General features: G+C 39.4%; 6 protein-coding genes across 7 annotated transcripts; 3 read left to right on the plus strand and 3 right to left on the minus strand.

Annotated features, from left to right (window-relative positions):
* Window positions 1-4688: 4688 nt before the first annotated feature.
* LOC104455440 lies at window positions 4689-6890 on the plus strand. The gene has a single exon (XM_010070231.2). It carries the CDS (start codon window positions 4689-4691, stop codon window positions 6888-6890), a length of 2202 nt encoding a protein of 733 aa, XP_010068533.2.
* A 5192-nt stretch (window positions 6891-12082) lies between these two features.
* Window positions 12083-14670, minus strand: LOC104453291 (sm-like protein LSM36B). The gene is made up of 4 exons (XM_039317108.1): window positions 14514-14670; window positions 13990-14138; window positions 12534-12647; window positions 12083-12450 (listed from the first exon to the last, which is right to left on the minus strand). The coding sequence occupies exons 2-4, from the start codon at window positions 14105-14107 to the stop codon at window positions 12404-12406; spliced, it is 279 nt and encodes a 92-aa protein (XP_039173042.1). The 5' UTR covers window positions 14108-14138; window positions 14514-14670; the 3' UTR covers window positions 12083-12403.
* Window positions 14671-16709: 2039 nt separating this feature from the next.
* LOC104455444 (acyl-coenzyme A thioesterase 9, mitochondrial) lies at window positions 16710-20238 on the plus strand. Its single transcript, XM_039317107.1, is given in 6 exon segments — window positions 16710-16926; window positions 16929-17191; window positions 17714-17891; window positions 18380-18849; window positions 19053-19181; window positions 19543-20238. Coding segments are annotated over 6 exon segments (1395 nt in total). The 5' UTR covers window positions 16710-16721; the 3' UTR covers window positions 19693-20238.
* An 887-nt stretch (window positions 20239-21125) lies between these two features.
* LOC104453292 (histidinol-phosphate aminotransferase, chloroplastic) lies at window positions 21126-25154 on the minus strand. Of its 2 annotated transcripts, none has more exons than XM_039316383.1 (10): window positions 24913-25154; window positions 24570-24808; window positions 23896-23979; window positions 23478-23632; window positions 23292-23389; window positions 23015-23123; window positions 22449-22606; window positions 22194-22336; window positions 21928-22068; window positions 21126-21614 (listed from the first exon to the last, which is right to left on the minus strand). In XM_039316383.1, exons 2-10 carry the CDS (start codon window positions 24795-24797, stop codon window positions 21480-21482), a joined length of 1251 nt encoding a protein of 416 aa, XP_039172317.1. In that variant the 5' UTR covers window positions 24798-24808; window positions 24913-25154; the 3' UTR covers window positions 21126-21479. The 2 variants fall into 2 exon arrangements, with proteins under 2 accessions (XP_039172317.1, XP_039172318.1); XM_039316384.1 differs by having other exon boundaries at window positions 21394-21614; window positions 24570-24774.
* Window positions 25155-28578: 3424 nt separating this feature from the next.
* LOC104453293 (pre-mRNA-splicing factor 38B) lies at window positions 28579-32723 on the plus strand. Its single transcript, XM_010067811.3, is given in 6 exon segments — window positions 28579-28861; window positions 29984-30042; window positions 30044-30083; window positions 30888-31029; window positions 31107-31150; window positions 32160-32723. Coding segments are annotated over 6 exon segments (696 nt in total). The 5' UTR covers window positions 28579-28774; the 3' UTR covers window positions 32484-32723.
* An 857-nt stretch (window positions 32724-33580) lies between these two features.
* LOC104428053 (mitogen-activated protein kinase homolog MMK1-like) lies at window positions 33581-40746 on the minus strand. The gene is given in 7 exon segments (XM_039316909.1): window positions 33581-33985; window positions 36827-37007; window positions 37315-37647; window positions 38579-38716; window positions 40228-40357; window positions 40509-40614; window positions 40617-40746. Coding segments are annotated over 7 exon segments (1191 nt in total). The 3' UTR covers window positions 33581-33812.
* Window positions 40747-72089: the final 31343 nt, after the last annotated feature.

A 72089-nucleotide genomic window follows, 5' to 3' on the forward strand; every position in this document is an offset into this window, starting at 1 on the left:
GAGGGGTAGGACTCCCCACTGCACACTCCCATATTCCTGCCCACCGAGGAAGTAAAATATATGGGTGGGACTTGGGGAGGTGTTGGGCGTGCAAGCACTAGCACATTAAAATCAGGAACGCAGATCTATCAGTCCACTTAGGTTACCAGGTAAGCGAGAGGTAGTCCTAACATGGGAAGTCAAACTCCTTGCTGCTTGGTGAAGTTACCCTATAACCGGACACCAAGGATCCAAGCAATACTCCTTATTACAAGGTAAAATAGATTCCTAGTTTGTGAAAACCTTTAGCGACTTGCTTTGTGGGAGCCACACATCCCTTTTAGTCCACTAAAGCACATTTTAGTGAACTTTTATCACACGAAGCAAGATCCTAATGGATGAGTTTAGCAATTAATAACCTAATAGCGTCTTCCACTTTTGTGAACATGCTAACCAATGTAAATATAAATAGGATAGAAAAGGAAAAAGGAAAAAAAATAAAAAGTATCTACGTCAGTGTCAGGCATACCATATAGATTATAGAATGGCCGATGTTGATTGAATCGTCGCATCAGTATTTTCCCATCAAAATTGGCTGAAATGACTATACTATCAAACAACCAAAAGGTTCTTAATTGAATTAGCACTATTAATGGGTTTATAATTGAATTGGCATAAATACAATAAAGAATAAAAAATAAGTTCCTGATTTGTGAAAACCTTATGCCCCTTGCTTTGGTGGGAGACAGACATGCCTTTTAGTCCATTTCTTTGGCTAAAGCACACTTTTGGCGAACGTTGGTCGAGTGAAGCGAGATGATGGGTTTTATAATTAATAACTTAATCGCGTCCACCACTTTTGTGAACACACGACCCAATGTAAATATATAATAGAATCCACTAGGGGTTAAACCAACTCAAGTTTGATCTATCTTGCATTCCATTTCATCCGCAGAATGATTGGTTTACGATACTTGTACTTTAAGGTTTATTGCATAAATACTATATTCTGACAAACAAATAAGAAACCATCTCAATATATAAAGGAAATTACCAAAAAAGTCCTAAATTTATTATACTTGTGTCAATTCAATTCTAAACATTTTAATTTGGCCAATAGGTCAATTCAGTCATAGACATTTTGACAATTTGCTAATGTACTCCATTCAGTCAGTTTTGGCCAAAAATCATGATGTACACACCAACCATTCTATGCTGCATTATCGGCGTTAACATGATTTTTTTTTTTCAATTTTTTCAATTTTTTAAAAGAATTCTATTTCTTATTTTTTTAAATTTTAATTTCTTTTCTTTTCTTTTCTTTTCTTTTTTTTTTTTTTTATGGCTGCGTCGAGGGCCTGGCGATCCTCACCAGTCACTTGGCGAGGGCCCGTTGGCAAAGCAATTACCACTGAGATCATTAGGTTCACGAATTTTAATGGTGGAGTGAATGATTTGTCTTTGGCTAGTGTGAGGAAGCACCACCGAAAGAGAAAAAAAAGAAACCAAGAGAGAACCCATCCCTTGACTCGGGAAATTCTTGCATAAAATGGTCCCGACGACCTCAAACGATTGCATAAGATGAGAAGCGTATCAATAAAATTTGGATTTAAGTTCCACCAAAACAAGACAGTTTCGTCTAGGGATCATGATTTTTCGACATGACTCAAACACAACACTCCAATAAACTAATTTGAGTTATCACTGTTATTGGCAATATGATCGATTATTTCTTTTACAACGGAAAGTTATACAATGCCATTAATCAGAGAAGCCGAATTTCATAGTTAAGTAAATGGTTATTCAATTAGAATTTAAACAGCCAAGTTCCAAAGTCAAGGTCCTCGAAGTTTCATTTTCGTGTACATGGGTCGTCTGGACCCTTACCACAAATCTTGGTCTTTTGCTGTTTCTGTGATGTCTGGTCTCAGCCAACATGAAGGAGGGGCTAAGATGAGTATGTAAGAAGGGGTAATTTGGTCTTTTCAATACGTAGAGTTTTACTTAGAGGTACGCGAAAGTTATTCGTATATATAGGGGTTGTAGGTACTCATTGACTCAACAATAAGATAATGTTTTTGGTAATTTCCCCAGAAGAAAAGGACCCAGTCTAAAATCACTATAAGCACCACCTAAAAAATTGAACAACAAATGATACCCCGATTTATAGAGGCAACAAACTTCCATGAGCTACGTGAACAGGTAAGTCATGTTTGAATATTCAATTAAACTGTATGACAACGTTTAAAATTCGGTTTCATAAACTATAATTATATTTCTAGCATTAATAATTATATCAAAATTTAGTCCTTGAGCTCTTAGTTAATGTCCAATTTGATCCACAAACTTTAATTTTGGCCAAGTAGATCCTTGTGCTCTTTGATTTGAATCGATATGTTTTATTATATGGTTCTATAAACAAGGAACCAATCCTTTATAATATTTAATGACTAATTTGAGTAAACAACACCGGTCCATTCATGGGCAAATATATACATATATATATATATATATATATAGTTTTATCAAATAACATGGATTTTCTTATTTTCAGCTCAATATACTATTATGAATGCATGCAAATAGTCCAATGCATGTGTATGACAAGACTCCACATGTAAAATGGTGAGCACAATCCTAAGAATAATCCAAGTGATAAACACGACGATCTGAATATGATTATGCCATATCTTAACTAAACGTGTACCTATTAGCCAATTTGTTAGGTATTATATGATTTTGTTAATTCTCGATATGAATGTTTATATGATATTTTGCAGAACTATTGAGTCTTTTGATTAGATTGATCAGTCTTGTATTGATGTACAATGACTGGATATATGGAAGAAAGTAAATTTGAACAATCTCATTTGTCAAGCTTTTTAATAATCGACAAGGTTAAGAGAGGCAATTAGCGTAATTACCTCCTTTGAACATAACCGACACCCAATTATAAATTTGGAATCTTTATCAGATTTCGTGCACGACAAATCTTCCATTCTTTTAAATGATAAATTTATATATGAAGAGGGATAAACGTGAGAAAAACGACGAAAATGAATATTTTTCCTTACGTGGACAAAATAAAGCGAATATTTTGCCCATTATACGGACAAAATTTATTGAGCTCGTGCAATCTTGAAACTATACAAAATTTTATATTCAAGCTTCAAGTTTTAATTTTATGGCAGCTAGTTTTGTCCAGTTGAAAAGAAAAGAAAGCAAGGGAATAACTTCAGGTCGTAGAAATCAATGTTCTAGAAATAAATAAATAAATAAAAAGATAAAGAGAAACTGCTAGCTGTGAAAAACCTGTCGTCACTTGCTTTAGTGGGAGACAGACCTGCCTTTTGGAGGCTCCCACTTAATATTAACTCCAATTTGGCTTTGGCTTGTATTATCCACGTGAAAAGGAATTTTTTTTATTCCCATTTCTATGGGTAAAGCAAACTTTCTAGTGAAATTTTGTCATGTAAATCCAGATCATAATGGATGGATTTAACAATTAATAACCTAATGACGTCTTCCATGGACACATGACCCACTATAAACATTTAATTTAGTCCACTAGTGGTTAAACAAACAAGCAATCATTTCAAACTCTATACTTACATTTTCCACTATTTTGGTTATATATATATATATTTTGGTGACCCAGGGAAACCCGTACAGCCGGCAACCGGCGGGCAAACCCTGGGTTTCACGAAGGGGACCACAACTCCTGTGAAGCGGGTAAGCCGCCCAATGCGACGTCCAAGAATCGAACTCCTCCCATTACGTTAAAGGGAGAAGCTCGCCGCTAGCGACACCACCCAAACGGGTGGTTTGGTTCTATATATTTTGCTGCAATCGAAATTATATTAAAGAGGAACGATAAACTTCAAACTATGTAGAAACATGGCATTAAGCTCCATTGGAGATCTATGGAACCACTGGAATATCCGTTACCTCCTTTGAACATAACCCACGCCCAATTATAAATTTGGAATCTTTATCGGATCTTCCATTCTTTTAAATGATAAATTTATGTATGAAGAGGGATAAACGTGAGAAAAATGACGAAAATGAATATTTTTCCATACGTAGACGAAATAAAGCGAATATTTTGCCCTTTATACGGACAAAACTTATTGAGCTCGTGCAATCTTAAAACTTTACAAAATTTTACATTCAACCTTCAAGTTTTAATTTTATGGCAGCTAGTTTTGTCCAGTTGAAAAGAAAAGAAAGTAAGGGACTAACTTCAGGTCGTAGAAATCAATGTCCTAGAAATAAATAAATAAATATAAAAAAGTAATTGCTAGCTGTGAAAAACCTGTCGTCACTTGCTTTGGTGGGAGACAGACATGCCTTTTGGAGGCTCCACTTAATATTAACTCCAATTTGGCTTTGGCTTGTCTCATCCACGTGAAAGAATTTTTTTTTTTTTTTTTATTCCCATTCCTATGGGTAAAGCAAACTTTCTGGTGAAATTTTGTCATGTAATTCCGGATCATAATGGATGGATTTAACAATTAATAACGTAATGATGTCTTTCATGGACACATGACCCACTATAAACATTTAATTTAGTCCACTAGAGGTTAAACAAACAAGCAACCATTTCAAACTCTATATATACATCTCCCACTATCGGTTCTATGCATTTTGCTGCAGTCCAAATTATATTAAAGAGGAACGATAAACTTCAAACTGAACCAAGTAGAAACATGGCATTGAGCTCCATTGGGGATCTATGGAACCAATGGAATATTCGTGGCTTTGTCATTCTGAGTCTCTTTGTTCAAATCGTTCTCGTTCTATTTGGACCCTTTAGAAAGAAAACAACAAACCACCACATCATTTTCCTCTTGTGGTTGGCCTATTTGATGGCTGACTCGGTAGCTATATACACGATCGGGCTCATCTCTCATAACCAAGGCTACTCTTCTACTCATATGGCTAAAGTAGACGGAGCACTTCAAGCATTTTGGGTTTCATTTCTCTTGTTGCATCTTGGCGGTCCAGATACCATCACCGCATTCTCTATGGAGGACAGTTTGCTTTGGCAACGTCACCTACTCAATCTCATCTTCCAAATCAGTGCCACCATCTATGTCTTTGCACAAATATTTCCCACCAACAAGTCGCTTGTACTCCCAACAATGCTGGTCTTTCTTGCCGGGGTCATAAAAAATGCGGAGAGGATACTAGCCCTTTATTTCTCGAGCCTCCCAAGGCTTAGGGAATGGGCACTCTCTCAGACGTCCTCTTCTAAAGGTACGTCCTCTTCTGAAGGTGCGTACAAGAATTTGGTTCAAGAACTCAATGTTCAACTAGGTGGAAATTCTAATAAAGAAGCAACGCTTGCCGAGAGTATAGTGGTGAAACATGCCGACTGCTTCCTTCAGATCTTAAAGGTCTTCCTCGCAGATTTCATCTTCAAAAGACAAGAACGTGAAATAAGCCGCGAATATTTCTGCAAAGTTTCTGCGATGGACGCATTGAGGGTGTTATCAGTTGAACTCCATTTCATTTACGAGGTACTCCACACAAAAGCATTTGCCATACATTCCAATTGGGGCTACATTTTCCGTCTCATAGCCTTCACCAATGTGGTGATCGCTTTTGTCCTATTCAATCGTGTGAAGAAGCATCGGCTCAAGGAACCTGATGTGGAAATTACTTATTTGCTTCTTTTTGGAGGAATTGCTCTTGATGCGATAGCTCTATTTATGCTCGTTTTCTCTGATTGGATGGTCGTCAAAATCAAGCGCTGCAACACAAGATCATCCAAACTAGATTCACTTCTCCACAAGTTGGTATCTACCACAGATTACCTGAGGAAGCCTCGATTCACCCCATGTGAAGCAAAGCCTAATGCCAACAGTACTTACACTGTCTTAGATACACCATTAATATTTCAAAGGTGGTCAGAATCCATTTCTGCTTGCAATCTTTTATCCGAGGTGGTGAAGGGGAGTCCTAGAAAGATCTACAAGCGCAGATGTTGGGGCATCGTCACTTTTTCTAAAATCTGCAAGTTTTCATCATGTATGGCTCAGAAAATTATCTTCTGTTTCCTTCAAGCTAGTGGCACAATTGCGAGAGGCCGTTGTCTGAGGTACATAGCAAAGAAGTTTTCCAAGAAACCATTATTAGTAGTACCTGCAAATGTGAAGTATGTGTCCAAGAATCCCTTTATTAAAGAGTTATGGATCTTTATCTTTACGGAGGTGAAACGTAAATCTGAGAATGCGAATAATCAAGAAGAGGTGAAGAAGATATTTGAGGCTAGAGGTGATCGATTTATTCGGAGTAGACCAAGAGGGATTTCTTGTGGCAGTCTTGCAAAGCATGTCACTGATGCTACTTACGATAGTAGTATTATAAGGTGGCATGTTGCCACTGAAATTTGGTACAACAAAGAGAGTTCCACAACCCAACATGACAAAAGGGAGTTCAGCAAAATTCTCTCCGACTATATGTTGTATCTTCTATTTAATCAGCCTAATGTGATGTCTGATGTGGCGGGCATTGCCAAAATCACATCAAACCATGTGCTAACCCAGTTAGGTGTCTTCTGCAAATTAGATGAGATGAAGGCGAAGCAGCTATGTGAGGAATGTTTTACCAAGGTTCCAAAACTCCACCAAAGAACTGAGCTCCAGGAGGCCGTCCATTTGGCCCAAGAGATCGAAAAGCTAAGGGATGGTAAGTGGGAGGTGATAAGCGGAGTGTGGGTGGAGATGCTATCATATGCAGCGAGTCATATTAAGGGAGAGGCCCACATACAAGTGCTGAGCAAAGGTGGAGAGCTTCTAGCCTTTGTTTGGCTGTTGATGGCGCATTTCGGTTGTTTCTACAAACCAGTATGGGGCATGTGTTATGAACCCTCGGATGAGGAAGGTGAGTTAAAACAGACTGTGTAATGAACACTCTGAAAGTTGTTGAAGAAAATAAAGAAAGAGGAAATCTCGAGATTGAAGACGTAGAGAACTTTGGGAATTTGTGTGTGTGTGTATGTGTGTGTGTTTTTTTTTTTTTTTTTTTTGGGACGGGAATTTGTGTGTATTGTATTGTCTTCAATGAACAATCAATCTGATGTACAGCCCTAATAGTTATAATACAAGATGTGTGTATGAAAGGAAGTTAAAGATCCTACAAATCAATCTAATCTAGATCTAATCTTAAATTGATCTGTACAAAATCGTAATCGGATCAAATCCTCTATCAAAGCCGCATATCTTCCAACATACTCCAATTAGATATTTCATCCAATTCAACTGTCTTATTTTACCATCTTCATGGAATTTCTACTAGTGTTCATTTAAATAGGATTTACAAGTTTGTGTATTTTCGTCACTAATGCCAAGATTGATGAATTTTCATTCCTCACGGTAAGCCCTGCATGTGTTTACTTATAGTAATAGTAAATAATCAATTTCATGCGGGTCGTAAATTTATACAAGAAATAGTAATTTTCTCATGGACGGGCTGTAAATTCAGGATAATCATGATTTTGTATACGTATTTAAAGACGCAAAGGTGTAAAAGCATCTTATCATTGTCGAGCCATTTGGACCAACTAAAATGCCATCGTTATTCTCATAAAGAAGCCCATTAATTAGCTATTCCTCCTATAATATTTTGCCGACAACGAATCATTGCTTTTTAGGACACAGATTTATAGACAAGTCCATCAGCGCCATGGAAAAAATCCCTAACTGGAAGCTCTGTATCTTTCTGTTAGGAGAAACAATAATGAAATCAAATAGCTGAAGATGACATCGAGACATCTCAGTCGTTACATGGATCCTGCATGGGACCTATGTGATTCAACGGTGGAGATTGTTTAGGCTCATGTGTACCTACTTAATGTAATCATTGCTCCAACGTGGCTAGGCAAGAAAATCCAAAAAAAAAAAAAGTGACTGACAACGACAAGTCAGGCGCAAGATAAACACAATCCGTGGGTCGTTAAAAAAAGAGGACAAGAAAGAGGAACGTCACGTGGGGTCCAAGTTAAAAAAAAAAAAACAAAGAAAACATGCGAAAAACATACCTCTACTTTCACCAAATGCACACTGATAATATTTTTACTTTTGAAAATATTAAATACATACCCGAACCTTCCACTTTTATGTCAACTATATTAAGGGGCGCATGATAACCATTTTATTTTTGTTCCAGAATTATTTTTTTGTTCAAGGCTTGTTTTTAAAATAGAGATTCGTTCGGTAAAACTATTTCATTTTTTCTATTTCTAGAATAGATTTATACTTTGGAAATAGGTTTATAACATAAATCAAAAGTGAAAAATGTGTACTTCTCTATTTCTAGAACAAAAATGAAAAATAAAAATTGTTCCCATCGTTCATCCTCACTACTAGCAAACTGCTCATCCACCGTCCCTAGCCACCATCTGTCGACCACCGCTGTTTGTCAACCACTATCTACCGCCGCCCGCCGTCAATCACTAATTACTAATAGTTGTTCGCCATCCACCGCCAATTGCCGACCATCGCCATATGTCGCCGCCGCCACTATCTCGCAATCCGCGGTTCGTCGCCACTGTTCGCCGTCCGTCCACATCTCTACCGGCCAACATTACGTCCGCCAATCGCCACCACCCTCCGCCACCCCCATCACCGCCATTCACTGGCCACCGCCGTTGTTCACTATTCGTTGCCACTCGATAGAGATAAATTCTGTCTCACTATCAAATGCGTATTTTTACTTAAAAACTCATACAATAATAGAAATTATTAAAAAAATCTATTTTTCTTCGCGAAATCAATTTCTAACTAAAATAGTTATCATTCGCGGCTATAGTATCCCTATTTACGAAAAAATGTTCTTTTCCAAAAAAAAAAAAAAAAGGTCTACTCCTAAATCATAAATCCTCACATCCACAAAAAAATACTCAAACCCTAGGTAAAATGCTATAATGAATTTGCAAGGAAGAGCAATTTGATCTTTTTAATATGGTGTTTAAGGTAGAGGAATGTAAATGGTATTCGGATAAATAAAGGATATAAATGGTTGTTGATCAATTGTAACATATGGTTTTGGTATTTCACCAGGAATGAAGGACCTACCCTAAAATCAATATAAGCGCCGCTTTACAAAATTGGACAACAGAACGATACGTTGATTTATAGAAGAAATAATACAACCAACCTTGATTAGCTTCTTGAACAAAATGAGCCATGGTTAAATGTTCAATAAGCATCATTCACGACTCGGTTTCATAAACTACTTTTATTTTCTAGCATTGATTAAAAGAAGAGACAATATCAAAGTTTAGAACTTAAACTCTTAGTCATCATTCGCTTTGGTTCGTGAATTTTAATTGTGGCCAAATTGATTTGTGTGCTCTTTGATTCGAATCAATTTGGTTTTTCTATATGAAGCATTAATGCTCTATAATATTTGATGACTAATTTGATTAAGTAATGTCGGTCCATTCTTCAACAAGGTTTCGTCAAAGATGGATTTCCGATTTTCAACTCACTTTATTATTATAAATGCATGCAAACCGCCCTACGCATGTGTGTTAGTTGTTGTTGTTTAAGACTCCACCCATAATATGGTGAGCATAATCCAAAGATTATTTCAAGTGAAAAACACTAGGATCCAACTATGACTTATTTATATCTTAACCAAACATGTAACAAAAATATGCTATTTAGTTCCATTTTGACTACGTGGAACAAATGGAACATCTGAAACTTCACTATATTGAATCTTTTGCTTCAAGTTGTTCTTAATATATTTGCCCTCCTTATAAAGAAAATTGCAAACTACCCGATCGTTTTTCTTTTGTGATTATGTCTTTGTGCAGATATTTCTTAGGAACAAATCGCTAGTGATCCTAACAATACTGGTGTTACTTGCCACGGCCATTGAAAATACGGAGAGGACTCAGGCATTTATTAGCTCGAGCTTTCCTAGGTCGAGGAAATGGGTAGTCTCTTAGCATAAGTTCCATGAACATCTCGAAATAATAGCGCATTTATCACTTGACCTGCTCGCTAAAGAACTCAATTTTCTGGGGATGGTTATTCTAGTTAAGAAGCAAAGCTTGATGAAAGCATTGTCATGAAGTACGCTTACTACTTTCTAATATTTAAGGTCTTCATCGGAGATTATCAGATACATAAATCAAGAACGCCAAATGAGCCGCGAATATTTCCATGGAGTTTCTGCGATAAATGCATTGAGGGCAATAGTTGTTGAACTCCAATTCATTTACAAGGTGTTCCACACAAAAATACTAGTAATATACAACAGGTGCAGCTACATTCTCTGCTTCATAGTCTTCACTAATATTGTAATGGCTTTTGTCCTGTTCAATCACTTGAAGAAGTATCGGCTCCCTAACTCGATGTGGAAATTACTTGTTCCCTTCTCTCTTTTGTCCAATTTAAATGTTGGCATAATCGAAATCTACACCAGCGGATCATCTAAATTAGATATGTTTCTCCACAAGACTGATAAGCTGAGGAAGCCCCGATTCTTCACATGTAAAGCAAAGTCTAATGCCAGTGTTACTTATGAGTTTTTAATTATGCCATTAATATTTTAAAGGTGGTAAGAATCCATCTCTATTTGCAACCTTTTCTCCAAGAGCTTAAAGCAAAGTCTGAGAAAGATGTATGAGAGCAATCGGTGCTGGATCATCCATTTTTCTAATATCCGCAGCTCTCTATGCCGCATGGCTAAGAAGATCATCCGTTGTATCCATCAAGCGGATCGCTGTGCATCATTGATTTGTATCTTTGTTGGCATAACAGTGATGGCAAATGCAATGGACGTGCCCAAGCATCCCTTCATTAAGAAGCTATGAATCTTTCTCTTGAGGGAGGTGAAACGTCCAGACAGAGTTGAGGAAGATATCTGAAGCTAGAGGTTCTATGATTCTTGATGGTACCGGAGGAAACTAATTGCAACAATCTTTTAGTGTATGTCACTAAGGCTAGTTACGACCCTAATGTCATAATGTGGCATATTCCTACGGCAATGTTATACAACAAAGAGGAACAATGAATGAGCCCCACAGCAAGAAACGAGAGAGAATTCAGCAAGATCCACTCTAACTAATGTGGCATGCGGTGTTGCGGGCTTTGCCCAAGTGATATCAGGGAATATATTGCTCGAGTAACAGAGCTACCTCCTTGTTGGCTGCAATGATGTGAATGCTGGTTCCAGTGATGTGAACGGGCTTAGGGCCATGTCAAACCCATCACTTCAAGGACACTCGCCGAGGGGGTCTATTTGGCCCGAGAGATGGGAGGACTCAAGGACATGAAGTGGAAGGTGATGAGCTGAACGTGGATTGAGACTATATCATACGCAGCAATTCAAATTAAGAGAGAAGCACATGTGCGGGCGCTGAGCAAAAATGGCAAGCTTCTCGCCTTTATTTGGCTGTCGATTACTTATTTCGGTTCTTTCTACAAACCTGAATGAGGGATGTCTTATGAAGTATGGGATTAGATATTTCATACGCATCAACTGTCTTGTTTCAATAAACCTGTTTTCCTTGGTTTGTGTATCTATTTGTCTGTCTTTGTCACTAATGCTGCTATGGGATGGATTTTCATTCCTCGTAGTAAGCCCTGCATGTGTGTCTACTTGTACTGCAATTTATACCGATAATAGTATAAAAGGAATTTTAATAAATAGGGTATCTTAAGGGGAAATGACTTATTGTAAATTTACACGAAATATTTTCTCATAGACTGTAAATTCCAAAATATCATGATCTTGTATTATCAATGAACAATTCGGACCAGCTAAAACACCAAGCTATTCTCATAAAGGGCCGATTAATTAGCTTCCTCCTATATTTTTTACAAAACAACGAATAATTACTTTGCTGGAAATAGATTTGAAATGGAATACCTATTTCTCACAAACCAAAGGTTCAATTTTCATGCAAGGACATATTTTCAGGTAGTGTAATTTCACTTGATTAATTAGATAATCTAGTCTGAATCTTCCTCCATGCGTGCGCAAAATATGACACTCCCATATTCTGAAAGACGTCATATAAATTTTTCCCGCGACCTTTTGCAATAGAATCGATTATACAGACATATACAGATGGCATCTGAGGTTGATGCTTGAATGCAATTCACCTTCTTCATAAACAGAACGGCATTAAGCCAAACGGCAATACACAAACAAAGAGCCACATAAATATGATGACATGCTAAATTAGGAAGAGCTAGGGCATTACCAGTGCTCGTCAAGCAATTCACAAACCAATTTCATGAGATGCAGGATTATCAGTAAGAATCACAAATCAGCTCTAAAATTTAGAATATGTTCACTTTCCCCCAATTCTAGAGCCACAATGACCTGCAACCAAGAACGTGCCCATCAAAAGCTTGACCACATAACTCCACCATGCCAGATTACATAGCACAATCAAACACTAAGCCCCATCTGCCAGAGTCCGCTTGGAAGTGCTGATATACAGAACTGCAATAAGTCATACCAATTAGGCATGGTCCAAGTCAGCAAAGAAATGATTTAACAAGCAGCGATATTGAATACATCATTACCATTATTTCCTCGAATAAAAGCATCTCCATACTTATTTTTCAGCTGCCCATTGACGTACTCTTCCGTCTGTTCCATTGCTATGTTCATATATCCATCTAGGCAGGCCAGAATACCTGCATAAAACTCCAACCGATCAGAACATATGAGAATACCAAACAACTTCAGGCAACACAAGATTGTGGTTCTAAACTAATCATCAGCATAGCCTGCATATAGCATGGGATAAAAAAACATGCTTTTCTGGAACATTGCAGATCAATTAGTTTATTATCATCCAACTCACCTCTCCTCCAGGTCTAACGACACAAGAACTAGGGTTTAGAAAATTACTAGAAGTTGACACGAGAAGGCTTAATCATAGGCACATACCATACAGATACCAGCTTTTTCTCTATGCGGATTTACTACAAATAGTAAATTGAGAAAGTTCAATTGAGAAGCCCACATAAAGGGTATTACCAACAATCCTCTCATTTTCGTGATAAGGCCATCGGGATGGATCAAATGGCTTTCAAGCAACCAAATCTTTTATCCATATAAGTTCACTAATTTATCATCAAACACCCTGCTTCTCCCCTTCTCTTTTCCTGCGCTTGTTCTCCTTCCCTCTCTCAACACCCAAAAGAAAAACCATGAAGTTTGAAAGCCTTTCTTTTCTTTTGGGGGTATATTCTCATGCCATTAAAAGAAGGTTTTTGGTATCTTGTAATCAAATAGTAGCACGTATGTGCAAGATTCTTGTTTTTGCGGTTTTCCAAGAAAGAATATGAATATCATGTGTAATCATCATTTGATTTGCCAAACATCCATAACAATAGCTGATTTCATGAACAAAACATTTTTCTTAAGTGAGCTTTCCCATCTAATCATTGTTGATAGATGAGAAGATGAGTTCAACATCAGAGCACCAATTTTACTACTGATCTCTTTTTAATAGTGAATACCATGAACATTGTCAGAAAAAGAGATGGTTATTATATTTAAAAGACTTTATGTAGTTTCCCTCCTGATGATGGAAAATAAAATGCTTAGTGACTTATACATCTAGACCACAATGTGCATGGCAAGACCAACTTAACCACTCAGTCTTTGCAGCATGATGTAGGGTCACAAATGCGTTTGACAGTTTATGACAAAAGCAATATTCTTCTTCATTTACATCAGTTTGATAGGAAAGGTTCATTTGGTTTATAATTCCAGTTGACTTAAAGTTCTGCCTGAAGCTTGAGGTGAGCAAGTTGCCACTTCACTCATACGAATTGCTGCGAACGCAACCCACATATCATCCCCGACTAGTTAAAGCTTGAAACAAGTAGCTGAAGGCACATAGGATTCGGTACAATCAGTAAATACAAGGATGGAAATCATCTCAAACTCAGCATTATCAAGCTACAAAGACAAAATTTTGCTGAATAGTTCTCTTAACACACAGAGAGACCATGTTGAGAGGAGTACCTCGATAATCGACTCCAGAGTTCAGCTTGACGACAACTGGTCTCCCGCGAATAGATTTCAGGAAATCTGCGGGGGTCTTTGTAGTGGCCGACCCTTTCTCTCCTCCTCCTCCGCTCATCCTCCTAATACTCAACCGGTGTTTCCTCTACCTTAAACAGGAATATCCATAATCATACTTTAATCAATGGACAAGAAACAAAATTGCACGCCAATTTAGGACCAAAAAAAAAGGGCTCATGAACAAACAAATCTGTGGCAAATCCCATGTTCACCTCTACCTATAATAACCCCCCCAAACATCAAAACGCAGACGACCCTCTTGTGTGCTCATCTTGTCCCTCGTTTTACAGCAAATCGAAGGAACTTAGAATGAAAGATGCACTGGAAAATGCAGCGATTCAAGCGACTTTACGGAGGGGAAACCGACACCAAACCCTTAAAAGAACCAAGAGAAACAAACCCTAAACGTAAAGGAAAGAGGGAGCGAGAAATTTCGAAGAGCAAGAGGCTAAAGCTGAACTCACTTCGCTGGAAGTTCCTCGTTCGATGCACGGTCGAAGGCGGAGCGCGCGCTGCAGCGAAATTCAGAAGAAGAACAAGCTCTAGCCCGAGCTCTGCATCACATACTTCAGCAGCGAGTGTCAAAATCGTGAAATAGTGGGCTTTTAAGGGGTAGAATTGGAAGGAGAAACTAAAGAGGTAAAACCCACTAGATTATGTTCAGTATTTCGACCCCAAAAAGAGAATGTTCATTATCTTATCCACAACTCTCTGAAAGTCTGGGTCTAAATGGCAGTTTTGTAATTTGCCACAAAAGTTTATTTTGAAAAAAACAAATAATTTAAAAATATCTTATGACATTTTTTTGGACATATATCTTATGACATTTAATTGCTCAGAAAAAGAAATTCTCACTTAACGATATATGCCTTGATATTTCATTTATAATTGAAAATATGTTTTGTCAGTTCATTTTTATAAGTAATGCAACTGATCATTTATGGATGAGTACTTTATGAATTGTGATTTTTTGCTTACCAATTCAAGACATTGGGGGCAAGCGTATGGAGCCCACATTTTGATTTTTTTGAAAGTTCCAAATGTTACGAATTTAAAAAAAAAAAAATTAAAGGTATCGAGTTGCTAAAAAAGAAGGGACAAGAAAAGCGTCATTATGGTGCTTCGATATTTGGAAGGTGAAGAAGAGATTGGCCAAGTTTGTTAGTTTGTTTATGAGTTTTTTCCTCAAGTAAATTTCAAGTCAATAATTCTATTTCAACTGCATAAATTGAATCAAGTCATTCATGTTTTTGAATTTATTTGGGAAATTCGTAAAAACAAGGATGTTGCTATCCAATCATGAGAAGATTATACTTATAAGTAGTGTCTTCCATGAAAAATCCGATTGCTATTTTCTTCTTCTACTTTCCTCGGTCATATTTGAGATCCAATTAAGATTGTTATTAGAAAAATTATTATTATTATTATTAGTAGTAGTAGTAGTAGTAGTAGTAGTAGTAGGACATGCATTCCATCTCTTTACATAGCCATGCATTCCATCTCTTTACATAGCTTTCTTAATTTAATGTCTTTTACTTAGCTTCTTAGGGTGCGTTTGTTTCGCGGAATACATTTTCAGGAAAACATTTTCCTCATTTTCCGTTTGGGTCGCTTAGGAAAATAAGTCACCGTAAAACGTTTCCTAAGTAACGGAAAATGTTTTCCTAACAGCGTTAAATTCGGGAAAATGATTTCTCCTTTGAAAGGATCTGAAAACGTTTTATGAGTCTATCAAAGCTTAGATTTGATGCTTGGTTTACAAACAATTATTCTTATAAAATCATATTTAAATAAAAATTGAATTTCAATTTTTTATTTTTTAAAAATTAAAATTTGGAAAACATTTTAAAAATAAAAAATTCCAATTTGCTTCTTTTTCTTTTTCTTTTTGCTTCTTCTTCACCTGTCACCAACCACAAGGACGGCCGGTGAGCTCCGGTCTCATCAGATTGAGCAATCTTATGGCCTTCAATAACAAAACTTGAGCTTGCTTAAGACCAATGAGCCTCAAGCCTCGTTAAATTAGGTGAGCTCGTGGCCTCTAGCGATGAGGCTTAAGCCTTGCTAGATTGGGCGAGCTCATAGCCTTTAGCAGCCAGCTGGCAAGCTTGCCGCCTCTAGCAATAGCCAAAGCTCACCTCTTGCAAGCTAGCCGAGAACAAACTGCCAAAGGAAGCAGAAGGGATGGCATGAGGAAGCTATGGAGTGAAGGACAAGAGAAGGAAAAAGAGAAAAAGGAAATAAAAAGAAAGAAAATAAAAGTAAATAAAAAAACAGCAGTATTAAAATTTTGAAGTTTTTAAAATTAAAAATTCATTTTTTTTTCTGTGATGAAGTGTGAAATTATTTTTTAATGGGATCCAAACAGCAAAAAACATTTTCAATTATACATCGCTAAACAAAGGAAAACAAACTGTATTCTTGAAAAATTCCTTTATCATTAAATTTTCCATGAAACAAACACACCCTTAATTTAATGTCTTATACTTGGCGCAAGCACCACGTTTTGTTTAAGAGAAAAGAAAAATAAAAGTTTCTAATATTTTTCTTTTCTTTTTACTATAATTCACATAATTTATCAAATTTTCTTATGTTAAACAACATTTTTTTCTTGACTAAAATTCATATAGTCCAACGTCCCTCCAGTCCACCTTCCGCCTTCCATAACTCCGATGGCGCCTCTCCACCGAACGCTCTCCAAGCTCCCTCCTTTCCGGCCATCATGGCCCAGCGCCGCCCGGTTCTCCGCCACGGGGGACGGCGGCGCCCCCGCTCCGCCGTCCTCCGCCGCCGCTCCCCCGCTGTATGAGAGCTCTCCGCCCATCGACGCCGGATCGTCGATCCGGAAGCCGATCAGCCTGTGGCCCGGCATGTACTTCTCCCCGTCACCAACGCCCTTTGGGAAGCGAGATCCAAGATGTTCGAGGAGGTCGGCGGCGCCGGTGCGAGCGGGAAGGCGGCGCCGCCGCCGCCGGAGAGCGAATTGGTCCCGCGGAGCCCGGCCAGGAGCAGGACGAGCATTTTCTACAAGTTCTCGAGCGATTATGTGCTCAGGGAGCAGTATAGGAATCCTTGGAACAAGATCAGGATGGGGAAGCTGGTGGAAGATCTCGATGCTCTCGCTGGGACCATATGCTATAAGGTAAATGAACACGCTTTGAACAACTATCGGATGGCGATGTCTCGATTTCCTCTTTCTGTATGCGGTGCCATTTATACTTTGCGATGTTTTTCTGCGGAAGATGAATTGCATGTGATGTCAATGACGGTGCTTTGATGAACTCCTGATACAAAACTGACTGATGGCGGTGTTTGGTGGGCGGGTAAATGATTCTAGTATTCTGCGATTAGTAGTTTGCATGTCAAGTCCTTGTTTGAATAATTTAGAATCGGTCATCTGGTATCAGAGAGAAGTTCATTTCTTAGTCGAAAATATTGAACAACATGCTACTGATTTGCTGTAAGCAGTACCTTGTCTCCATCATTTGTATAGGAGCATGTCTAAATTCTCATCAATTTTTGTACTTATCATGTTCTGCGATCAGAGGCTTCTTGCTTAAGTTCTCTAGTGATTATTTAGAGTTCATATAGTGTGGAATTTATCATTAGAATTGTGCATAACAGAACAACCCCTGTTTTATTTAGCCGTTTTCTTTTGGACCAGCATTGCTCCAGCGACGATGGCACCACAAGGCCTCTATTACTAGTCACTGCTTCTGTAGACAGGATGGTTCTCAAGAGGCCAATCCATATTGACACGGACTTGCAAATAGAGGGAGCTGTTACATGGGTTGGGCGCTCGTCAATGGAGATCCAACTGGAAGTGACTCAGTCCACCGAAGGTGTTATATGAAACAGTGCTCCCAAATGCTGATAGTATGCTACTTTCTTTCCTAGAGTTGATGACATTGCTTTGTTGGCTTCTCGGACAAGAACATACATTTTCATCTGCTGCGACTAAGCAATTGCAGGATGGTGTCACTTTGATGGCCGTGCCTTAAGTATATGTTTCTTCTTCACAAACCATACTTGCTTTTGCATGATTTCATTACTCTACTTGTAAAAATTATGGAGAAATTTGCTAATTTGCTATCCATCCACCATCCCCTTATTACCAAAAATAAATAAATAAATACTAAACCCGTCCATACTATAGAGAAGCTTGCTAATCAACATCCTCTTGCCAAGAAGTACTGGTTTGTCAAGGATTCTGACATGCTGGTCAAGCACAATATTAAGATATTAGATCTTCTTAAAGTTATCATTTCCATGATATAGTCTTATTACTGATCCATTCTGCTGTTTACCTTCAACTGGCAATTCCATGCAGAAACCCAGGATTCTTCAGATTCAGTTGCACTTACCGCCAATTTCACATTTGTGGCTCGTGATTCTAGAACTGGGAAATCAGCTCCAGTTAATCCTATCTCACCAGAGACAGAGAGAGAAAGATTACTTTGGGAAGAGGCAGAAAATAGGAATAAAATGAGGAAAAAGAAGAGAGAAGAAAGTAACAAAGATGATAAGGTAGAGGACTCGTCAAGGCTCCAGGCTTTACTTGCCGAAGGTCGTGTCTTCTGTGATATGCCAGCTCTGGCGGACAGAGATAGCATTCTGATAAGAGATACTTGTTTTGAGAACTCACTAATATGCCAGCCACAGCAAAGGAATATCCATGGAAGAATATTTGGAGGATTTTTAATGCGAAGGGCTTTTGAATTGGCCTTTTCAAGCACATATGCCTTTGCTGGTGCGGCACCCCGGTTCATTGAGGTTGACCATGTTGATTTCTTGAGACCGGTAAGCACTTATACGGCGCATGATGAATTTGTATGTGTAGGCGATGCTGTTGTATGACTTAAGCTGCTGAGTGTGGAACCGTGGCTATCAGCATGGATTGTTGCACTTGTGCCTTCACTCTTGTGGTCTGATGTATATATGTAAAATTATGGATCTGTTAAGTGGAAGATCATAATATGAAGTATATTATTTATGGGATGTAGGTGGATGTTGGTAATTTTCTCCGCCTCAAATGCTGTGTTCTGTATACGGAACTTGACAATCCAGATGAACCCCTGATAAATGTTGAAGTTGTGGCCCATGTGATGCGACCTGAGCTCAGATCAAGCGAGGTACTTGTTGCCCATGTCTGTTACATTTCTTTTGCCAAATTTTGATATCGTTTCGCTGCTCTTACAGAAGCCAAAGGATGCTGTGGTTAGGGTATTTATCTATTTACTCTCCACTTCATGTGGGCGCTAACTATTTACCACCTCTCAACATGATGATCATGCATAAGAAAATTCAAACAGAGAATCAACAAGAATGAACTGGTCACTAGTTGGGGGATACTGAAGTCTGTCTTTAATTCTAACTAGATAACGAACTGAACCTTTGTGAAGTTACCATTTCTTATGTCAGACTTGGCTTCACATCACCATGTCTTAGATACTCCTAATAAATTTGTTATTATTTCATCTATCGTCCTAACAGGTGTCAAACAAATTCTACTTTACATTCACTGTACGTCCTGAGGCCTTGAATGACGGATTGAGGATTCGGAAAGTTGTCCCATCCACAGAAGAAGAGGCGCAGCGTGTCCTTGAACGTATGGATGCCGAGAGTTGTCAGACTTCATCCTGAATGCACTGTTCCGGTGAATGAAGCGAACGTCCATGATTACTCGCAGGTCAATAAATGGGGGCCGAAATGGATACGTAAAAAGCGAAGAGTGGACAGCAGACCATCAGTCTAGTTAGGAACATTACAGGTGCCTATCCCACCAAAAACGTATCAGCATTGCAAAGTCCAGTTCTATGCTACTTCTGAGATAGTCTCACTGCATAAATTAGACGAACCAAAGATTAGAAGACGCCAAGCAAATTGATGTTGAGAAATCAGAGCTCCTGCTTATTCACAAGGACATGGGACTGAACATATCGTTGATTCTAATTGATGGATAGTAAGAGTTCACTTCTGCTGGTGATAACCTCGTACTATGTTCAGAGTCCATGTGTGAGTGTTCTTTGCTTTGTGACATAGTTGTTTGGTTTGTCCTAATGCTAGGTCAAGCGACTACACGCTGTTGTGTCGACTAAGAGAGTTCTTAGGATAAGGATTCTTTACGGTGGAATTCTTTTGGGAAATTTGTTTGAATAACATGCTTGGAAGCAATTTAACCTTTTCGGATTTAAATTAGCGCGATAATTTGGGGTCAGAATTTGGGAGATCATTGCACCAGATCTGGTCGCCTGTCCATTAGCCATTTATTAGATTCAATTCTCTGTAATGTTCCAATTTATCAACCATCATCCGAGGGCCGGTCATTGAAGTGGGACCACTTGTGCTCACCATATTTTTATCCCTGAATGACTGGAAATGGGAAAAAGGTTAGAATACAGTCTATTGTTGCAAGGATTTGCAAGATTATTTTTCTTGAATACCGGCTCACCCGGCCATCCTTATTATTTCTCCCGGACGAAGTTTCCAATAATTACTTTGTCCAATCTGCTCAATTTTTACCAATTTCCTCTTAGAATTTATTTATTCACCTCTAACAATCAAATCCAACTCAAACTATTAATTTGAGGTCTATGACAATGAGAGATCTTGCGCAAGGCCATGAAAGGACCTAAAAAAGAGTCATGGCGTGCAAAGTCTCAAGATTATCAGAACTTTGCGTAGTTGGTCATGATTCTCCCATAAACATCTAGCAATACACATACTTTGCTCGGTCTAATTGGCATTCATGAGAACACTTACACCTGTAATAGGAAGACGCTTAACCCAAACTTCGTGAACTATTCATGCTTTATTTAGCACTATGTGACTGCTCCTCAGACCATGGTTCCAACAATACAGAGTGACGGACATGGAATAATTTCGATAAACTCACCGCAAACTAATTTGTAGACCCACCACTATATGTAGAATAAAGTACACCTACCCTCAAATGTAGAAAAAATACTAAGTCAAGTCCAGTACAGATGTCAGTACAAATGTCTTAACAAAACTGCTCATGACTGTTGTACTTCAGATATCGGCACACCATAACACAACAAATGATTCATACATTGTGACATCAAGCAAGGAGAGGATCTTTATTGATGCCAGTGCTCAAAGTCGATTAATGGCATGAATCTGGAAAAGCCTTATCAATTTGTTATAGAGATGAGAGATGGGACTATCAATAAAAGCTACACAGCGAAATCGTTGGAATAAATTACACAGATTCATCCATAATGACTAACCTAAACAGAATAGCCCCTGGTACACTTACACATACCTCAGCAACTATAACAAAAATTTTGTAAACCTGTCTTGAGGAAATTCTGCAAAAACAAGGGGAATGTCTTTAGCATTATAGCACGTGAGGGAGATCTATTTCCTGTTCCACCTTGTTCTTCACAAAAAGTCGTGGAATTGCAGAGTCATTGTGAGAGGCGACTAAGGCCGTCCATTAAAGCAGCTGTGTGCTCGGGCTTCCCGACTGATACACGGACATAACCCTTCAACTCTTTGTTGTTGTAGTGACGGATCATGACACCCATTTTGGCAAGGTCCTCCTGCATCAATTTGGACAAGCAATACTTTGTGGAAAATAAAGGAAGAGGGGGAAAAAAATTTCAAGGATTCAAGGAATTCAGTGAATATGTCATCAAAAGAGATCATCTAATCCTTGCAACATGTAAATATTAGTGGCCATAATAACAGATGACAGTATAATAGAGGAACTCAACAAAGATAACATCAAAGAAAGAATTTTTTAATGTCCTTTTTACAGGTGAATCCTTGAATGTCTGTCCTTTTTACAGGTGAATCCTTGAATGTCTGTCTTAAGCTCTCAATGCATATTAAAATTAGAGAGTCCTAACTTACCTTCAGCTTTTTAGCATCCATTCCTGATGTAACCTCGCAAAGAATGAAATTAGAATGGCTAGGATATGGATTGAGAAATGGAACTCCCATTAGAAGTTTAAAAAGCCTCTCCCTTTCTTGTACCAGAGCGTTTTTAACATCCTGGTAATAATCAACAAACAGTTCAAAGATAGGGCTTTGAGAATTATAAACATTGATGCTTTGCTTTCAGATTACTAAATGTAGAATTCCGTGGAGAATGTCATCAATAATTAACTAAGAATTACCTCCAGATAAGTTGGATTCTGCAATGCTGCACATGCAGCAACTTCAGCAGCAACAGATACATTATAAGGTTGCTTCGCTCTCCACAAATACTCAATAATGCTCAAGGGAAATGCTCCGTAACCCACTCGAAGTCCAGCTAAAGCTACATTGGCATAAATTTGCCGACATCCATGAATTTAAAGGCTCCTCAAACAAATTGAAATAGCACAAGCATAATCTGTCAATCTCCAGAAACTGCGACACTGTGTGCTTACCAGCTCTTTTGCTAAATGTCCGGAGAACAATCAAGTTCTCATACTTCTTCACCCATTTCATCCTAGACTCAATCCCCGAAAACTCAATGTATGCTTCATCCAACACGACCAGCACTGGGAGTTTCAGGATTTTAATGAGATCTTCATCACCAATAATACTGCAGTATTAGTACACTGAGTCAAGAATTGGCAGATAGCTCTGTCACTACAATACCAACAACTACTATTACACTATCAGATTAGCAGATCCAGATTATATTATATAAAGGAAATCACAATTATAAAAGTGTGTATCATCTTTATAGCGTGAATTGCACAAAATTGCGACGCAAGATGCAATGGCAATTAACAAAAGTGACCTTTATTGTGAGTTTTAATGCAGTAGTAAGTAGAAAAACCGACAATCAACTCACTCATTTAGATGTTGAACTCAGACATCTTAATGATTCGAAGTTCGAAGTCAAGTGTCATACAGAACATAATATATATCTGTGTGTGTGTGTGTGTGTGTGTGTGTGTGTCTATTATATAAATTTAAAGCATAAGTACTCGGAATTGAGAGATACCTCCCATCTGGATTATTAGGAGAAGTTAAAAATATGCATTTAGGGTTCTCCTTCTCAACAGCATCAGCAATGAGTTCCACATTTAAGCTGAAGTCCGGCTTCCTAGGAACTGGAGAAGAAGATCGAAAAGAAAATGATAAGCTCAAAAGTTGCGGTATGTTTCATTGTTAAGTTGAAGAATACATACTGAACAAAAGATAAAAGCAGATTCAATATTAAATACATCTATTAAGATTGTCACTCAGAACAGAAAAAGAACTCATCTGCAACTGATCACCTTTGATAACATGTGCCCCATTAACTGCAGCATCAAACTCATACATTGTAAATGTTGGAGGGCAGTCCACAATCTTATCACCAGGATCCAGAACACATCTGCATGACATATTTACAAGTCGATTAGGACATGTGCAATACTAATGTCAAGATAACTTTAAGGGCCAAAAGAAATGCTTCGTCTAACCGCATAATTAAATCGATTAGTTCATCTGCTCCACATCCCGCAAGAATGTAATCAGCTTCAAGGCCAGAATCCACAGCAAGAGCAGCACGGAGCCGGCGGCTCTCTGGATCAGGGTATACATATGGGAATTTCATTGACCCTAGAGCTTCAAAAACCTGCAAATTCCGAAGATTTAACAGAGGAGACACAAGAAAACTTAATAACAGATGGTCTATTCAAACGAGTGAAGCTTTACTACTACTACCACTCCTCCTCGTCCTCCTCCTCCTACTACTACTACTACTGTTGTTGCTGTTGTTGTTTGGATAAGTAGCTAACCGAAGCTTTAACAAAGAACAAGATTCATTTATTCGTAATTATTAAGAAAAAGAAACAGTAATATATTATTTTGCACAGTCAAATCATTTATGAAACTTACCTCCGGAGGAGGACCATAAGGGTTTTCATTTGCATCTAATTTGATAATGTCCTCTGGTTTTCTTCCAAGACGAGTAGACAAAACCTGCAGTAGATACACAACGCTAACATCAACATAGAACTTATGACAATGTCCAGTTTGTGCATTAACAATTGCAAATGAAGTGTCATGCTTCATGTATTAATGAAAATAGGAGAACCAAACAACCGTAGCATAAACAAAATTATGTCCCATGGAACAGGAGTTCAAAGGTGTACAATGGTTGGGAGGACTTCCACAATCAGTTTTTTTGGTAAAGGACTTCCACAATCAGTTGACATTCATTCAGACTGGAAAATGGGAGGAGAATTACCTTTGGCTCAATTCTCGGTGCATAAACGAGACTTAAAAGAATCAATTCCCCACCTTAATCTATATTCCTAGGAACCAAGAGCCTGCAGTAGGAGATTGTAATAAAGATTGAATTTTCTAAGGCAAGCCCAAGATTGAGAAGCGAAATCCTTGGCGCCTAGATAAATCAACTTAGGTGACTTATAAGAAACTCCAAAACTATAAGCCAGAAACACTCTCCCACCTAAGCATCAACAATGACATTTAAAGCACAATAGCCGCAAAGCTCACACCTTTCGCAAGAGTACACTAAAAGGTTCAAAAGGACCAGCTTCAGCACTAACCTCAAAAGGCAAAATGGGCTGGTAAGGAGACAATTTCCTCAGATGAGGCCGAATGAACGAGTCGCCGGTCAATTCCCGGTTGGCCTCGCTCAAATGCTGGACGTCCACGGTGGAGGCCATGGCGACGACCCCCCTCCGCCTTCCCTCGAGCGAGCAAACGGGTCGCCGGGCGCCGTTCAATTTGGCAGACCAAAGAGCGGAGAAGCTGCTTATTTCAACCACACCCATCAAAAATCAATCTGCATGGTGTTCAAATTCAACGATCAAGGCACTAAAAATTCGGCATAAAAAAAAAAAAAAAAGCGGGCAAGAGAGAGAGAGACGGAGATCGGTCCATGCGTACCGGCGGCTTTTCCCGGGCGAGAAGTCCGGTTGTCCGGTCCGGGCAGGGACGCGGCGGAGGGCAAAAACCCTAGACGTCCGCGAGGTGTTTGTGAAAATGTCGGAAACGGAGGGACTGGTTCGTTCCCACGGACAGGAATGAGCCTCGGACAGTGACGTAGGATTTGAAGAAACAACGGAAGAGAAGACAGAACTGAGGCTGGAGGATTGAGGAGTTGCGACAAATGCAGTTTAGGTATCGAATCCCTTTGATATTTTTGTCCATGTTTCGATGGACTTTTTTATATTCTCTGTACCCGGCGTATCCATGTCCCCGCAATTAAAGTTGACTCAAGTTGGGAAAATTTAAGGAAAAATGATAGTCCTGAATTTTAATTCAATATGAAATATGGTATTTAAATTTTAGCTTAATATATAATGTCACATTTGAACTTTTAATTTATTTAATATGATCAATGAACTTTCGATATATATTTAATTTAATCTCTCGATCTATATGTTAACGTTCAATGTAGCTCATAAACTTGAATTAATCAAAGGATTCACTTTTCAAATATTTTCAGATTTTTCATGATAATGAATACAACAAGAATGTATGAACCTTCAGTTTGATGCCGGTCGCTAACCCAAAATTTAAATAAAGACTCAAAGTAAATTAATTTTTGTAAATGAGGATTCAATTTAGTGTCAGATAAAGGTGTTAGCTCGTATGTGATTTTCACATCACTTTTTAGGATTTCTTTTTGTTCTTTTTTTTATTTTTCTTTCTTCTTCTCTATGTTCATTTCTTGTTGTTTTTTTTTTTTTTTCCTTCTTCTGCACCGGTGAAGTCGCCGGAGAAAAGATGAAGCGGGAGGCCTCCACGAGAAATTTGCTGACCGATCACAGTTGTTGTAAGAGGAGGAATTCAAACTCGTCTTCCCTTTCTTCGTCGACGTTATAGACAAAAGGAAATTCCCAATCTTTGACTTTGAGAAAAGAGAAGACAAAAAACAAATGTCTTTTTGACTTGGAGACTCCACCATTGTGTGACTTCTCTTGATAAATTGATTTTCTCCGCTTTTGCGGCATGACGTGAGACTCTCCAAAACCCAAACCTTCGGTTTGCCGTGAGTAAGCGATGATTCATTTGTTAGTAAAATATGGCTTCAAATTAGGTAGAACAATGAAGTCGGATCGAGTAATCAAGTCGGACTTTGAGTATGATATCACTTTCTTTAAGAATTTATTTACCCCACAAAGTTGCTAATGGTCACTGGAAATTTTCTCCAAGATACAACAAAGTCTCAAATGAGAATACTATATAACAATTCTAAGATTTCTCCGCGATCTCTCATAAAACAATTAGAAACAATGGCTATAGTTTCTTTTAAAAAAAAAACAAAAAATTGAAGAAGATGTATTTTTGATCTCAAAACAAACGTATTTATATTTATCTTTCGAATAGAGGCAACCCTTCAAAAGGTTGCAAAAGAACGAAGACAACATTTCGTAAACAAGTACGCCTCAAATGTTACATTGAAAAGACATAAAAAAATTCGGAATTAAATAAATAAAAATAAAAATAACAAGAAATTTTCGTGAACAAAACAGATTGCTTCAACAAGACTTTATAGTTAATATTTTATAAAAATAAATCCAAATTTTCAATAAATAAAATTAATGCTTGTCGGTTAATGCTAAATCTCGTCCATGTGTGCACTCACATCTTTTCGATGTGGGACAAGGCACCTCTTCATTTGTTTTGTAAATAAATTACCAACATCATTCCTATTCAAAGACAGTATTAAGCAAGAGGACAAATTCAAAGCAGGTGAGTGAGAACAACCTCCCCTACCATGCAAAGAGGGGGTAAGAGAAACTTGATGTTTACCTATTCAACTGAAAGGGATATGGCGGCCATAGCAACAAGTGAGAAGAGAAAGGATGGCCATCGGCGTCATCGCGCAAGCACTAGATGGAAGAGCGATAGTAGGTGATGTCGGTATAGTGGTTCATACTTTTTTTTAATCGGAATAGTGGTTCACACTTCGCCGTGAGTTCTTGACACCGAGCAAGATCAGGCAGTGAAAGTGGCTTGGCACCAATGCGAAAGGCAAAACAAAAAAGAGGAAGATGAATAGTGAGAAGAAGAAAGAAAGAAATTGCCTAAATGAAAATGCCAAGGTCATTGCTTGGAAAGTAGCACGTGAGAGATACATACGAGCTCAAGTCCTTATTTCTATGTTTTTTTTTGGCTGTGGGTATATAAAGTCATTTTCCTATGAATCTCTGAATGTAGGTGATTGATATAAAGCGACCTTCAAGTAAAATACAAAAATAAAAAAGAGAGGCTGGGCATGGATGTGCATGGCATGGAATTTAGACAAGCTTTGGTGGCGACCAAAGGCAAACATCGGCGGCGACCAGAGGCTATCGTAAAAACCAAGCAAGCGTCGATCAACAAAAACACCAGGTGATGGAGATCAACAAAACTCAGCAAAGCTAAGGCAAGACTCATGGAGGTGGCAACCTCGGGTGAGGGCCGACAAGGTTGAGTGACCTCAAGGAAACTAGCCATCAGGGTCACGTGACCTTAAGCTTCCCAGGTCTGGCCTTTGACGGTCAACACAACCATAGATGAAGGTTGCCGAAGTCATACGACCCTAGTGACACTATGGTCACATGACCTCAAACAAGTCAAATCTAGATTTCAGCATTGCGCAAGCCTAGCACCAAATTTGATTTGGACATCGGGCAAACCGGGCAACCCTACATCGGTATTTTTCCAACTCCAAATATTCAGGCTGAAGACGAACAATCATGAGGGCAAGACTTGAATAAAAAAAATATAAGTGGGATTAATTTTGGAAGGAAAAAATTCATCAACCTTGAAATCTTCCGAAAATGCTAAAAGCCCAAGATAGAATGAGATCTCCACTTGCTTCGGCTTTCAACTTTGCCTATGTTGACATTTTCCTAAAGCGGTCAAAAAAAAATTACCGATGACCAAGCTTTTGCACAAGAATCTTTAGAGCTCATTTGCACAAGTTTTGGGAAAGGGGCCTCTAAAGACCTTCATGGCCTTGCTTGTCACCCAAGTTTTGCGAGGGCCTTCATGTCCTTGGCTGCAAACGAGGTGACCCATCCCCATCTAGGTAAATCCTTCATAGGTAGCCATAAAAAGAAATTAAAAAAATAAAAAAAATTGTACACATCAACGTCACCCATGTCATATAGGATAATTGGTGCCCACGTTAACTATTTTCAGCCAAAATTAGCCGAAATTACTTAATTAGCAAATTATCAGAAGGCTAAAGACTAAAGTGATCAAATTAAAAAGATTATGACTTAATTGACATAAGTGTAATAGGTTTATATCTTTTTTGATAATTTTTCTAAAGGTTACTAATAGTTAGAGTGAGTATCAACTCGAGTTCAATTCAATAATAAGATCAAATCAATATGGACCGACAGGCATGAGGTCAGTTTTAGGGAGGACTAGTTTGATTCCCAATAACCCAACTGGTTTCCGGTTCTAGATCGGAACCGATCCACCTTAAAACCGATCATCCTTTAACTGACAAGTACATACTCTTGGGCAACCCATCCAAAGCATCCTTTCTTCCTGGGCTCAAAAGCCTTTTTTTCAAAGAGGGCCCTTTAGCCTTGTGCTTCTGGCGGGTTGCCATTCCTGCCCTTACCTCTCTCGATCCAGCAACGTCCAAATCTGATCGGCTCGGTTCTTGTAATTCCCGTTCCGACGAACTCTCACCAATGAAAACCTAGAAGACTTCCTGTCCCCCTTCCGCATCCGCGACCCCGTTGTAGGTTGCTAGAAATCGAGCTCTCCCGGACCAGACCCTGTTCGAATTCGTTCCGAAATGGGGAAGAACCAGGCGTACAAGGCCATGCAGAGAGCCCGGGTGGGCTCCAGCTCGGCCGTTCCCGACCAGATTGAGGATGGCATGGTTCGTACCCTTCCATACCATTCTTCTTGAATTGAAACTCCGTTTTTTCTCGTGCTGGTCTGATTTGTTTCGATTGGTATGGAGAAATCGGCTTGGCGGGTTCTGTCGGGTTGGGGGGCGTTTTGTTGTATGCCCAGGGAAGTTTGTTGAGTGATTGGCTTGCTGGGGTGCTCGATGTGGTTGCTATCTTGAAATGGTTGACCTGATTTTGGGGAAGTTTCTTGGTCGTTTTTTGTAGCAGCTGAGGATTTCGAAGTCCTCGTTTTTGGGTTTCTTGATGGGTGAACTGGGTTAGTGTCGCCCGGGACTCTTCAAATGTAATTGTTCGTTTGAAATTCCGCAGCCGTTGGTGCCTTTTTTGCACTTAAGTCTTTTAAGAATTGATCTCGAGTGTAAACCCCCTTCTCAGATATGGTGCTGTTTCGTTTATGTACTGATTCAATTTAGTGATTTTGTAGGATGGTATTGCTTTTCAGTGGGTGTGATCAGTACGCAATAGCATAGGTTAAAATTTCGTTCTTACTTATAAACTTAGGAGGGACTTTTGAAATTGTTGTTTCCATAATTTGTTTTTGTGCAAAAATGCGGTATTATTAATGGAATGGAATGACAATGATGTTAGTTCTGCGGGAGTTTGAATTCTAGATAATTCAGGAATTGGTTAAAGTCTATTGGTACATATAGCATATGCCCGTCTTCACAGCCCCAAGGTGCAGAACTATCTGGTGAATCCAAGACATGCTCAGTTCCTTGGCCATCATAGATGCACTAGAACTAAATATCGGTCATTTAGGTTTTTGTGTTGTCAAATATGGATTGTCCTGGCCTGTGTGGTCATCTTGTCTCAAGCCGTGGTTATTCTTATTAGAAGCCCGAGGATGGTGTTGTAACCCTGTTCAAGGGTTAAATTTAATTTTCTTGTCCCAAGCAACATGCTATTGTGCCTTTTTGTGATGCTTTATGCTCTGAAAAATTTAGTGGAGGTTTATATCGTTAGTAGAAGATTTCTCATCGGCTAAACAATTACGACTGCAAGATTTGGCTTCGTTGTCAGTGCTGTTTGTTTTCTTTTTTCTTGGAAGACTATGCTTCCTGGACAGTCATTGATGAGGAGAGTCGCAGGTGGATGGTTCATTTCATTCACCAGCTTGGCATGCTGCTCGTTTGGCAAGCCTTAATACCTCACACAGTCACTTGGGAAGAATTCAAACAGAAGCAGAAGGTAATATGTTGAAACTAATTATACCTCTAGAACTAAATTCTTGTTCTCACTTTTCAATATTGGCTTATTCTTGCTATTTTATCACAGTGAAATATGTCTTTTTTCCCCATTCTGAGATACTCTCAAGAATACAACTAATAGCCGGTGCATGATTGTTTAATCTTGTCCAAGAACTTATATAAAGACTAAACATACTGACAGAAATCTTTCTGGTATAGCCAAGATATTTTGCTCTTTTTCATATCTTTTCCCATATTCTTGTTTTTTCCCTGTAACTTTTCCCCCATGGAGGCATCACATACTGCCTATTTTCTTGAAGGCATTATGAATGAATCTGTTTCAGTTTTGTTAGTCAGTAATCTGGTTTTATGCTTGATATTCCATACCAGTTCCATGCATGCAAATTTCTAATCTTCTATTAGCTCTGAATTATGCTGTGGACATCTAAAGGCCCTCACTTTTATATATATAAGTGCATGGTCTCCTTAGTACACCACGTGTAAGTTGTTATGCAGAGTAACTCTTGTAGTCACTAAAAGGGTAACAAATTGTTAAGATTAATTGTTTAAAGTAATAAAGAGTGTTATCCTAATTGGACCTTGTTCTTGAGTTTTAAATATGGAGCAGACGTGCATTGTGTTATCTTGATCTGGGCAAGCTGCATGCGTAAGCTTGTACTTGGACTCTTAATTCATACATTGGTTTACTTGATCATATCTTGGGTCTAAATCTCTTTGTTTGGGTGTGAGCTTTCAAAATTCAAATGGTCAATTTAAATTTGTCACTGATTGTATATTTTACTAGGAAGAAGAGATCAAGAAGGGGCAAGTGGAAAAAGACAAAGATAAGATGATGAGAGAGTACAGAGCGCAGCTGGATGCTGAAAGGGCACGCAAGCTTGCCCATGGAAGAAACCACTCTAGTAGTAAATCTAAGCGGAAAAAGGGTATGTAACAACCACTGGGGCCCTGCAACTTCTATGCACGTTTTAGTTCCTTTATTAAATCGGAAATGTCTTTGCAGATCGAAAGGAGAAAGATGAAAGGAAACGCAGCAGCAAGAGAAAGGTGCCTATCCTTTTTCTTAATGCTAGTAATGCTTATTCTGTTTCTTGTACATGTGATTGGTCTTTAGTCTCTCTGAGTGGGATTAGTCCTTTCTCGTAAGTTCACCTTTCATTTTTGTAGTCCACCTTGTAAAAGATCAATAAAAGCTCATGATATTCCGCATTTAGGCACTTTCTTTTTTGTGGAAGACGTATTTTTTTCCAATGGACTTATGCATCAGGCTAGACTGTGTCCATGAGTGGATGATAAACATTAAGACTATATCATTTGTCTAGAAAATCGTGGGAAGTGCCATCATTTTTTAAAATGGGATCTCTAGATGTGCTTATTATTGCTGTTCCATTGCTTTTTTAGTATTGCTTTCAATAGCTATTCTAATTATTGCTTAGAACTTGGATGGGGATTTGTTCTTTTTTTAATATAAGATGGACACCAAACACTTGAGAAGTGAGTATTGTGTTGCTCTCTCTCTCTCACACAATTGTGCCCACATGCAAGGCCCTCCCCCTCCGAAAAAAAAAAAAAATACTGCTCTTTCTTCTTTCTTATTCTCCTTCTTAAGCGGTTTTTCCACTATTGGAACGGAGGCCATTTCTCTACGTCTAGTTCTGACTTCTGTGGAGCTAGCTTGGCTCACATTCCTGATTCATGTTAAAGTGGGTTGCTAACATATAAAGAGTGACGAAAGATCAGAAAGTACAATGTGAAGGATGCACCTAGTGAGGACTCAATTTTTTCAACAGTATGTTTGGGTACTTCAAAATCGAAAGTGAGCCTTTTCCTCTCTTCAGAGAAGGCAAGGATTCTTCTTGTTCCATCAGATGATGAAGGAAGAACGACTGGTTCTCCATTCTTCCCACATTTCCAGGCTTCGTTTGCTTTTGGGAGGGGGTTTCTTTTGTCAAACTGAAGTTGAGAACTGGTTCACCTTTGGGGGAACATGTATATCTAGTCCAGGGTACCTCAATTATTTCATGATCTTGAATTCTTTTGTTGATTCTTTCTGCAGAGGTCAAGGAGGAGATCTTCAGATTCTAGCTCCTCAGGCTCTTCTGATTATTCAAGTGATGAAGAAGAAGAGAGGGAATCCAAAAGATCGAGGTCCAGGTCTAAAAGAAATAAAAAGGAGAAGAAGCACCGGTCTAGCTCCTCAAGCTCATCTTCTGATCATTCAAGTGATGACGAAGAAGAGAGAGAATCTAAAAGGTCCAGGTCCAGGTCTAAAAGAAATAGAAAGGAGAAGAAGCACCGGTCAAGAAAACAGAGTGGCAGCGTTGATGAAGAAACCGGTCCTGTACCACTCTCAAGATTCTTCGAAAGTGTGAAGAGTTAGCAGTTTTGCTGCGTAGCCTGCATGCCTTGTACTTGTAAAGATTATCCTCCTAAAACAGGAGAGGAGTTGATGACTTGATTGTTTCACTTATGCATTTGTTAATCCTGATTTTATCAGCCATCGATATCCCATTTGCACCTCAAGTTCTACTTCTAGCCTTTCCGTAATGGGATGTAAGAATGGTTGAAACTCTTATATTGGAATTAGAATAACATGGCTGCGGAGCTTTGCAGAGCTAAATGAGGAGCGCTTGTATGAAATGTGAACGGCTCTTTAATGAGTGTGGATTTGTCCATGTGAGAGCTAATCTATAACTTTAGTCTCGCTGTTGAGTCGCTCGTATAGAACTGCAATTTCAGTGACTATTAACAAGACAGTCCAACTGATCCTTGGCTGCAACGAGATAGTTCAACCATGCGCTGCGAACTCTCCTTGGATAGTCTCGACGCGGCTAAGAACCCTTTTCTAAGTTTTGTTGTTGCGTCCATATCATTAATCTGCCCCTCACCTCCCTTTTGGTTTCTCCTCCCTTCTAATTAAAGAAAAGCTGCGTTACGTGCCTTATGCACTGGTCATCATAAACGAGATTCTATCAGGCTCAGTTGCATCAGATATGCAAAAGGATTTTATCAGGAATGTCCCCACTATACCCTACTTGATTTGTACCAAAAGATAACAAAGGAATGCATAGCTTGTCCTATCCAGAGAGCCATATAATACAGCAGAATTACCCGTGTCGAAACTACATGTCAAAAGTAGCAGAGCAACCTTAACAATTCCTGTTACAATCGTTCCACGTTAACTGTCCCGTCAACACCACAGAATGGACTTCGAATCATCAACCATGTCCCCGGTGAACGAAATGATGGAGAGTGGCTATAAAATATTCAAGAGATAATTAGTGTCATAATGTCAAATATCATCATCCGCCTCGTCTCAATATCCCTGATTACTCCCCTATTACTCTGATGATTATTCCACATGTCAATAGGCTTTTTTAACCCATTCATATCCTGGTGGTGCCGTCTATACAAAGGTTATGTGCCACAGTCGTATTATTAACATCTCCTTCAGAGAGAGAGAGAGGCATACAAGGAGAATCAGCAGAAGTTGGCTCAATTAACAGGTGGAGCAATAAGAAAACAAAACAGTTAATACAGGCAGTCTTTGAAAATTCTTATGGTTCTCGAAGTCATGAAAAGAATTCAATAGCAGAGCCATCCAGCAATAGGATAAACCATATGTACATGAAGAAATAAATCATCGCCATGTTAAAGCACGGGCATCACACTCGAGAACAGCCACCAAATACTAACAGCATGACTTCCATTACTGTAGATACTCGGGATTAAATGCAAGCGCTTCCCTATAAATTAACTCCCTCATCTGTTCCTCTGTGAGTGCATGCTGCTCAAAGTCGAAGTTGAATGGATTCATGCAAGTCGGCTCATCGCTGATGTCGTGCAGTGAGTTTAGGTAGGGATGAGCCAATGCCTCTTCAACTGTACCAAAGAAACTAAATGTTAAGAGATATAAATCTCCAGGAATGTCTCCCGTCACGAAACAAGCACCACTAAGTGAATTTATGGGGAAACATAGGAAGGAAATTTACAAGATCCCTTTGTCCTATCACCAGAAGAAATCTATAACCTACAACGGCCCTGTATAAAAGAGCAGCCAAGGATCACATTACCTTGGCCAATGACAAAAGCATACACGCCACAATCAGTAAATGAGCAGAACATATATGCAGGACTATTCCCTAATTGAGCCTGATTACATCATGAGATAGCTGATGCAGCTTTGTGAAACTCACGCATAATTTTACATGTTCTCAGAAAGGCTGTGAATCATGACTCACGCTTAAAAGCATATTTAAATGCTCATCACATCTCCCATGTGTTAGGAAAAGCCAAGTGGTTTTTTATTTTCAGCATATAACAAGGCCAATTACCAAATATCAATCATTTTATTTGCAAACTTGGGGAAACTAGTACCAATAATTACCATATGAACAAAAGTCCAAACATCAGGTAACTTCTCTTTTCTTTCTGCGGTTCAAGCATCGGTTTTCTTAATCAGAAAAGAACAGCTCGATGGTGATATTAACAAGTTCAATAGCTTCCCTCATAGCAGAGCAATGTACAGCAGACAGATGGTCAACAAAATTGGCTTCTCCTTTACTAAGGATAGATACATCAACCCTGACAAAACCCTGCAAGATACTCTTTCTTATACCCCACTGACTAGATTAGAGCTTAACTTCAAACTCCAAGATTCATTATCTCTTCACTAGAGATTTTGGCCATGTATGTCTGCAAATGGTGGCTACCACTTTTTGCTTTTGATGAGACTAAGATGGGTGAAGGTGGAAAATTCGTTGAGACAGGCTCCTGGCTCCTGCAGTTCTGACGGTGTGGTCTCAAGATGGAACAAGCTTATACCAAAAGTTTGGAGAAGCATAGGAAGTCAAAGCAATTAAAATTAAAACTTCTACTTTGAATTTTTGGTGGCAGTATAAATCATGCTTTATTTTGGAAAGATCAAGTAAATACTATGCTTTCGTGCTCCTATTTCAAAATGAAAGCAGATGACTAAAGTTGTGGATTGGATGCTGTATTTCTCTACCTCTTCTAGCATAGCACATATAATTTGCAACATGACATTCTCTCAGGCAGATGAATTAACTTATGCATTCTGTAGTGTTTACTATGCTAGTGACTATCAATAAATGACTAATTTAAGTTTCATTATAAGGCCCCATTTGCCGTCTGTATACTAGTCATCCATATCATATGTCGCTACGTTGGCTCCTAGCAGCCAGATATGCATCTATCATCTCAAACAAGTTATGCTATATATACCAATTCTTTGCAGTCACTAGCTTAAGGGAAGTACATGAAAATTTACATAGCATAAAATTCACTATAGTGATGTCTATATTTATGCTATTTTGGAATGTCCAACCCCACATTGAGGTTGTAGAGCACTTACTAGGTTGATAGACTGCTTACACTGCTGTTAGACTGACACATTCACAGTGCTTCAAACACTGACTGCAATCCATATCAACAAGATTGGTATCCGATTGCATAATAGAAGCTTGACATTCTTTGGAGTTGTTATACTCTTTTATACAATTGTCAAGTTCCATGAATATTGATCTTCAAATGTAAGAGGACAAAAGTTTTGGATTAACATTTTTTGTGGGTAATTTGGAACAAAGAATTATGGTTCTTTGCAATTTCACGTCCCCAATCTCCTAGGTTCTGTGTCTAACATAGAGCCCTTAACGTTCTGCACTTTCAGCAGAATAAAGGATGAACATTACTGGTTGTTTATCGGTTTTCATGCGTTCAAAATAGGACTGTATGGCAACAGAAAATCAATTCTGACTTGAGAACTATTTAATGACAAGAAACTGCCAAAGGATGAGCACAGAGACAAGTCACCTCCCCAATCATACCCCAGAAGTGACTTGGCAAAGCCATCAGCATGGATTCTCTCTTGTTCTTGCACATGACCCAATAAGACTAGAGAAGATGCGGTTTCCATATTAAATATGAATGCAAATGTGGTTGTCTCGCTTTTATTTTTTTTAAATGAAAATCTCTCTCAAGCATTCTACCAGTTAGAAGACAATTGAGATAAAGTGACCTACATGAACCTCCATTTTGAACCCTGTTTCTCTACTCATCATTTATTGTTCATTGCCAGAGTTCAGGAACTAAATAGGGGCAGTCTGTTTCAGCCACTTGGCAAATCACATGCCAAGCACTAACCTGACGGGGCAGGAGCATTGACATCTTTCAGAAGTTTACTTCTTCTGAAATGATAGGACCCCTAAGTAATTATCACCGAGACAAATTGATAAACATAAGTAAAATAACTTCATAGCACCATACAAAAGACGAAAAGTTAAGTAGGAAATAACTCCCAACTCATCTTTTAACCGACAAAGAGTTTCTCAAACTATAACCAGATCATTATCGCATGCTCACATAACAGGCCACTATTTTTTGCATACATCCTAGCACCCTTAGCATAACCTGATCCCCTGAGATAGACAAAAGATTATTACAGCCTAAAAGCATTACCAACTTCAAAACAAATGAATACCACACAGAAAATGAAGCAAGCAGATGCAGGTATGGAAGAACATACACAGTCCAAACGAGGAATTGAGCAAATCCCTCGTGCAAATATCTACCTCTTCAATATCAATGACAGTTGCATCAGCAACCGACCCAGTCAATTTACACGAGACTCGTGATAGATTAGGAAAGCAATTAGAGCCCATGCAGAAATGGCTTACAGGAAAGTATCAGAGAACATTTTCGCACCTGTGAGCCTCAGCCTGGGATCGAACGTTAACATCTTCTCAACGAGATCGATTGCAAGTGGGTGGACATGGGGAAACTTTTCAGTGAAAGATTGCCGACGGTACAGAGGAAGCTGTCTGATATACTTCTTAGCATTTTCATTTAAGAACCCCAACTCTGCCTCTGATGGGGTGCCAATCAGCTGCAAGGTCACACAAGCATAACTACCAGATGTCACATCATAACCTCTACAGAGCTAGATCAAATCCGTCTCCAGTGAAGACACAATAATAGTTAATGGTGCAAGAAGAAAGAGTGTAAATTAGAGAATGCCTATCTAGAACGATCTTAGGTGGCAGTTTTTTTGGTTTAGATTAGCAAATACAAGAAGAAAAAGAGCTCCCAAGGGCAAAATTTGCGAGAAAACAAAAAATGCAAGAGAGCAACATGGAAAGAAACTATTCTCCAAAGAGAACTGTTCAACAACTGATCAACTTCATAAAAGTTACCTCCATCAACAAACGCAGCTGTTGCACATGGTCTCTGCCAGGAAACAAGGGTTTCCGATCCATTAGTTCCATAAAGATACAGCCTACAGACCATACATCTATTGCCGCCGTATAGTCTGAAGAATTTAACAATAGCTCTGGTGCACGGTACCATCTTGTGACAACATATTCTGTCATAAAATCAGTTTCAGAAGTGACACGAGCTAGACCAAAATCACATATTTTCAAATCGCAATTTGCATTTAGGAGAAGATTGCTGGGCTTCAAGTCTCTATGCAGAACATTTGCAGAATGTATGTATTTTAATCCTCGCAAGATCTGATATAGAAAATACTGCAAAAGACACAAATGGATAGTCATCAGCCACAATGCAAGTGACTTGAGTATAAATTATATGAGCAGTATACTGCTAAATGATCAGCACCGTGCAGGCATTCAATTTCTAGTGTTTGTAGAAAAGAGGGATCATTTATGATGATAACCTTCATGCATCTTCTATCCAAGCAAGAAATCAATGATACTGCCATCAATGCCATGTAGACGAAATGGGAAAACCAGTCTCATATCATCAAGCTCCCATAAATAAGCAAACCTAGAAGATGGCACCATTCTTTTACTATTCTTCATCACCCCAACGGTTCAAATTATTTCTGACCTAATAAATTCCATAAAAGATCCTTAAATTGTGTCTACAAATAATGATCTGCCCGTACTTATTTACGACTAAACTATCAAATAATCATTTTGATAAGAACCATAAAGTCTTGGTTCATATTCCCGTAGAGAAGTCTCCAATTCATTACTCCGTAGCTCTAATATCTTTTAAATGAAGATATTATATAATTGCCATAGAAGGACACTTTCAATATTTTATCCCAGGATTGGCTGAATGAAATTCCAGCCAACATTACATATATGAAATAACTAGTTAATATGTACTACCAGCATCATTTAGTGCCCCCTTTATTTTCTGTGTCAATGCAAGAAAAACTTTAATTGTAATATCCGTTTCGAAATTTGACAGCTAAAGATCGTATGATATCTTTGCTCTCTTGGCTTCTTACTATAATACAGATTTTATTTGAAAGTTCCCAATAACTTTTTTTTGGTCAATTCCCAATAACCTAATTAAGACCCAGCAAATGACAAGAAAGCAGCGGATGGCAACTCCCACTAGCATAATTACGAACCAGCTACTGACAAGAAAGCAATATCCCATCTAGAAGGAAGCGCCAATATCGTACAGTAAATGGCAAAATGAAACCTGACAATGCTCCTCAGACAATGCTTGGTTGGAACGAATAATTTGATGCAGATCAGTGTCCATAAGCTCATATGCAATATAAACATCATTGAACACCTCTCTCTGTGGCGGTGGAATAATATCCCTAATTGCCACAACCTGCATTAACATAACAGAACCTCACATAAGCATACAAGAATCATAATAACTGAAAAGCAAGTTCTGTTAAAATTGCCATGCAATACCAGTTCTGCATTGATTAAAGAGCTTATTTTGTATCTGGCAGGATAGCCACGCCTTAAATAAATGTAGCTTCATTAAGGTCCACGTGCATGTGGATTCTCACCAATCATAGTTCAAAACTTGTTCTTTATACCAATAAGAACTACTTTCATACCATTACAAATTGCATCCAGTCAGGATATAACCACCTATTCCATCTCTAAGAATGATGAGTATCAGTGCCCTTCTATATAAGTATAATAGAAATTAAACTTTTGAGAATTTTTGCCTCCAACATAAGAATAGTCATCAATGATACCCAAATAACATGTCTATCATTTATTTCGACTGAAATGGGATCGTACCCCAATTTATGATATTTTTGGTTGTGTTTTGTTCCAAAAATAAGCAGAAGGAAATGTGAATTATCTAGGAAAATAAAGTGGAGGAAGAAAAGGTCTTTTCTTCTGGCATTTGGGAAGAAGGAGGGAGGGAGGAAAAGAGAGAGAATGGAGGTAAAATTCTGATCATGTATGTTAAAAACAACGAGGGTAGCCTTCTAGAAATGATTAAAAACTGTCAAACAAAGTAAAATAACAACATTACCCATACGTAACACTTCCTTTTCAATTTGCTTGTACTTTCTAACCACAAAAGCTATAATTCAACACAAGTACACCATATCAACATTTACTCAGCTCAAACTATAAAGATTTAAAAAATTTCATCAAAATGCAATTTCAATTAAAACCATCACAAAACAAATCATCGGCTTGAGGACTTCTAATATTTCACCTACGAAAGGTTTGTGATGTGGGGAAAAAGAGATGCAACAAACAAGACATTATTAGCCAGCTATACTTGACAGTCGATTGTGTTAAGTTTTAACTACTGAAACAGATAGCAAAAGTCTTTCTCACTAGATCTTTCAGAGATCTTCCCATGTTTCCTAGCAACAGCACTTAAAAGACATATGAACTGAAAAGTTCAAAGAAGGGACGTTCAACTCTGTAAGTAGCACAGTGACAATAAGACCTTCTATATCTTGATGCATGATGACAATAAATTACCTGGCGTTTCAGTATGTTCTCTGTCTCATTAACAACTGGTGCTAGACATGGTATTATATTATAATAACATGGGAGGCTAGATTCTCTTAAGCAATCAATACCCCTTCTAGTGAAATAGAAGATTCAACAGCTCTACTATTTGCTGCACTAACTCTTAATTCGTTGTCCACAGCAGGAAATGCTAATTCACCTGTACTGCACATTCGTTAGACTTAGAACTGAGACAGCAAGCAACGTAAATGCACCATTGCACAATATCGATGGCACTGCCAACACCCATAAGCCAACCATCAAAGAAAACAACACACTTCAAACGACCCGGAAAGCCATGCTCAATCACGTAACGAACAAAATTCTGTACGCATGGGATTCACTGACGTTTTCATGGTCCATGTGCCGGAGAAGCTTGATCTCACGGAGAGTCCTCTTCGCATCGATCTTGTTATCGAAAGCATTAGCAATCTTCTTTATGGCCACGTGCTCGTTCGTCTCCGAATTCAAAGCCGAGCTGAAACCAATAAAAAGGAAGCACAACCCAATCAAAAACAAATAAAAAGAAAACTTTAAGCATCGCATATGATAAGGAATTAAACAGAAGCAGCTATTTCGAGTCGATGATGCATATCAGCAGCCAAGCCCGAGCTTCTTCCGACACCTACCAGACGATGCCGTAGGCGCCCTTGCCGATGGGCATGATGGGGGGCTTGTACTTGGCGGTGACCTCGAAGATGTTGCCGAAGATGTTGTACTGGATGAAGCGGCCCCGTGGCTGAGCGTCGCCGGGATGTTCTCGATCCCCTGCGGCTGCGCCTGCTGCGGCTGGTGCTGCTGCTGCGCCGGCGCCGGCGCCGCCTCCGACATAACGGCATCCGCCGGCTGAGGAGCCCCGCCGTCCATCGGTGGTGGTGATGGTGGTGGTAGAAATAGAGAGGGAGAGAGAGAGACAAAGAAAGCCCTAGGATTTGGGGGTCGCGATTCCGTTACAGTGGAGGAGAGAGAGGGGATTGATCTGGGGGAATTCGGTTAAGGTGGGTTTTGACTGTTGGCCTGAGTTGGGCGATGGCTTTTTGTGGGGGGAGATTCCGCGGTCAACCGTTCCGACTCACTGACTCGGTCCCCCTGTCTCTCTCTCCCTGTGCCTGTGTGGATGCAGAAATGCAAATGAAAAAGGGAGGAGCTTTTGAGTGGGAAAGGTCGTTTTCCTTTCCTCCCTGTTTTTGTTTCCTTTCTGCTGCGCCTGCTGCTGCTGCTGTTCATCTGCCCTGTGATGATTCCACCACCTGTATTTCTCCCTCTTTTTTTTCTTTTTTTTACCCTTCTTCTTTCCTTCTTCCTTTCTCTTTCCTTTCTTTTTGACTTTTTTAATTGATTAAAAGAATGTCCATCCGAAAAAAAGATGCTAATTTAAGGATTAGGGGCGGCTCTATATCCACCTCTCGAAATGACTGTTCAGGCCGAAGCGACACCTTCATCTTATTCGCTCGGTACTTTGTCAAATATTCCTCTCGGGCCGTCTCGCCTGATCGTCTCCCGATGAAGAAGAACTCGGTCGAGAAGGATGGAGTTTAGATTTGTTTTTGGATTGCACTTAAAATTGCCATCCATACTGAGGAAAGATCGTTGCCCACGATAGAAATAGGTTCGAGGGCTAACTTTGTATTGGTGCCGGAGTTTTGGGAGAGTAATAAATAACTTCTTGAAAGTTGTCGTTGTTGATTTATGATATATTCAGTTGTCACTCCATTATAACTTAACCGTTTGTGTAAGTTGCTCTTGTTACATAAAGTGAAAGCTTGATTTGCATTTATGAATCTAATTTATAGTAAGAGAGAGATGGGTCGGGATTGGGTCGACCACTTCGAATCATGTCAATAGGACACCAAACGAAAGAAGATAGAGTTAGTGATTCGAAATTGGTCTCTATGTCAATCAGAGTTATATACTGCAATCAATCCCCTTCCAAATACTTTCTAATTGATGAACCTTTTTATAAGTACCGTCTCCTAATAAATGTTACCATAAAAGAAGTGGAAAAGTATAAAAAAAAAAATTAATCAATTGCATTGATATTATATCAATATTAAACATTTCAATTAAATCAATTCAATAATAAATCTTTTTATATTAATACAATTGAGTCCATCCAGTTAATTTAGGTAGGAAAATATGAACGCTAAGTGTCCTATGTAACATTGATGTAGACAGCTTTTTTTAACAAATTTTAACTAATTTTTTTTCCAAATTTTTATTATTAATTTTTTAAAATTCCCTTTTTTTCCTTTCTTTTCTTTACCTTTTCTTTTCCATTGGCCTATGGCCGGTACTCAACATGGCCAACAAATGGCTATAGGCGAGAGTTGCCCTCGTCGAATCTGGATAGTATTGGCCACAAGCTAAGGGAAGAGAAGAAAAAACGAATGGAAAAAATGGAAAAAATGGAAAACAAAGAAAAAGGGAAAAAATTTAAAATGTTAATAAAAAAATGAAAAAAATCTAAAAATTAATACATGATCGGTATTCATATCAATAATTTTCAAATTAAATTGACCGAATTCAGTATTAATATAAAAATATTAAGAACTAAATTAACCCAATTAAAAAATTTATAACTAAATTAGTATCAATAATATAACAAATTGACTCTTTTTTTTGGTACTTATCCCCATGAAGAACTAAGAATGAAGGCAAACATATATGATGGACAAGAATTATATTTGGACTCTAAACACGCTACCCGAGATATATCGACAACTTCAACAAACCTAATCCAAATTCAGAGGCATGCATTCCACACGCAATAAAGGCCGATTGGACTCCGACTGCATTCGCGCCCTTGGATGTCGCGACGGAGAGAATCTTCCTTGGGGATACAGCTTACGACATCATTATCATGCTCCTCAATTGGCAAAAAAGCCAAGAGAAGACACAGAAGAGTTATGCCAAATGAACACCGCAATGCCAAATGGAGCTCTACAACCCAGTACAAAAGCTACACAACTCAGCTAGGTTCTTCTCCCACTTGGGAGTGCAGCTGTGAAACGCGGTTGCTGATCAGGATCAGGTCACAATCTCATTCACGTCACAAAAAATAACTTTTTTTGAATCCCTGTCTGCTGCAATTAGGAGTCAGCTTCAAAGGTTCGTGCTTTTTTGCCTTTTAAAGTGAATACCGGAAGCTAGTGACAATAACGTCACAGTATAATCTCACCTTACCAGGCTTTCCCGTCCCTTTTACTTCACCTCCAAGCTTCCCATATGATGCCATCGTACTTGACAAAATGAATATAACTTACCCCACCTAAAAAGCTTAAATCAAGTGGAAGTCCTACATGTGGAAACCAATCGAAAAAACAAAAGATCATCTCAGACTGAATAAGGTTACAGGCCATTCCATCCTTCAGTAAATCGCTTAAAATCGCTGCACCTAGGAGCCTCGAGGATTGATGGTTGAAGTTTTCATATTCCTAAATCCAGTGTCATAAAGAGTTAAGTTGTAGACAGTCAGATACAAGTGCATGAACCTAAACTCTGATGGGTGCTAGTGAATTTCTTGGAATGAAAGATTCGACGCACCAAAAACGTTTTATTCGTGTATTTGGAAGTAAGTGACCAAACCAGGGAGGTTCATGCACCGTATCTAAAAGCTTTAAAGAACAATTTCTAGGGTAGACCCCAGAAAGTAAATCCACATGCGTCGAGGAGTTTCATATGCTGCAAAAGAATTTTACTATCATCTTACCGGGCATCACGCACAAGGCTCTAGCCTCAACTGTTACGAAACCAGTTTCTGCGACCACCATAGGTATTCTTCTGGCTCCACATCGGTCCAATATCTTCTCAAGTTTCTTTAATTTCGTAGGTCGTACTTTAAGCGATTTAGAGGGAATATCAAGGGATTTAATTTTTTTTGGTGTAGATGGAGTCAGTATGAGTGTGAATTTAGCATCAACCTTGAAGTTGTGTGTATTCATTTGAATTTCTAATCGAAATAATACTAAATAGAATGAGACATGAGATCCACGGATTTTGTTATATTTCATCCACTACTTAATGAATCACAATAACAAAAATGGGTACTTGCATATCTTATCTTGTCCATTATTTGTTAGGGTTAATACCCTGAAAAATTCCTAACCAGTACACATGTGACAAATTTACTCCGAACTAATTTTTTAACCACCAAAAATCCAAAACTAGTATATCTTTAACAAATTTACCCTAAACTAATACATTTATGATAAATTTAATCTCTATTAGTTTCCATTAAATTTTTCCAGCAAATTGCTAAATTTGATGACACGTGATAGTTAATAAGTGTAACAATTTGGAATTTTACTCTTCATAGGCCACAGTTGTATTTTTTTTGGTTTTTTTGTGGCATTAATTCAATTTAATAGAGGGTATATTTTTTACAAATGTACAATTTTAGGTTTTGGTGATAAAATAAATGAGTTTTAGATAAATTTGTCATAAGTGTACTAATTTTAGATTTTGTGGTCATTTGCGGTACATTTGTCACACATTTACCAATTTGGAGTTTTTCGGGGTGTTAATCCTATTTGTTAGCTCCTGTCCACGGATTTGCTATTCTTTGGCGAGAGTTGGATCGAGTGCTAGCGATGGTCGCTGCCTCCATTGGTTTACTTTCATTAATATTTGTCCCATGCGGCTGATAGATCAAGTGATGCTATTTCTATTGATAAGGGAGATACGGTTGAGGGAAAGAATGGGTGTGATCATGGCAATAGTGAAATCTTTGCGGGTGGAAAAGGGATTTCATTGCCCATGTTGAGGGACCATCAATAAAAATGAAGGACAACTATCTTAACCCAGAAATATTCATAGATAGTTCTTTTTTTTTTTTGTCAAAAGATGGTAAATATCATTGCTAACCTCCAAAAGGGGCATCGTTAGTTGGAAAGTCTAAACATAGTATTGAAATTAAAGGATGAGGAGGGAAATTAAACCAATTACTAGGAAGGGAATTGTCTCGATGGGCTTTAGCGACCCAACCGCGGCCTTGTTGTTTTCCCTTGACTCATAGATAATAGAGACACCACTTAGCTGAGCCATAATACTTGTGCAGTCAGCAACAATAGGTTGGGCCTACCAAGGAGGCTCTTCTCGGCCCAATAAGCAATCCACCGGAGCTAGATTGTCTGAAGAAAGGATCACGTGTAGATCAATTCCAGTGAAGTCTTCCAGTTGGAGTTTTGTTCGTGTAGTTCGAAGTGTTCTTTTCTCTTGTGCCCACAACAAAGCTTCTCTCACAGCTAGGGTTTCTGCAATCCAAGTGGATGGAGCATGAATCTTCTTTGTAAAGCCAACGACAAGGAGGCCAGCAATGTTCCGGCATACTCCGGTGACCGAGCCTACCCACGTCGTGCTGCACCAGGAAGCGTCGACATTTACCTTCAACGTATGTGGATCTGGTGGTTTCCACCTCATCAAGCTGCTTTGATCAGTCGAGTTACACCTCATTTCAATCTTCCCTTTGGCGATCCATCTCGTGCACAGATATGTGGTTATTCGAGCTTCTGCTTTGGTGTTGAAAGGGTTGGGCTTTCTCCCTTGGAAAATCGCTAAGTTGCAAGTCTTCCAAATCTGCCATAGAAGAGCAATGAGTAGAGTCTTCGATCTTGATCCGACTTTGGAGGTGAGGTTATCTAAAATCCATCTATCAATGCAAGTAATACCTGCTGGATTTGTGTCGGCTTGAAAATCGAGGCTAATCATAACATTTTTGTCCAATCGCAAAGGAGGAAGATGTGCTCCATTGTCTCTGGTGCTTGGCCACAGATTTGACAAGTTGGGCCATGTATCATTTGTCTTCTATACAAGTTTACATTTGTTGGGAGAGAGTTGCTACATATATTCCAGATTAAGAATTTGATTTTGGGGGAGATCAGGAACCTCCATATCTCATTCCATAATGATTTTGAAACTTGGTAGGATGAGGATGGGTTTTGTCTAGTGGGGGGGTCGGTTGTGTTATGTATTCGGTTATAGCCACTTTCGACAATATATGAACCCGAGCTGTTAGCTGTCCATACAAGCTTGTTTGGGTGGGGATGCAGGCTAAGAGGATGGGCTAAGATCTCTTTTGCAACATTTTCCAGAAAAAGTCTCATTCCTTTGTATTGTGATCAATTAAATCAACTACCATTCTTGGATCTTCCTTATTTGCTGGGCCTCTGATTCTTCCAAAAGGCAGCCATACATCTTCTCTAATTCGTATTGTCTGTCCATCTCCAACCTCCTATTTAGTGGCGGGTTCGATTGCATCTCTTCTCACCAATAAACTTTGCCATCCCCATGACGGCCGAGTTCCTTTTTTGCTGCCTAGAAATCCCCTCCCGGGGTAGTAAATATTTTTAAAAACTTGGCACCATAAAGCGTTCGGTTTTTTTTAACAATCCTCCAAGCCTGTTTTCCCAACATAGCTTTGTTAAAATCCACCAAATCTTTAAAACCTAAGCCGCCACAATCCTTCCTAATTTTCAGATATTCCCATTTCTTCCAATGAACTCCTCTTCTATCTACATTATGTTTCCACCAAAAGGAGGCTATTCTCTTCTCAATAGTGCGACAAATGGAAGTTGGAATTTTAAAAATGACATCGCATATTGGGGAAGGGCTTGAATGACTGTCTTGATGAGAATTTCTTTACCTGCCTTCGAGATCAACCTCTCTTCCCACCATTCAAGTTTCCTTTCGACTTTAGCAAGAATCCAAGCAAATATTTGTTTCGTTGTTCTGCCCCAGTCAAATGGGATTCCGAGGCATTTCCCTAAACTTTCTAAGATATGGACTCTCAATTTTGCTACTAGATTCTGTTTAAGGTCCTGAGGGCAATCTCTCCTAAAGAAAAGACCTGATTTATTGAGGTTTATAACTTATCCTGACATATAGCAGTATTGTATCAGTACATTTGATACATTCTAAGCTTCCCATATCGTACCATCTAAAAAGAAGATAGCATCATTAGCAAAAAAGGAGGTGTGAGAGGATTGGACATGTGAAATTGAGATGAATAACCTTTATACTTTTGTCTTATACTAATTTACTCATAAGGGTCGAGAGAGTGTTGGCCATGATAATAAATAGGTAAGGGGACAGGGAATCCCCTTGCCGAATTCCTCTAGTGGGTTTAAAGGTAGCTGAAGGTTCACCATTAAGTAGGATGCTGAAAGATACCGATGAGATACATTACTTTATCCATTTGACCAATTTCTCATGGAAGCCCAACCTCAGCATATAATCACATAGAAAATCTCATTCAACTCTGTCATACGCTTTTTGCATGTCTAGTTTTAGAATGGCTTGAAATTTACGCCTTCTCCTTCTTTCCCTTAGTTGGTAGATCACCTATTGGACAATAAATATGTTGTCTTGGATCTACCTATCACTTATAAAAGCTGTTTGTTCTTCATAAACTATCATTGGTAGTCATGGTTATAGCCTATTAGCCAACACTTTTGCTATAATTTTATAATTGAAATGGCAAAGGATGATAGGTCTGAATTGGGTGATGTTCTCTGAGTTTGTTACTTTAGGGATGAGAGTAATGTGTTCTACTTAGCTCTAGTTCAAACTTACCTTGATTGAAGAAAGATTGCACCATGCTGAAAATGTCGTCATTAATAATAAGCCAATGATTCTGGTAGAATAAACTATTTAACCCATCCGGTCCCGGTGCCTTTGTCGCCCCTAGCTGAAAAACAGCAGCTTTTACTTCTTTTTTTGTGACTGGTTTAATCAGATCTACATTCATCTCCTCATTAACCACCGCTTGGCATTGCTCTAATACAGGTTGATAATTCCGGTCTCCAATTGAGGTGAATAAGGATTGATAAGAGCTGCGCATATGATGACTAAGAGTCCCGGGATCCCTACACCGGGTATTATCATCAAGCCAAAGCATAGATATATTATTTCGTTGTCTTCTTTAAACTGTGTTGTGACAGCCTGAATTTTCAGATTTTGTTTTCAATTAAATAAATCGAGCATTTCATCGACACGCCAACAGTGCTATTCTCTGAGCTGATCACTCACGAGATAACTGTACTATCTATGGAAGAAATTAAAGAATCTAAATGCAATTTGACTTGAGAATTCGACCACGAATCAACTGTTCGATCGTGTTGTCTGCAAGAGTCATTACGACACTGTCGAAATCGATCAAAGATTGGAGATAGGTTGATTTGATTGAGATATGTGATTAGAGTATGGGTGATCCCACCTGATTGCAAAATACTCGTCGATCGACACTAGATCGATTTTTCTATCGTTTTGGTATCCGGTGCTCGTAATTAAAACCTTGAGATTTTCACGACAACTGAGAGTCTCCAATGTGTCAAAGATGTACATTGTCACTCAAGATAAATCGATCACGGGTCAATTGCACTAAAAATTCCTAAAAGTTACCCAATAGACTAGGTCACGCTAAAAGCGTGTCAAATTGAAATTAACCACGAATTTGAATCCGATTTTAGAAATTGAAAGTTCTATGGTGTTACAAGCTATTTTAGGAACGTCAACTCATCCTTCGAAAATTTTTCAAAGATTCCAGGATTTTTACGGAAAATCGATTCAAACGTTACGGAAAATTAATGGAAATTTAGATTGGCCAAATTAAAGGGAATTTGAACTTCCAAGCCGAGCCTTTCAATGTTGGGGACTTACAGATAATTATACGGGATTTTTCTCCATTAATATTGGACCTCAATCGGAGAAATTGAGTGAAGAAATTGAAGTTAAATTGGTGAAATTCGGAGCTAAGAAAGGAGGCTGCATTTTTGGCATCAAAAGTGGATTATTTGTGATTAATTGAGCAAGAAAGAATTATGGGGAACATTAGAGATATTTATGAAGACTAAAGGGGGGGACAACCAATTAATGGAATAGCTAAGATGTTGACTCCTTTTTCCTCTTTTTGCCAATCTTCCTCCGTAAACTTAGCCTCTCTCTCCATCTTCGTGCATTCCATTTCCTCAACCCTTTCTGCTTCTATTTTCACTTTTATTTCCCTCGTCTCTCTCCCTCCTTTGGTAGCTGCAAGTCCACCAAAGCCCTTCTTTTTCTTTTGGTTTTGTGCGTTGCCCAGCACCGTCGATCGAAGTAGCTCATGGCAAAAGCTGCTCCACCTAGTGTTCTCTTCGCTCAGTTCACGCTAGCACACCTCGCACTCGGTCAACCACAACTCACTTTGCGCCCACGCCGTGGACCATCTAAGCTCCATCACTCCACCGAAGTTCATCCTCTGTCCGCCTGTTTCATCCTACCGAAGCAACACCGACCCACACATCTTCACTCTTTGGTCAAGATTTCCCCGAGATGGAACACCCCACCGAAAAGCATTTTGCCTTCATCTGCTTCCTTCCACACCTGAGTGTCGCTAGCTCTATCGAAGACCAAGCCCACCGAATCAGCCCGCCAATTCCAGCCCACATGAATTTTTTTCAAGTCCAGCAAGCCCATCTCAGCCCAAGTGAGCCCAGCAACCCAACTTCTTCATGGATCAACCCAAGAGGCCAGCAATTCGGCCCAACTCGCAATTGTTTAGCCCAAGCCTAGCAATTTGTTGTGGACTTATAAGGCCTTTGGGCCCGGCCCATATGTTCATCGACGCCGTTGAAAATTCGAGTTTTGGCTGCCGTTGCGCCATCGTCGCGGTGAATCGGTTTCCGCAATAAACTGGTGAGTTTATGCACTAAACTCTTCTTAATATACTAATAAAATTTAGGTGTTTAGATTTATTTAAGTGTAATAATTTTAATTATTAGTTTAGTTATTTTAATTAGGATAGTTAGATTAATTAATTAGGTGGTTAGAAATTTATAGTTAATTAGATTAGTGTATTGTTATATAGCTAGAATGCTTAGAATAATTTAATTAGCTCAATAGGTGGTTAGATTAGAATTATTTGGCCTAAGTTAGCATTTTTAGTATTTAATGTATTTATTTAATTAATTTCATTAATTATTTAATTATTAAATATTTTCCGGAAATTGGGTCGAGATAGTTAGTGACCGGAATTTTGTGCTGATTGCAATGGCGTGGTTAAATTCTGCAATCGAGTGTTATTTTGTGAAATTTGAGTGCTGATTGGAAATTTGGTCAATTATTCCAAAAATTGTGAATTTTGAAATTTATCCAGAAAATCTCAGGTGTCGAGTTTTAAACATCGAAAATTGTGTTATATACTATATAAACCAGTGAGATTTTAAAAAGAGGATTATGAATTTTCCGAGTCCAATCTGACTATGTACCCACGCACGACTATTTTCACGGGGTCTTTTTAATACGAAGAAAATAGGTCAGGATCACTATTTTGATTGAGGCATTTGAGTGCAATGCACCGTCTCCTAGGCCAAGATTGATTGGTCATGTATTGGTTAAGAGAACTCGTCCCTAAATTGTGTCTGATGGGCGTTACCCTATATGGGATACCCATTTATTGGGATTTGGGTTACAATAAAGGTTGGACCTATACTTCTTCGGGAAAATCGTCTTTGAGAAACATAGGGGTGAGACGATGCTTGACAACGCTAGTAAACTGCCAAACTTCAAGTAGGTCGTGCCCTAGAGTGGGCATAATTATCAATTAGAACGCATGTTGAGTGGAATAGATGCGCCGGATTATGGGACAAAATTGTGTGACACAGTATAAGACGTGTCATAACGGTTTGACCCTATAATTCGGACCCCTGTGCTAGTTTGAGAATTGAGTGCGGCATTCCAATTGTTGGAGCTTAAATGTTGCTCATATCTATATGGTTGTTTATGATATAAACTGTACTGACCTGCAAGGTGAAACTAAGGCGAGGTAAGTAATCTATGCCAAATGCATGATTGTGTGGTCAGGACGCCTCTTAGCGTATTTCCCTCATAATCGAGGTTTAGAGCGTGAACTCGCTGAGATTTATATCTCACCCTATTGTGGGCAAAATTTTCAGAGTCGTCGAGTGGAAGACTTAGAGCCGAGAGGAGGTGATATGAAGTGTAGGTTAATTAGGGTCACGTCTTTTTGGAAAGCTAGGTTTTTTTAGTCTTTTGGTCATAGACCTTGTACATGACTCTATGTGTATATAAATGTGTGTTTTGGTTTGCGAATCTGTTTCCTACTTTTCTATCTCGAGATGATTACTGTCAGGGGATTTCTTTTCGCTTCCGCATGTGCAATAAAAGGAAAAGGGTCAACGACTCGTCTTAGGAAGTTACAAAATATTATCGACCAAAGAGGGATGGGCACGCGCTCGGGGTTCGGGGCGTGACATCCTCGTATAGTGGTATCAGAGAGAAGTTTGTGTTTGGAGTAATAAGATTGATGGGTTCTTGGGATAGTTAGTAGGAATGACATTTATTTTATGCTGATGCATGTGAGTAATAGATGTTTGGTAGATTGGTTATGGGATCACTCAGTTTCTAATTATGTATGGAATTAGGAACAATTTTTGTAGAGAGTCTACAATATGAGTGATTAGGAGCCAACAACTCCTAGGCAGAGGACATTATCCTAGTGACTTAGGTTAGGACACCGATGAGAGTCGGTGGCAGAGGTAGCCTAGGTAAAGCGCTAGCTTAGGCCAGCGTGAGTGGTGTAGCACCGCCACTAGTCCCGCCGGTTGATGCTGGAGTAGCAATCCATGGTGATCCATGGGTGGATGGGATCATGCATGTGCTAGAGGCAATGGGTAACCATATGGAGTAGCAAACTCAGAATTAAGCTGCCACCACCACTACTTTAGCCACTGCTATAGACGCCGCTACCGCAGCCGCTACTACTCCTGCCAATGCCGTTGTTGATGCCGCCACCACACCTGCCACCACACCTGCTGCCGTACCTACAGAGGCCCCACCTGAGGACGTGACCGCTATGAGGCTAATGCACAAACTAGTAGAAGATTTTCTAAAGTTAGACCCGCCGAGGTTCACTGGTTCAAGAGATCCCGAGATTGCAGCCCTCTGGATCCAAGAGTTGGAAAATGCCTTTGCAATGCTGATGTGCACCGAGGTAGAGAAGGTTGTCCTTGCAATCTATCAACTGAAGGGAATTGCAAGCACGTGATGGAGAGCCACTAAAGGGATAGTATTTCCTGAAGGTGTGGTTTCAGAGTGGAACGCCTTCATTGAGGTTTTCAACAACAAGTACTTCTCTGACAATGCTAGAGAACTGAAGATGACAGAATTTTAGTGCCTCAGCTAAGGTGCAATAATGGTAGACCAGTATGAAGCGAAGTTCGCCGAACTGCCGCAATATGCCCTTAGATTGGTCGAGGATCCGATAGATCGAGCTCAAAGGTTCAGAGACGGGCTTAGACAGGAGTTGAAAAGTCCACCGGAGCCATTCAATTTGAAAGATTACAACGACTTGTATGAGCGGGCCCAACTAATAGAGTGAGACCTGAATGAACGAGCCACCGCATCTGAGTTGTAATTTAGATCAAATCGTGATGGAAGTAGGTTTGGGAAAAGACCTATGGCTGGAGGAATATATCTTGTTCCACCCAATAGGAAAGGTGGGATAGGGAAGTCGTCAAGCCAGAATGGAGTGTGTCGTGCCTGCGGGAGACGATATAGATCAGCCTCGTGTCCTGCTAGGACGGGTGCTTGTTTTGTGTGTGGCCAGCAGGGTCACATGGCCAGGAACTGTCCTAGGAGACAGATAAGGCCGCAGTTGCCGCCACCGCCGCAGATGGGTCAGAATCGAGGACTTCCACCACCAATTGCACCGCAAGGTGGAATACTCAAATCTCTAGCTTAGGGAAGGACATATGCCATCACTAGAGGACAGGCGGAGGATACGTTTAATGTGATTACAGGTACTGTTTCATTGAACGACCACGCTGCTTATGCTTTATTTGACCTTAGTGCAACTCATTCATTTATAGCTGAGCAATATGTTAAGTTGGTAGGATTGATTCCTGAGTTGTTGGAGTCAGTGATTAGTATATCAACACCATTAAAGGATAAGGTATTAGCTACAATAGGTTGTCCTGGTTGCATGTTAGCGATTGGTGAGCGAGAGAAGAAAATAGACTTGATAGTCCTAGCCATGTATGAATTTGACCCGATAATTGAAATGGACTGGCTCATCAAGCAACAAGCTAAACCGGACTGTTATCGTAAAGCGATTCAGTTTATCTCGTTAAAGGGTGAAGGTTTCAAGTTTATTGGTGTCGCGACCTCTCTTTTTGGTTGGGGGAAAAGGAATAAGGTTTAGGGGTATTTGCCTAAAGAGGTGGACCAATGGCCCTAAATTAGGCGCGGGCTCTCCCAAGCCCATACGTCGCGCGACGTTGGATTTTATTTTTTAGTTCTTAATAATCTATATAATTCTAGGAGTCGCCACTAGCCTATTGAGGTCGGCTAGAAACCAATCAAGACGCGGGAGTGTTGTCTCGATTCCTACGCAACCAGAGATTTCTAGAAACGGGGACTTGTTTACGCCAATGTTTCTTTTAGCATCATTACGGTACCACTAACTTGGAAGTTTGTTTATCTAAATGACCACACAATCTTGATTACCAATTATAATTCTTATAAAACTGCTAAGCATCCATGCAATTTTTTTTTTTTTTTTTTTTTTTTTTAGGTTTGATTTCCTTAATATGTAGACTAATCATAACCAAATTTATAAGAGAAATTTACACTCAAATTAATGAAAAGTTGTGCGGTAAATAAATATCCAATAAATTGAAATGACTTGAAAATAAATATGGAAAAGGAAAACCCGATACAAGTCGGGCAAATAATATTACATGACCTTGTTATCATGCCTCGGGACAGGACCCCTGTGAGCAAAATGAGAATTTAAATATGCATGAAATTACTTTAAATAATTTTTAATCTATACAAAAAGGATTATTTACAAAAATAGTTATAAAATACCAAAATAACATCAAATTAGGAAAATGACCTTTTAAAATTAGGAAGATTTCATAGATGTCATTTCTATCCTAATTTGATACTATCTAATATTCTTTGATATTCTTTTGAATTTTTAGATTTTTATATATTTTATAAAAAATATTAATAATAATTCCTTAAATTGATCTATGCTAACATTAAACAACACAGCACATGAATATCATAATAATCGAGCTTAAATCGACATTTCAAAATCGAAGCTTGGTTCCAACATTTTATTGAATACTTGACTTGCATCAAATCACCTCCAAATGGCTTCCTCGGGTCATATTCGTGGCCTTCAATCTCGACCCATAAGCAATCTCATGTGAAAGCAAAATATCAAGGATATACTATTATATGCAAAGAACGGGTTTAGCTAAAAATCACAGCCTAGAACACACAAAAACCAAGCTGAAAATGACCTCTAATATGTGGCTTGGGGTCATTTTGCAAATCTGGTGTTGAACTCAAGTCAAACAGACATATCATATGCTCAGATTGAAGCCCTGATAGCCATCACATGCAATATCTATATGAAATATCACTCAATCCATATGAAAATAGGTAACATGGACTTTCAAATGCCATAAACATCATCGAGAACGATCAACCGAACACATCAAAATGAACTCTCCAAGAAGCATACATGAATGAGCTATGTTGGCTAACCATGTCTCAATGTGGATAGGCTTGGTTTTTGGCTCATGTTATAGATGGTTTCATGGTTCATGAGGAGATTTAAAGACTAAACCGGATTGTCTTATGCATTATTTGTACTCCCATGTAACATTCATCAAAGTCAACAACGACGAAAAAAACGCATGCAAAGGGGAGTAACAAGTCAAGCATGTAGGGGTATTTAAGAGGTTTTGAACACTAAGAAAAATTTGAATCTCAGAAATCAGTTCTTCAGACTAGTTTCCTTTTCGATTTTCATGATCAAAACATGTTCAAACTCAAATAAAAATACATCTAAGATGCTTACCTTGCTTCCTAGTTTCTTTTTCAAGTGACTCTTGGCCAAGAAAACCAAGAAATTGTCCTCTGGAAGCACATGGAAGTTGGTTCCTTCAAACTGCAAGAGAGATCTGCAGAAGAAAAAGTGACAACGAAGGTTTTCGTTGACTTCCAAAATTAGACCTCAAAACCTTCTTTGTTGGCCAAGTTAAAATCAACCCAGACTATATGTATTCTAGTTTGTCTTTTAAGTCATGGATTTCCTCATTTGTCTCTCAATTTTCTCAAAAACACTCGTTTTTCCTCACTCGTGACCAACCAGGCGCAACACTTAAGAAAAATCTTAGGACTCCCTTGACCGGCCAAGAGGGTGGTTTTCAGGGAGGCTTTAGGAGACCTTCCCAAACTCCATTTGAGACGTGCCACCTATAGATGAAAAGCTATTTGAGTGAAGTTTCACTCTCTAGTTGAAGGTTTTGGCTACTTTTAACTACAATTTTGTGAAAATTTCACTTTTCTCTCTGAAGGTTGATATGAAATTTCTGGGTTTTCTCCCATGAGTTATTTCTAGAGGTGTTTTTGAAGGACGACCGTGAGATCGTACTCGTGTTTCTTGTCTTCTCCCTCTTATCCCTCAAACAAGCATGCTTCATAGATCTTGTCCACTGCATTAAGTAATCTCTTGATCGGCTTTTTGCCCTCCTGCCAAGCCCACCAACTGAGCAGTTCACTCACTTTCTGACTTAGCCAAAATTTTCAAATTTTGCAGATGTTGAGTGTGCCGATTTTGCTGCAACTTTCCCTTGCTTTCAGCAGCTTATCCCTTGCCAATTTTGGTTCACTTGTACTACTAATTATGATCTTTAATCACGTGCAAAGATCAAGCTAGTTGGGTAGCTAAGGAGGATATGGTGGGGCCACCAAGTTGCTTACTCAAAGAACTCCAAATTCAGAGCAACTTGTGAACGAGATTTGTCAGCTAGTTTGGGTGCTTTCATCCATCAATTTGGCTGCGATTTTTGATCAATTAACAAGCTCATGTATAGTAGTTTAAGATCTCGACCAGATTTTGCAATTTTTCCCACCCAATTTTGCAAAAAAAATCCTTCAAAGTTAACAATTTTCTTATCTGAAAATACTAAATTCAATGCAAATTTGGTCCTTTTGGCCCAATTTGATTTATTCGACCTAGCCCAAGTTAAATTTCAACTTAATTGTGGACCAAGATGATGATTTAAGGGCTCGGGTGATATTTTACAAAATTTTCGAATTGGCCCCTCAACTTTTGAAAATTGCATTTTGGCCCCAACTTGCTGTTTTAATTATAATCTGACCTCTTAGGCTTAGCTAATCACATTTAGATCATTGGCCCTATCTTGCTTCTTTTTTTTTTCTTCTTCTTCTTTTTTTTAATTTAATTTAATTTTTTTTAGGAAAAAACATCTTCCATTAAAAAAAAAAAAACTATACTAAACACCTAGATAATCTATATGTGAGAATTTGACATGAAATATTTTTGTGGAAAAGCAATTTTCCATCTTTCGGAAATGATTTTTTTTTGCAAAAATTTAGGTGTCAACAATTGGGAGTCAAGGAGGACTCTTGATTTCCCTAATCTCGTCACTAGAGGCAACCCGGTTGTTAGGTGAGGGTTATCAAGGTTACTTGGTAACTGTCGTGGATACGACAGTTGAAGAGCTGAAGATAGAAGACATTGTAGTAGTTCAAGAATTTCCAGATGTGTTCCCGAAAGAATTATCAGGTCTGCCGCTAGAGAGAGAGATAGAGTTTGTGATTGAGTTAGCCCTTGGGATAGAGCTAATTTCTAAGACTCCTTACTAGATGGCATTATCTGAGCTGAAAGAACTAAAGGTGCAGATACATGAATTATTGGATAAGAGATTTATATGTCCCAATGCATCACCTTGAGGAACACCAATTCTATTCGTGAAAAAGAAATATGGTTCGTTGCGTTTGTGCATCGACTATCGTCAACTCAATTAGGTGACGATCAAGAACAAGTATCCACTCTCAAGGATCGATGACTTGTTTGATCAGCTACAAGGAGCGTTGATATTTTCAAAGATCGACCTAAGGACGGGATATCATCAGCTGAGGATTAGAAAATAAGACATTCCAAAGTCAACATTTCATACTCGATATGGTCATTACGAGTTCACAGCGATGCCGTTTGGGTTGACGAATGCCCCAGCTGCTTTCATGGATTTGATGAACCAAGTTTTCAAGGAATCTATGGATCAATTTGTGATCATGTTCATTGATGATATACTGGTGTACTCTAGAAGTCCAGAGGAGCATGAAGGGCATTTGAGATTGGTACTGCAAACTCTAAGGACTTATGAATTGTACGCTAAGTTTAGCAAGTGCGAGTTTTGGTTGACTCGTGTTGCTTTCCTAGGTCATGTGATTTTAGGTGAATGAATCTCTGTGGACCCCTTCAAGATCGAAGTAGTTATCAGTTGGCCAAGACCGACAACCGTGATAGAGATTAAAAATTTTCTGGGTTTAGCGGGTTATTACAAACGGTTTATGGAAGAGTTTTCAGCGTTAGCGTCACCGTTGACTCAACTCTTGAAAAATGAAGAAAAGTTCATATGGACAGACAATTGCAAGTGTAGTTTCCAAGAACTTAAGGAAAAGCTTACTACCGCACATGTACTAGCCATACCATCTGGTCCTGGAGGATAGGAGATCTACAGTGATGCATTTTTCAAAGAATTGGGTTCCGTGTTAATGCAACATGGTAGAGTTGTTGCATACGCATCCTGTCAGTTGAGACCTCATGAGCTGAATTACCCGACACATGACTTGGAACTCGCAGTAATTATTTTCGCTTTGAAGATTTGGAGACACTATTTGTACGGAGAAAGATTCCATATTTTCACTGACCATCAAAGTCTCAAGTATCTATTCTCTCAAAATGAATTGAATATAAGACAGAGTCGTTGGATGGAACTCCTGAAGGATTACGATTGTGATATTTTGTATATCCCTGAAAAGGCGAATAAGGTCGCAAATGCACTAAGTCAAAAGTCCTCAGTTGCACAGATGGTACTCAAGGAATGGACTTTGATTAAGAAGGCTAGAGATTCGGTTTTCAAATTTGAGGTAGGCCACCTTTCAAGTCTTATGGCCACTCTCAGAATTGAGTCGAATGTTCAGGTCAAAATCAAAGCACTATATCCAACAGATCCAGATATTCAGAAGATTCTGCAAGATGATACCGATAAAAGAAAAACTGACTTTCATATTTCTGAGAACAGAACATTGAGGTTCCAAGGACAATTGTGTGTACCTGACGATGCAAAGCTTAAGGAAGAGATCTTATCAGAAGCTCATCGTAGTAGTTACAGCATTCATCTTGGCAGTACAAAAATGTATCAAAATTTACGTCAACACTATTGGTGGTCTGATATGAAGGCGGATATAGCCAAGCATATCGCCAAGTGTTTGACGTGTCAGCAAGTAAAGACATAGCATTGTAAGCTGAGAGGATTTCTGCAACCTCTCGAGATCCCAAAGTTGAAATAGGAACATATTACGATGGACTCCGTGACAGGCTGACCAAGGGGTCAAAGAGGTAATGACTCTATTTGGGTAGTGGTCGATAAACTGACAAAGTCGACTCACTTCATTGCAATACGAAAGGATCTTGATTTAGATAGACATGCAGAATTGTATGTGCATTAGATAGTTCATCTGCATGGAGTGCCGGTGACGATTATATTAGATCGAGACCTGAGGTTTACTGCCACTTTTTGGAAGAGTTTGCAGAGTGCTCTAGGTACAAAGTTACAATACAAGTACAGCCTATCATTCTCGGACGGATGGCCAATCTGAGAGGACAATTCAAACCCTTGAAGATATCTACGAGGTTGCGTGTTGGATTTTAAGGGAAGCTGGGAGGAACAGCTTCACCTTGTCCAGTTTGCCTACAACAACAGCTATCAACAGAGCATTTAGATAGCTCCTTTTGAAGCGTTGTATGGTAGAGCATGTAGAACACCAGTATGTTGGGATGAAGTTGGGGAATGAAAAATCACAGGCCCAGAGTTAGTTTAGCAGTTAGTGGATGCAGTTGCCGTTATCAAAGATAGATTAAAGACCACTCAGAGCACCAAAAAAAAAAATACGCAGATAAGTGTCGAAGACCGTTGGAATTTCAAGTTGATGATCACGTTTTTTTGAAAATGTCACCAATGAGGGGTACTTCACGCTTTGGCAAGAAAGAAAAACGGAGTCCGAAGTACATAAGTCCATTTAAGATTCTTGAAAGAATCGGGATCCTAGCGTATCGTCTTGCATTACCACCAAGGTTGGCGCAAGTGCATAATGTCTTTCACGTGTCGATGTTAAGTATGAGCCTAACCCGACCCACGTACTCAATTTCGAAGAACTAAATATGGACGACAAAGTATTGTACGTGGAAAGCCCGGTTCAGATTGTGAATCATAAGGAGCAAGTTCGACATATCAAGATCATCCCGTTGGTCAGAGTGGTCTAGCAACACCACGACACTACAGGAGCAACATGGGAAACTGAGGAGTCGATGAGACGACTGTACCCCCACCTTTTTGTTTAAAGATTGTAATAGGTTTAAATTTCGATAATGAAATTTTTATAAAATGGGAAGAGTTGTGACAACCTGAATTTTTAGAATTTATTTTTGATTAAATAAATCGAGCCTTTCATCGACATGTCAATAGTGCTATTTTTTGAGTTGATCACTCACGAGATAACTGGACTATCTAGGGAAGCAATTAAGGAATCTAAATGCAATTGAACTTGAGAATTCAATCACGTATCGACTGTTCGATCGTGTTAGTCTGCAAGGGTCATTACAGCACTGTCGAAATCAATTAGAGATTAGAGATAGGTTGATTTGATTAAGATATGTGATCAGAGTGTGGGTGATTCCACTTGATTGCAAAATACTCGTCAATCGACACTAGACCGATTTTTCTATCGTTTTGGTACCCGGTGCTCGTAATTGAAATCTCAAGATTTTCACGATAACCGAGAGTCGCCAATGTGTTGAAAATGCACATTGTGACTCGAGATAAATCAATTATGATTCAATTACACTAAAAATTCCTAAAAGTTACCCAAGAACCGGGTCATGCTAAAAGCGCGTCGGATTGAAATTAAGCACGAATTTAAACCCAACTTTAGAAATTGAAAATTATGTGGTGTCACAAGTTATTTTAAGAACGACGACTCATCCTCCGAAAATTTTTCAGAAATTCCGGAATTTTTACGGAAAATTGATTAGAACGTTGCGAAAAATTAACGGAAATTCAGATGAGCCAAATTAAAGGAAATTTGGACTTCCAAGCCGAGCCTTTGAGTGTTAGGGATTTACAGATAACTATACGGGATTTTTCTTCATTAAGATTGGACCTCAATCGGAGAAATTGAAGTTAAACTGGTGAAATTCAGAGCTATGAAATAAGGCTGCATTTTTTGTATCAAAAGTGGATTATTTGTGATTAATTGAGCAAGAAAGAATTATGGAGAACATTAGAGATATTTATGAAGACTAACCGAGGGGGGGGGCGACAACCAATTAATGGAATAGCTAAGATGTTGACTTCTTTTTCCCCTTTTTGCCAATCTTCCTCCGTAAACTCAGCCTCTCTCTCCATCTTCGTGCATTCCATTTCCTTGACCCTTTCTGCTTCTATTTTTACTTTCATTTCCCTCGTCTCTCTCCCTCCTTTGGTAGCTGCAAGTCCATTGAAGCCCTTCTTTTTCTTTTGATTTTGTGCGTTACCCAACACCACCGATCGAAGCAGCTCACGCCGGAAGCTGCTCCACCTAGTGTTCTCTTCGCTCAGCTCACGCCAGCACACCTCATGCTCGGTCAACCACAACTCACTTTGCGCCTGTAATATTATGCAATAATGTAATATTATGTTAGTGGGCCCCAAAAGAAGAAACTGAAAAAGAAACTGAAAAGTTATTAAAGCAAAAAGGAGAGGGGGAGGGTTCGGTTAAATAGAAGCTAAGGGGTCCTCGACCAAAAAAGAAAAGAAGAAGAAGAAGAAGAAGAAAGGGAAGAAAGGAAATGGGTTTTGGCACGTGCATGCCTCGAATGCCTCGTCAAGCCAACTCGACTCCATAACACAGCACCCGGTAAGAGATCAAGCCCTCGTTTGTCCGATTGAAGTAATTTTTGGATTTAGGACTTAAATTCAAAATTTTTGGAAAACTGAGCGGCAAAGTCTAATTTTGGAGTCGTTGAGCCACGTATTTTTGCAAGAATAGTAATTCAGGGTCCAGCAGCTTTAGGCCCGTATTTTGTCATTTTCCGGCTTGATTTTGGGACGGTCAAGTTGGGATTCTTGTAATATGTGTCAAGGGCTCTCTATTGACTATATGTACGTTCGGATCGGAGTTCGGAAGAGAAAGTTAAGGCGCAATCAAGTTTTGCACTTAAATTTCGTGTTGCGAATGGCTTGAACAATCACTTTGGTTATGCGATTTGTTAGCGCGTAGAAGTCCTTTTGTTAGAGTTAAGGCGTAATTTAGTTGTTTCGAAATAGAGACAGAGTTTTATTAGATTTTAACATTTTTCTCAGTTATTTGATAGGACCTTGAATTCAACGATACGGGTATCGTTCGTCGTTTGGTCATCGACGACGAGGTGAGTGGTACTATATCTTCTTTGGTTTTATAAAATCATGTCTTGAAGTATATATATGTATATATATTGAATTGAGAAGAGCATTTTTATTGCATAAAAGTCAGATCGAGCAATTGCTACCCTTTGGTTGATTGTGAATCTTTGAAAAACATGTTATACAAGGTTTGTGGAGAAACATATATGAAATTGCTTTGCGACTGATTTGTGGAAAGATTTATGATGATTTGAGCAACAAATATGAAAATGGATGATGGGCTATGTTGCAAAATGTTATTTGTTTGGTTTGAGATATTGATTTTTGGATTGGATTCCTGGTATTGGAGAATGGTTATTTATGCTCAATATGACTGTGAATCCAGTGATGGGTTTTTGGGGTATGCATACCAGGTTTAGGATATCCTTCTGGGCCTAGCCACCGGCTTTGTAGGTGGAGACCTTGCCAATGGGAGAATCTTGGTCGCCTTGTCACAAGGTGTTGTGTCGTGACCATGGTTAGTTATTAAGCAAAAGATTGATCAATGGATAGACCATTGATATGTGTTTTTGATGGAGATTATTCATTGGATTCGACCATTGATACTTAACTTTTGATGGTGATTTAAATGAGTTTTCCATATTAGTATAAAGCTTTGATGATGAGAAATAACTTTTATATGATTCGATATGTATTTTATATATTGAATTGGCGTTATGAAATTTGGTATTGGTTTGTATACATGCATAGGGGTTGTTCAATATGCTTAGAAGATATGTTCTACTCACTGAGCTGTGGTTGCTCATCCCATTCCTCCTTTAATCTTTTCAGGTTCCTCAGCTAGCGGCGAATAGAGCGAGTGCGTAGTCGGTGGGAACTTTTGGGGAGTTCTATTTTGTTTTTGGTATGGTTCAAGGAAGTGGTGCAAATAATACTTACTAGTAGTTGGATCATCTGAGTTTTAAACGTATATCTCTTTTCTCCTTTTGGTGGATTATAGAAACTCTGATGTTATAACCAATTTGTTGGTTTATCTGATATATATATATGGTTTGAAATATATATAAGTTAATATCAGTTTGTTAGTTGTGTTTGAGGCTGCGTCCTTTGTATAAGAAGGACGGCCGTGTCATCCCCATTCTTTGTAGTTTTGGGGTGTGACAGTGTAACAACCTCCTCTCTTGTCCCACATCGCCTAGGGAGGGAGATCTTGGTTAGCTTATAAGGCTTGGGTCCCTCTCACCTGTGTAACGCGTCATAGTAGAGGCTGGACCTATACTCCTTCGGGAAAGTCGTCTTTGAAAGACGTAACCGTGCTCAATGGAGTGAGACGATGCCTGGCAACGCTAGTAGACCGCCGAACTTCAAGTAGGCCATGTCCTAGAGTGGGCATAATTATCAATTAGAACACATGTTGAGTGGAATAGATGTGCCGGATTATGGGACAAAATTGTGTGGCACGGTATGAGACATGTCATAATGATTTTGCTCTATAATCAGGACCCATGTGCTGGTTTGAGAATTGAGTGTGGCGTTCCAGTTGTTGGAGCTTAAATGTTGCTCATATCTGTATGGCTGTTTGTAATATAAACTATACTAACCTGCAGGGTGGAACTGAGGCGAGATAAGTCCTTTGGCATGATTGTGTGGTAGGACGCCTCTTTGCGTATTTCCCTCATAATCGGGGTTTAGAGCATGAATTCGCTAAGATTTATATCTCACCCCATTGTAGGCAAAATTTTCAGAGTCATCAAGTGGAGGACTTAGAGCCGAGAGGAGATATTCTGAAGTATAAGTCAGTTAAGACCGCTTCTTTTTGGAAAGCCAGTTTTTGTAGTCTTTTGGTCATAGACCTTGTACATGACTCCATGTGTATATAAAGGTGTGTTTTGGTTTGTGAATCTGTTTCCTGCTTTCTATCCCGAGATGATTACTGTTAGAGGATTTCTTTTCGCTTCCGCATGTGCAATAAAAGGAATTGGGTCGGCGACTCGTCCTGAGAAGTTGCAAAATATTATCAACCAGAGAGGGATGGGCACGCGCTCGGGGTTCGAGGCATGACAGTAGTTGCATGGAAATACTTGGTGTTTTGATCCCCCCCATTTTAACCATTCTATTCTAGACTTTATGCACCAATACATCTCTTCTCGCTTCCACAACTCTTCTATTTTCTGAACAATGTTGCTGGTTTCCTCTTTGTTTTGCTCCCCGTTCGTTGAGTTTGTTAACTCCATAAGTTGGAATTTAAGGGGATTGATTTGTTTTTGTGCATTTTGAAACTTCCTCCTACTCCTTTTGAGTTATTCAGCCGTAACCAGCCTTATTTTTTGTGTAAGACTGGTTTCAGTAGAGCTATTTACATGCCATACTCGCTTAATCACCTCCTCACACTCAAGGTTTTCGAGCCAAAATGGTTCAAATCTGAACCTTTTTTAACTTTTCTTTTCCTTTTGATGTAGGGATAGAACAATTGGGATGTGATCCGAACCTATTGCTGATAATGCAAAAGCCATCGCATTTGGATATAGTACACTCCACTCCAAATTACAAAGTGCCCTATCTAATATCTTCTTTACTAATGCGCGGCCTTCCCTATTGTTTGACCAGGTGTAAGCACGGCCTTTACTTTCAATATCCATAAGAGAGCAATCATCCAAGAAATTCTGGAAAGTTGCAATTCTGTATCGGTCCACCTCTCTGCACCTAAACTTTTCCCATTGGTGAAGTATTTCATTGAAATCTCCTATACATAATCATGGGAGATGATTGGAGATGTTGCTTTCTTTCACTGCACCCCATAGTCTCAGTCTCTCCTGAAAATTTGTTGGTGCATGTAAAAATGATATCCTCATTAGGTCGCCGCTAGTAAGAACCTTGCATTTTATGTTGATGAGCTCCCCAGAACCTCGTTCCACTTCCACCTTGACCTCCTCATCCCACATTATTGCTAAGCCTCCAGCTAAACCAACTAGCTCAATAGTAAAAGAAGCTTTGAAATAAGTCATTTTCCTCACTCTCTCAATAACGGTATTTTGATTTTTTGTCTCCATGAGGAAAACCAGGTTAGGCCTCTCTTGAGCCACTAAGGCTCTAAGATGTTGGACTGTCAAGGGGTTGCCTAGCCTTTGACAGTTCCAGCTCAATAGCTTCATCTATGCTTTGGTGGCTTATTAGGGCCAGCCACCATCTATGTAGCACGGACACTCTCTGGAAGCCTTCGTGTCATATCCGACACGTGTCCGATATGCTCCGACACGTCCCGACACGTGGTCAACTCTCTCCGATGCTCTGACACGCGAGTCCAGAATTTTGACACGCGATTCCGACACGCATGGGGTCAATTTTAAAAATTTATAATACTTGAGGGGTCAAAATATAAATATACACAAAAGAAGTAATAAAAGAAGTAATAAATTTGCTATAAATATACACGCACGGGGTCAATTTTTTTTCGGTTTTTTTATAATTGTTTTAGTTTTTTTAAAAGTCTTTTACTATGAAAGAAGTAATAAAAAATGCTATATATGATAAATAAATAACTTTAAAAATATCATTTCAGCATTTTTCTTTAAACAATTTTTTTCCTCTAAGTTTTATGTATTATTGTAACAAATTAAAATAATGAATGATATTATTTAATACTTTTCGTGTAAATTAATTCTAGGTTATTTTTATTATTATTTATTTATGTATTTATATATAAAAATATATTTAATATACAACGTGTCGGAACGTGTCGAAATTCTCTATTTTTAAAAAATGACGAGTTGGCGTGTAGTATCGTGTCGTGTCGCGTGTCGCGTGTCCGTGTTGGTGCTACATAGGCCACCATACCATAACCCATGTACTCACCCCTTCCCAAGATTGAATAGGGGCATCCAAGAGTAGGTTTTCATCCACCATAAGTTCTTGTGGGGTTTTCTTCTCATATGGGTTGACCCGCTTTTGTTTTTTAGCCGTAGGAGCTTTGTAAATCACCTTACCTTTCTTAGTATTTTGTGAATGTATCTCATTTCCGCTGGAGAAAGAGTTAGGGCGCGTTTGGCAACGATTCTGTTCCCGGGAACCGATTCCGACAAGAAATGATTATTTTTTATTCATTCCTGAACCGATTCGAGTAAAAGAACGTGTTTGGTAAGCTGTCTAAAATTTTTGATTCTGGAATAGAATTGTGTTTGATAACGTGTCCATTGATTCCGTTCCAAATTATTATTTTTATTTTTAAATAATTTTTTCTACTTTTTTACCTTTTTTTCCTTTTCTTTTTTCATTTTTTCTTTTCATTTTTTCCTTTTTCCCCTATTTTTCTTCTTCTTCTTGTGGCCGATCGCCGAACCGGCAACCGGCCGGACGAGGGCCGGCGACCTCACCGCAGCGTCGCCGGCCCTTGGTGAGGCTGGCCCTCGTCGACCGAGCGTCGCCGGTGGACAGGCGGGCCTCGCCAGGGCTGGGCGAGGCCCGCCTGGCCACCGATCAGGCTAGGCGAGCCCGGCCGGTGGCTAGGCGGGCTCGCCTAGCCCTGGCGAGCCTCAGCCTAGCCTCGCCGGTGAACAAGTGGGCCTCGACGGGGCTGGGCGAGCCTCTGGCTAGCTCGCCGGACCGGCGGCCGGTGGTGGGCGGCAGGTGGGCGGCAACGGACGGCGGCGGGCGGCGGCGGGCAACGATCGCGGGATGGCGGAAGGAAAGAAGAAGAGTTTTATTGTGTTGATTCTTTTTTTGATTCTCGGACGCGAATCAACTTTTTTTTATTCTCAAATCTACTCCAAAACTGATTGGGAACAAATTTGTTCTCGGGAACAAAATTTTTACCAAACGCGATTCTCGTCCCAAACTGATTATGGGAACAAAAAATTAGAATCAGTCACTGTTTGGCATGTTGCCAAACAGGGCCTTAGTGTTTGATATTGATCCAAGTTGTGCCTTCGATTATACTCATTTGTTATGTCTTTTCAAGTTGGACAGGGACAAGAGCTAGTGCATTTTGATCTTCTGCTGCTATTTTTATGGATGTTTCAGTCATCTCTGTTTGGGTCTCCATTACCACCTCTTCTTCTAGGGCAGAGAGTTCGAGTTTACCATAAAATGTCTTCCAATAAGGGCTGACTTCTCTAACTTCTGCCTTTAGCCATGAGCCAAACAAACCTGGTTAATCCTGAGCTAGTCCAGTTTCTTCATAGGATATTTCATTGCAAAAATTAGTATAATGCCCAATTCGACCACAAGAATAGCAAAAGTGAGGGAGCCTTTCATACTTATAATCAATCCACCATTTCTTGTCCCCACAGTTTATCACAGTACCTGTTTTAAGGGGGCTGGACATATTCAGCAACACCCTGGCCTTTCTATTTTTCCGAGAATTATTGCTTCTCGCCTCGATTTTTATCCCTTCCACTTTCCCCAATCTAGAAGCTAACAAGCGTATGGCATCTTCAGTAACTCTAGCTCGAGGAAGGCCTATAAAATGTACCAAAAACACATAATGTGTGAATTCATAACAATGCTTAGGTATGTTTGGGTCTCCCTCTCTAAGGACTAATAGATTACTCGCAAGGGACCAAGGTCTCAATTCTAGCACCCTTCTTTTTTCTTCTATTGATTGAAATATAAACGAGAAGAAACCCGGTTCAATTAACTCACATTTGATAGAATATGTTTTCCATGCTCTCTTCATAGTGCTAGTGAAAGCTTGCAAGTTAACATTTGGCTTCAAAAATAGCTTGCCGTAAAGAGTTAACTCACTTTGTTGTTATTCTTCTTCGGAATGTCGTCCCTAGGTCCGTGATGTCTTCGTCAAACCACAAATCTCCCAGTCGTCTACATAGTGCTGCCAAACGAAGATGATTGTCCTCTGAAGGATTTATTTAATTAGTAATTGGGCTTAAGGCCCGTCTGGCTAAGTTGGGCCCAGGAAGCCCGGCCCACGGGAATAAGGCCCGTGGAAAGAAGGGGGTATAAAAGGGAAGAGAGAGAGAGAAAGTAACGTACGTTGAATCGAATTACGTTTTTCTCTCCCCGCGTTTCTCTCCCGAAGAAAAGTAGGCATACGGCTTCCACTTTCTTCCCTTCAAGGCTTCATCGACCGGATTCTCTTCCTCCATTGACGACGGTGTTTAATGCGTGGCTAACAAGGTACGCTCGACTCCGTGGTGTGCTTTACGATCGGTGATACGTGTTTTCCCGGGCTTCGTCTTCCGCATTGATTTAGGGGTTCGATTTAGTGTCGAATCCGGTATTTCGGGGATCAGTCATTCCCAACATTGGTATCGAGCCCCTGTTTCACGTTTTTCCCGATCAATTCGATGTTTTTGATTGATTTTTCGAAATCCCTTCGGCCGTACGGAACCGGGCCAAAATCCCGACACCCGAGCGTTGTTCGGCCATTTTTCTGAGTTTCAGTATGTCAAAATCAAAATCTGATGGCACAGAGAGAAAGGGGGCGTCGAGACGAGTCTGGCGGTATGTCGAGCGCCGCCGGGCGACGCCGCACGCGCCCACACGCGCGGCCGGGCGCTGCGCGTGGGCGCGACGCGCCGGGAGGCGCTGGTTCGCCCGGGCGCGTGTGGCACACGCGCCCGGTGGCGAACCCGGCGGGCGCTTCGCCGCCGGCGACGACCCGGCACGCGCCCGGTCCACGGACCGACAAGCGTCGCGACGTCATCATAACGTCACCCAACGGCCAAGAATCGCTGGGGCTGACGTCATCGATGACGTCGGTTGGCCGGCGGCGACCCGACCCGCGAACCGACCCGACCCGACCCGCCGACGAAGGCACGCACCGGCACGTGTCGGATGACGTCGCGTGACGTCATTCCCGCACGCGCGAGGCACGTGCGCGTGGCCCGGCGAGCGGTCCGACGGCCCGTCGGTCCGACCGGTTCGACCGTCGCGACCGGTCCGACCGTCGCGACCGGTCCGACCCCGCGCGACCGTTGACCCGTTGACCGTTGACTTGACCGTTGACCGACCGTTGACTTTGACCGTTGACCCGAAAAAAAAAAAAAAAAAAAAAGGAATTTGTTTCTTTTTCAATTATGTCTGTGTGGGTTGTAGGTCATCCATTTTTATTCTGCATTTGTTGCATGAATCATGGAAATTTATGTATTTTCCATTTTGTTTATTGTGGATGATAAGTGATCCATTTTAGTTCTGCATTTGTTGCAGAAACTATGATGCGTAATGCACGGATACCTGCAATCCCGAGAACGGACGAAGGAAGAGCTAGACTGAAAAGGCTGATGAAAGAGTTAGCTGATTTTCGGTGGCTTGATGGTGATTTAGTATCACATATGGTCAAGGTCAATCGATGATACAGAAATCATCAATAATGGTTATCTTATGCCGGATTTTGAGAAGGTGCCGGCTTTGTTGAATACTCTTCCACCTGAATGGCAAGCGGTGTTAGATCGGCTATGGGAGGTCAACGTGGTCCCGGGTTATAGGAGGTGGTGGAAGCTTTTGTAAGAGAGTACTATAGGATTGAGTTGGCCAAAACTTCAACCCTTAGATTGTGCGCTACGTGGCGCAGAGTGAATGCGCCTTGGTGGCGACATGAGAGCTCTCCAAAAGTTTTTCCATGGTTGGCAAATGTACCTTCAGTTTTCTTAGATGTTTTGGCTGATAGATTAGAATGGACATTTCCTAATTATTTCTTAGATTAATTGTGAGATTTTTTTTATAGATGTAAATATCTCTTTCCATGTTGATATTTTTCTTTGTATATATTGCTTAGTGTAATGTATAGTTGTATTATGTGAAAGCTCTGTTATTCTATTGGATGTTAGATAATATTTGCTTTTCATTGCTGATTGATTCTTTGTGGGTAGTTAGTCGTGGGTAGTTATAGAAGTTTTTGTGACTTCATAGACTTGATTTTGCATATGACAATCATATTAATGATAATTTTAAGTTAGGATTTTTGGAGGATGATTGGAAACATAGTGACCTTTTGATTCTGAAGCCTTACTTGAAATTATTCATTAATATGATGGGTCTATGTAAATAGGAATGCATAAATGATAGGCATTAATTATTCGTGCATGTATGTCTGATGTGTTCAGACTGATGGTTTCAGCATTTAAGAACGTGATTGCTGATATGAACGGCAACTATTGTGAAATATTGAATATGAAGATTCAATATGTGCTGGAAAAGCAAGAAGCACTAGAAGCTCTTGACCATATTATGGAAGATCTTGAGGATGCTGTGCGCCACCTTGAGCTGTGCGCCACCTTGAGCTGGTAGAGGACCGCTTAACAGCATGTGAGCTGAGAATAGATATTTGCAATGCTGGTTCTAGCTCATAAAGGGTTTTTGAGCTCTAAGCGCAAGCGTATTGATTTGTTCAATATGTGGGAATGCAAAGGATCAAGTCCTTATTGCAAGAAATCAAGAGTTAACCAACACAAGAGAGGAAAAACGTCCTCAAGTTAAGAAAATGTCAAGGGTGAAATGTTACAACTGTGACAAGAAAGGTCATTATACTTGCGACTGTCGTGAGCCAAAGAAGGCATACACCTCTTGTACATTTGAGAACTTTGCTTATGTGTCAAGTTCTGAATTATTGGCTGAATCCAATCCTTTGTGGACTGTAGATTCGGGAGCAACAGACAATGTAGCGAAGGATAAAGGATCCTTCGTGGAATTCGACGAATACCAACCGGAACCGAGTGGATCTATGTGGAAAACAACTCCGAGCTAAAGTTAAAAGGATTGGCACCTGCCAACCGAACATGTGTGGTGGACGCAACTTGTTCCTACATGATGTTCTAAATGCTCGGAGATTCGTCGAAATTTAATTGTCTGTTTTGATGTTGGTTAAGCTTGATTTTGGTATGAACTTCCATAATAAATGTGTAGATTTGTGTTTAGATACAAACTGCTATGGTTGTGGTCACTTTCTAGATGGTTTTATTGTACTAAATGTTGACTGTGATGATGTCAATATGTTATCCCCTTGTTTCACGTCTTCTATCTTATATGATAATGATGTGAATATGATGGCATGCTAGACTTGGTCATATGGGCCAACAACATATGAAAAGACTAGCCAAAAAGGGCTTGTTGGGCAATATTGAAAAAGTTGATTTGTCCATATGTGAGCATTGCCTAGTAGGGAAAATGACAAGGAGACCATTTGGAAAAGGTAAAAGAGCTGAATTTCCTCGGCATTTAATCCATTTGGACGCGTGGTTCAATGAATGTGAAAGGAAGGCAATGGGCTGTTTGTTTCATCACTTTTATAGATGATTCTACTTGATTCGGATATGTCTATTTGATTTCTCATAAATCTGAAGCATAAGTTGTTTTAGAAGGTTTATGAACTGGTAGAAAATCAATTAGACAGGAAAATAAAGGTATTTAGATCCGATCGAGGTGAGAATATTTATCGATAAGTTCAGAAAATTATGTGATGAAAAAGGAATAGAAAGATAGTTGTCTATTCCATATACTCCTCAACAAAATGGTGTTGCGAGAGAAGAAACAGAACCTTACTTTGGAATGGTTAGGTCCATGATGGCGTATGCTAATTTACATATCACTTTTATGGAGTGATGCGTTGTTAATCGTTGCCTAAATACTTAACCGGGTGCCTTCCAAATCGTTAGTTCCACTCCATATGAGTTATGGATAGGTAGAAACCGGACTTAAGTTTACTTAAGCCATGGGGTTATGCTGCCTATACTCATATGTCCTCTCACAAGTTTGGGAAATTGAGTCCCGAGATAAAAGTAGAGTATTTTAATGAGATACTCCGAACACTCGAAAGGGTATGTGTTCATAGATGAGCAGGAAAGTGGGAGAATAACTGAATTTGAATCACGGGATGTCACATTCTTAGTGGATGAATTTTCCTAAGAAGGGCGAAATAGGAGAAGATCACTCCTATTTGAAACCTTGGATCTAGATAATGATATTGGTTGAGTTCATCCAAGTGGGAGTAATATGAGAAGTGATGAATTGAATTCAACTCATTCTCAATTACAACCACATGATGAGATGATATCGTCATTATCTAATCCGAGTGGGAGCATAATGGGGAATGATGTGCTAAGTGTACAATCTCCCATACGGCGAACAAGTCGCCAAAGTATTCCCCGTCGACGTTTTGACATTGAAGGGGAAACTTTTATGATTGCTCCGCAAGATGAGGATGAGCCAAGAAATATTAATGAGGCTCTAAATTGCCCTAGTAAGGAGAAATGGATTTATGTAATGAAAGAGGAAAATGGAGTCAATGAAATCAAACCAAGTCTCGGGAACCGGTTGATCGCCAAAAGGACGCAGAGCTATTGGGAACAAATGGGTTCTCAAAATAAAGCGAAAGGCTGATGGCTCGATTGAAAGGCATAAGGCTCGTCTTGTGGCGAAGGGGTATAATCAATAGGAAGGAATTGATTATGAAGATATTTTTTCTCCTATAGTAAGATTTGCCTTGATTCGCATAGTTCTGGCAATAGTGTTTAGTATGGATCTTGAGTTACATCAAATGGATGTAAAGACTGCTTTCCTCAATGGAAAATTAGAGGATAAAATATATATGGAACAACTGTTGGTTTCATAGTGAAAGGCCAAGAAGAAAAGGTATGTCGACTTTGGGGGTCGATATATGGCCTTAAGCGATCGTCAAGACAATGATATGTACATTTTCATAATGCCATAATGGCATATGACTTTACAATGATAGATGAGGATCATTGTGTATATATCAAAAGATCCAAGGATCAATTT

Source organism: Eucalyptus grandis, chromosome 7 (genome assembly GCF_016545825.1).
Source record: "Eucalyptus grandis isolate ANBG69807.140 chromosome 7, ASM1654582v1, whole genome shotgun sequence".
In the NCBI taxonomy this organism is placed as follows: Eukaryota; Viridiplantae; Streptophyta; class Magnoliopsida; order Myrtales; family Myrtaceae; genus Eucalyptus; species Eucalyptus grandis.

Bases quoted from the DNA above. Each gene is read 5' to 3' on its own strand.
- LOC104455440 (XM_010070231.2), top strand. From the start codon at position 4,689: ATGGCATTGAGCTCCATTGGGGATCTATGGAACCAATGGAATATTCGT.
- LOC104453291 (XM_039317108.1), bottom strand. From the start codon at position 14,107: ATGAGCGGAGGAGGAGGAGAGAAAGGGTCGGCCACTACAAAGACCCCC. The intron at 12,648-13,989 runs GTACTCCTCTCA...AGTTTTATGCAG, and splicing joins CTCTGGAGTCGATTATCGAG to GTATTCTGGCCTGCCTAGAT. The intron at 12,451-12,533 runs GTAATGATGTAT...GACTTATTGCAG, and splicing joins TTTTATTCGAGGAAATAATG to TTCTGTATATCAGCACTTCC.
- LOC104453292 (XM_039316383.1), bottom strand. From the start codon at position 24,797: ATGGGTGTGGTTGAAATAAGCAGCTTCTCCGCTCTTTGGTCTGCCAAA. The intron at 23,980-24,569 runs GTTAGTGCTGAA...TATCTACTGCAG, and splicing joins AGCCCATTTTGCCTTTTGAG to GTTTTGTCTACTCGTCTTGG. The intron at 23,633-23,895 runs GTAAGTTTCATA...CGGAATTTGCAG, and splicing joins CTTATGGTCCTCCTCCGGAG to GTTTTTGAAGCTCTAGGGTC.